Source organism: Balaenoptera physalus (genome assembly GCF_965194825.1).
Source record: "Balaenoptera physalus genome assembly, chromosome: 21".
Taxonomy (NCBI): Eukaryota; Metazoa; Chordata; class Mammalia; order Artiodactyla; family Balaenopteridae; genus Balaenoptera; species Balaenoptera physalus.
Genome location: NC_138902.1, coordinates 27,903,323 through 27,975,411, shown reverse-complemented (window position 1 = coordinate 27,975,411; position 72,089 = coordinate 27,903,323). Strand labels below are relative to the sequence as shown.

General features: G+C 37.1%; 2 pseudogenes across 2 annotated transcripts; both read left to right on the top strand.

The window, feature by feature from the left end:
• The first annotated feature begins 7,592 nt into the window (after positions 1-7,592).
• Positions 7,593-18,923, top strand: LOC309651653 (SNRPN upstream reading frame protein pseudogene; annotated as a pseudogene). Its single transcript has one exon. The product of its transcript is annotated as an SNRPN upstream reading frame protein pseudogene (transcript).
• A 26,602-nt stretch (positions 18,924-45,525) lies between these two features.
• Positions 45,526-70,238, top strand: LOC309651780 (complex III assembly factor LYRM7 pseudogene; annotated as a pseudogene). Its single transcript has one exon. The product of its transcript is annotated as a complex III assembly factor LYRM7 pseudogene (transcript).
• The last annotated feature ends 1,851 nt before the right edge of the window (positions 70,239-72,089 follow it).

The window sequence follows — 72,089 nt, the reverse complement described above, 5'->3', positions numbered from 1 at the left end:
TTTGAGGTGTCCCAAAGTGCTATCTGGATAGAAAGAAGCTCATAAAACAGAAAGGAAAGAGCATTTGTAGGTTGTAGATTCTCTTACAGCTGTCAGAGAAACATGGAGGCCTATTTCAGAGATTCTTTAAAAATATATTTCTGGCATAATCCTTTACTCTTTCAATAGAAAACTTGAAGCTTTGAGACTATGCTAAAAATGAGAAAGAGGGATCTAGATGTTTACACTTATTAACACTTCACAGCACAGTTCCATTTTTGTAATTCTGGAATAGCTCTTATTGTCCTCACCAAAGTAGGAGAGGCACACAAATAAGCATTTGAAGATATAAAGTTAAATGGGCAGTACAGAGCATTCATCACGGAGGAATCAACACAAAGCAAATGTATGGAAATGGAAAATTACTAGCTATGTTCCAAGAAATTGTTCCTGGAAATACGTTCCAGGTGAGCAAATTCCACTGCCAGTTTTGGGTGTGGAGTCCAACAGATCTGAGTCTGGACTGGCCCTCTCTGCCTTGTATCAGGAAATTTACCCCCCTTTGACTTCGTGTCTGTTTTGTAGAGTGGGAATAAGAATTCTTATAGTGTTGTGGCAAAGATGAAATACTGATAAATGAATATGAAGTTCTTGGCACATGTCCTAGCAAATAATGAGTTAAACAAACATAAGCAATTATACTGATTATTATGAGTTGTTACAGTACACAGTTATATAGAGAAATAGGAGGATGTGAGCTAGTAAGTGGTTGGGTCCAATGGTGGAACTATCAGTTACAAGGTATACTATCAAATCTACTGAAATGGTTACTGAAATCTCAAGTATATGTTAGAAAAATGCTCAGAAGTCAAACTGTTCCAAGAAAAATCACTTGTGCCCATTACTAACTCATTATCATGGGCCCTTAAACATGCTCTCTCCTCATGTGGAATGTACTGTCTGTGAGAGGGAAGGAGACACTTCCATTATGGGAAAACATGCTTTGGATTAGCACCTGGGAGAGCCACTGAATGCTAGTAAATTTTGCTTCATGCTCATTAAAGTGAAAAGCCAACAATGCTAGCTTGGATCCATTTCTGATACAGCAGATAACTAGCAAAATCACAAGCATTGTGAAAGCATTTCAACTAACATATACAACAAAGGCAGTGAACTGCTTTGAATGTCTCCTAACTAAAAATGACCTGTGTGTTTCCTATGTTAAAATGTCATTTTTCTTTAATGTGGAAAATTCTCCTAAGGAACAAGAGATGCCCACTGGCTTGACTTGCAGTTATGTCTATTTTTGTTCATTGTGCATGGTTATTGATAATTCTTAGCAAATGTGTTTAATTCAGATGATGTCATACTCAACTTTTTTATGAAGTTGTCCTTTGTATGTCTCTTCCTAGATCCCAGATTACAAACTCTTCAGAGGCAGCACAACAATGTTTTGTGTTTCTCTACGTGCCAAAAGTAGTCATAATAGAGTTCAAATTCACATGCAACAAATGTTGCTTGTATAAATTGCACCTTTATCCAAAAGAGTGAAAAATCCTTCCTAGTCATTATACTATCTCTACAGGGTATTTTGCATAAAAAGAATCTAAGAATTAATGAAATTAGATAAAAGACCTTGGAGTATCAGACACAGTGAAATTACCTCCGGTTACTAGAGTCTTAGAAAGTCTGCACCAAGAGAGTGTTTCAAGAGATTCATGGGTAGAGGTTATACAAAATGAACCACTAGGGCCCCCAAAACTCTGAAATTCTATGATTAAATACTCTACCGATGCTATTTCACAAATATATAATTTAATGGTCCTTAACAGATCCTATTATACTCATTTATGAAAGGTCATTTAATTTTTTTGTTGTTGTTAATTTCTTTTTGAATTTTATTTTATTTATTTTTTTATACAGCAGGTTCTTATTAGTCATCCACTTTACACACATCAGTGTATACATGTCAATCCCAATCGCCCAATGCATCACACCACCATCCCCACGCACCGCTGCTTTTCCCCCTTGGTGTCCATACATTTGTTCTCTACATCTGTGTCTCAATTTCTGCCCTGCAAACCGGTTCATCTGTACCATTTTTCTAGGTTCCACATATATGCGTTAATATGCAATGTTTGTTTTTCTCTTTCTGACTTACTTCACTCTGTATGACAGTCTCTAGATTCATCCACGTCTCTACAAATGACCCAATTTCGTTCCTTTTTATGGCTGAGGAATATTCCATTGTATATATGTACCATATCTTCTTCATCCACTCATCTGGCAATGGGTATTTAGGTTGCTTCCATGACCTGGCTATTGTAAATAGTGCTGCAGTGAACACTGGGGTGCATGTGTCTTTTTGAATTATGGTGTTCTCAGGGTATATGCCCAATAGTGGCATTGCTGGGTCATATGGAAATTCTATTTTTAGTTTTTGAAGGAACCTCCATACTGTTCTCCATAGTGGCTGTATCAATTTACATTCCCACCAACAGTGCAAGAGGGTTCCCTTTTCTCCACACCCTCTCCAGCATTTGTTGTTTGTAGATTTTCTGATGATGCCCATTCTAACTGGTGTGAGGTGATACCTCATTGTAGTTTTGATTTGCATTTCTCTAATAATTAGTGATCTTGAGCAGCTTTCCATGTGCCTCTGGGCCATCTGTATGTCCTCTTTGGAGAAATGCCTATTTAGGGCTTCTGCCCATTTTTTGATTGGGTTGTTAGTTTTTTTAATACTGAGCTGCATGAACTGTTTATATATCGTGGAGATGAATACTTTGTCCATTGATTCGTTTGCAAATACTTTTTCCCATTCTGAGGGTTGTCTTTTGGTCTTGTTTGTAGTTTCCTTTGCTTTGCAGAAGATTTTAAGTTTCATTAGATCAGATTTCTTTATTTTTGTTTTTATTTCCATTACTCTAGAAGTAGGAGGTGGATCAAAAAAGATCTTGCTGTGATTTATGTCAAAGAGTGTTCTGCCTATGTTTTCCTCTAAGAGTTTTATAGTGTATGGCCTTACACTTAGGTCTTTAATCCATTTTGAGCTTATTTTTGTGTATGGTGTTAGGGAGTGTTCTAATTTCATTCTTTTACATGTAGCTGTCCAGTTTTCCCAGCACCACTTACTGAAGAGACTGTCTTTTCTCCATTGTATATCCTTGCCTCCTTTGTCATAGATTAGTTGACCATAGGTGTGTGGGTTTATCTCTGGGCTTTCTATCTTGTTCCACTGATCTATATTTCTTTTTTTGTGCCAGTACCATATTGTCTTGATTACTGTAGCTTTGTAGTATAGTCTGAAGTCAGGGAGTCTGATTCCTCCAGCTCTGTTTTTTTCCCTCAAGACTGCTTTGGCTATTCGGGGTCTTTTGTGTCTCCATACAAATTTTACGGTTTTTTGTTCTAGCTCCGTAAAAAATGCCATTGGTAATTTGATAGGGATTGCATTGAATCTGTAGATTGCTTTGGGTAGTATACTCAGTTTCACAATATTGATTCTTCCAAACCAAGAACATGGTATATCTCTCCATCTGTTGGTATCATCTTTAATTTCTTTCATCAGTGTCTTATAGTTTTCTGCATACAGGTCTTTTGTCTCCCTAGGTAGGTTAATACCTAGGCATTTTATTCTTTTTGTTGCAGTGGTAAATGGGAGTGTTTCCTTAATTTCTCTTTCATATTCTTCATCATTAGCATATAGGAATGCAAGGGATTTCTGTACATTAATTTTGTAACCTGCAACTTTACCAAACGCATTGATTAGCTCTAGTACTTTTCTGGTGGCATCTTTAGGATTCTCGATGTATAGTATCATGTCATCTGCAAACAGTGACAGTTTTACTTCTTCTTTTCCAATTTGTATTCCTTTTATTTCTTTTACTTCTCTGATTGCCATGGCTGGGACTTCCAAAACTATGTTGAATAATAGTGCCAAGAGTGGACATCCTTGTCTTGTTCCTGATCTTGAGGAAATGCTTTCAGTTTTTCACCATTGAGAATGATGTTTGCTGGGGGTTTGTCGTATATGGCCTTTACTATGTTGAGGTAGGTTCCCTCTATGCCCACTTTCTGGAGAGTTTTTATCATACATGGGTGTTGAATTTTCTCAAAAGCTTTTTCTGCATCTATTGAGATAATCACATGGTTTTTATTCTTCAATTTGTTAATATGTTGTATCACATTGATTGATTTGCATATTTTGAAGAATCCTTGCATCCCTGGGATAAATCCCACTTGATCATGGTGTATGATCCTTTTAATGTGTTGTTGGATTCTGTTTGCTAGTATTTTGTTGAGGATTTTTGCATCTATATTCATCAGTGATATTGGTCTGTAATGTTCTTTTTTTGTAGTATCTTTGTCTGGTTTTGGTATCAGGGTGATGGTGGCCTCATAGAATGAGTTTGGGAGTGTTTCTTCCTCTGCAATTTTTGGAAGAGTTGAGAAGGATAAGTGTAAGCTCTTCTCTAAATGTTTGATAGAATTCACCTGTGAAGCCATCTGGTCCTGGACTTTTGTTTGTTGGAAGATTTTTAATGACAATTTCAATTTCATTACTTGTGACTGGTCTGTTCATATTTTCTATTTCTTCCTGGTTCAGTCTTGGAAGGTTATATCTTTCCAAGAATTTGTCCATTTCTTCCAGGTTGTCCATTTTATTGGCATAGAGTTGCTTGTAGTAGTCTCTTAGGATGCTTTGTATTTCTGTGGTGTCTGTTGTAACTTCTCCTTTTTCATTTCTAATTTTATTGATTTGAGTCCTCTCCCTCTTTTTCTTGATGAGTCTGGCTAATGGTTTATCAATTTTGTTTATCTTCTCAATGAACCAGCTTTTAGTTTTATTGGTCTTTGCTATTGTTTTCTTTGTTTCTATTTCATTTATTTCTGCTCTGATCTTTATGATTTCTTTCCTTCTGCTAACTTTGGGTTTTGTTTGCTCTTCTTTCTCTAGTTCATTTAGGTGCAAGGTTAGATTGTTTATTTGAGATTTTTCTTGTTTCTTGAGGTAGGCTTGTATAGCTAGAAACTTCCCTCTTAGAACTGCTTTTGCTGCATCCCATAGGTTTTGGATCGTCGTGTTTTCATTGTCATTTGTCTCTAGGTATTTGCTGATTTCCTCTTTGATTTCTTCAGTGATATCTTGGTTATTTAGTAATGTATTGTTTAGCCTCCATGTGTTTGTGTTTTTTACGTTTTTTTCCCAGTAACTCATTTCTAATGTCATAACATTGTGGTCAGAAAAGATGCTTGATATGAATTCAATTTTCTTGAATTTACTGAGGCTTGATTTGTGAGCCAAGATGTGATCTATCCTGGAGAATGTTCCGTGCTCACTTGAGAAGAAAGTGTAGTCTGCTGTTTTTGGATGGAATGTCCTATAAATATCTATTAAATCTATCTGATCTCTTGTGTCATTTAAAGCTTGTGTTTCCTTGTTAATTTTCCGTTTGGATGATCTGTCCATTGGTGTAAGTGAGGTGTTAAAGTCCCCCACTATTATTGTGTTACTGTCAATTTCCTCTTTTATAGCTGTTAGCAGTTGCCTTATGTATTGAGGTGCTCCTATGTTGGGTGCATATATATTTATAATTGTTATATCTTCTTCTTGATCATTATGTAGTGTCCTTCCTTGTCTCTTGTAACATTATTATTGTAAAGTCTATTTTATCTGATATGAGTATTGCTACTCCAGCTTTCTTTTGATTTCCATTTGCATGGAATATCTTTTTCCATCCCCTCACTTTCAGTTTGAATGTGTCCCTAGGTCTGAAGTGGGCCTCTTGTAGACAGCATATATATGGGTCTTGTTTTTGAATCCATTCAGCAAGCCTGTGTCTTTTGGTTGGAGCATTTAATCCATTCACATTTAAGGTAATTATGATATGTATGTTCCTATGACCATTTTCTTAATTGTTTTGGGTTTGTTTTTCTAGGTCCTTTTCTTCTCTTGTGTTTCCCACTTAGAGAAGTTCCTTTAGCATTTGTTGTAGAGCTGGTTTGGTGGTGCTGAATTCTCTTAGCTTTTGCTTGTCTGTAAAGCTTTTGATTTCTCTGTCGAATCTGAATGAGATCGTTGCCGGGTAGAGTAATCTTGGTTGTAGGTTCTTTCCTTTCATCACTTTAAGTATATCATGCCACTCCCTTCTGGCTTGTAGAGTTTCTGCTGAGAAATCAGCTGTTAATCTTTTGGGAGTTCTCTTGTATGTTATTTGTCATTTTTCCCTTGTTGCTTTCAATAATTTTTCTTTGTCTTTATTTTTTGCCAATTTGATTACTATGTGTCTTGGAGTGTTTCTCTTTGGGTTTATCCTGTATGGGACTCTCTGCACTTCCTGGACTTGGGTGGCTATTTCCTTTCCCATGTTAGGGACATTTTCGACTATAATCTCTTCCAATATTTTCTCGGGTCCTTTCTCTCTTTCTTCTCCTTCTGGGACCCCTATAATGTGAATGTTGTTGCATTTAATATTGTCACAGAGGTCTCTTAGGCTGTCTTCATTTCTTTTCATTCTTTTTTCTTTATTCTGTTCCACAGCAGTGAATTCCACCATTGTGTCTTCCAGGTCACTTATTCATTCTTCTGCCTCAGTTATTCTGCTTTTGATTCCTTCTAGTGTATTTTTCATTTCAGTTATTGTGTTGTTCATCTGTGTTTCTTTGCTCTTTAATTCTTCTAGATCTTTATTAAACATTTCTTGCATCTTCTGGATCTTTGCCTCCTTTTTTTTCCGAGGTCCTGGACCATCTTCACTATCATTATTCTGAATTCTCTTTCTGGAAGGTTTCCTATCTCCACTTCATTTAGTTGTTTTCCTGGGGTTTTACCTTGTTCCTTCATCTGGTACATAGCCCTCTGCCTTTTCATCTTGTCTGTCTTTCTGTGAATGTGGTTTTTGTTCCACAGGCTGCAGGACTGTAGTTCTTCTTGCTTCTGCTGTCTGCCCTCTGGTGGATGAGGCTATCTAAGAGGCTTGTGCAAGTTTCCTGATGGGAGGGACTGGTGGTGGGTAGAGCTGGCTGTTGCTTTGGTGGGCAGATCTCAGTAAACCTTTAATCCACTTGTCTGCTGATGGGTGGGGCTGGGTTCTCTCCCTGTTTGTTGTTTGGCCTGAGGTGACCCAACACTAGAGCCACCCGGCCTCTTTGGTGGCACTACTGGAGGACTCTGGGAGGGCTCACGCCAAGGAGTACTTCCCAGAACTTCTGCTGCCAGTTTCCTTGTCCTCACGGTGAGACAGAGCCTCCCCCTGCCTCTGCAGGAGACCCTCTAACACTAGCAGGTAGGTCTGGTTCAGTCTCCTATGGGGTCACAGCTCATTCCCCTGGGTCCCGATGCACACACTACTTTGTGTGTGCCCTCCAAGAGTGGAGTCTCTGTGTCCCCCAGTCCTGTCGAAGTCCTGCAATCAAATCCCACTAGCCTTCAAAGTCTGATTCTCTAGGAATTCCTCCTCCTGTTGCTGGACCCCCAAGATGGGAAGCCTGACGTGGGGCTCAGAACCTTCACTCCAGTGGGTGGACTTCTGTGGTATAAGTGTTCTCCAGTTTGTGAGTCACCCACCCAGCAGTTATGGGATTTTATTTTATTGTGATTGCGCCCCCTCCTACCATCTCATTGCGGCTTCTCCTTTGTCTTTGGATGTGGGGTATCTTTTCTGGTGAGTTCCAGTGTCTTCCTGTCGATGATTGTTCAGCAGTTAGTTGTGAATCTGGTGTTCTTGCAAGAGGGCGTGAGAGCAGTCCTTCTACTCTGCCATCTTGAACCAATCTCCTGGGTTGTGGCGGCATTCTTGACTCACAGCCTGTCCTTTCAATTCACCAGTTCAGTTGTGATTCTGCTGCCAGAATCACCTTGCTGGTTACCCTTCTTCATTACCCAAACGTGCCCTAGGGCACAGCGAGGAAGCCCATTTAATTTTTTTTATGTGAGTTAATTAGCGAGCAAAATAATCTTGAATGATTGCAGGTGGCAATACTACCCTACTAAAAGCTAAGGTGACACCAATTAAATTAAGGGTGACTGATAATTCTCCTTTATTACTACACCTGTATTCATATTTAGATACTTTTCATTAATGCTCTTGGGGTCAGTTAAAATATAAAGGGGAACTCAGCTCATTAATAAAATTTAGAAGTTGAGTTTCCAGTCTCTATATGCTAATTACTCTCTGCCACCACTAAGGCATTTTAAATCTGCATAGATGAACACACAAGCAATGAAAAGAGACTGTCTGGAAATGAACCTAGAAGAAGGAAAACAAAGTAACACAGAGAATAAACAAGATCAACAGTCCTGCCAATTCTTCTTTTGTCCCAGTGGTACTTTTAACTTATTAATGTTGGCTTATGCTGTTCTCGGCTGACCTGCTGTTATAACAACCTCACTGTTTGGTAACCAAAGGGAAAAACATTCTTATAGCTGATAACCTGATTATGACTTTTGAAAACAAGAGACATAGCAGGTAATGATCTTTCTGCTTGGGACCTCTGCAATTTATAATCACTCAAGCTTTCAGAACATAAAGATGTGACCTTGTGCTTCCTATATTGTGCAATGCTGATTGGTACAAGGAAAATGCCAATAGAATCCTCCTAATTGGCTCCCAACACAAGTGGAGTGATCATCACGCAAATCATCAATCCAGACTCATTTAATTTACTCTAAATAAAGGAGCATTAACAAATCTCTTTTATTTGAATGTCCCTTTGTGTATGTGTGTCTGTTATTTAAAAGTATGACCAGTTCATCTGGGAGAATGGGATTGACATATATACACTAATATGTATAAAATGGATAACTAATAAGAACCTGCTGTATAAAAAAAAATAAAATTAAAGTTAAAAATATATATATATATTCCTCCTGTTCTTAAAACAATCCTCCTTTGTGATATGGTATCACAACATTAAAATAAAATCTTTTAAACCTTAAAAAATAAAAAATAAAAAGTATGACCAGGTGTGACCCTGAAGCCTTTTTGTTGGTAATGTAAACTCTTGTTACATGTCCAGCTTTTTCCTGACATTAGCATTCCAGTTGAATGGTGATCATTAAATCAATTTTAACATAATAATTGAGAGCATTCTTTGATTGCAGTTTTTAAAAAGGTGCACTACACATGAATATTTCCCTCACAATGCTGAAAACTAGTGAAAATACTACACTGATAATTTTCTATTAAACAGGAAAACGAGAGTTTAACTATGACTTAATAACTTTTTCACGCTGTATGGAAGGTGATTTTCCATAGGAAAATTGATGGCATTTTATCTGTCCTGCATATTGTTGAAGGACCCTGTTCTCTCTTTAAGTAAACTTTCTTACGAAAAACTCACTTATTCCCTTGAAATCAGCACACATTAGGCAACCTTCAAATAATACCTCTTCTGGGGAACATTTCCTGATATCCTCCAGAATGAATTTTCTCCTCCTTATGACATCTACCATTTTTTACTTTTTCTTTACAATTCACAGTTCTGAGGGGTATCATTCACTTAGACATGAACAGCAACCCCTGGAGTTCTGTAGACACAATGTGCACAAAATAGGTAGCAGTCCTGAGGAGATTTACCTCATTCACCTTCTCGGTAATATTAGCTGGGAGCCAAAGTGTATCATTTAAGGCGATAAAAATCAAATTTTAGAAATATAAGCATATTTAACAGTAAAATAGAAAATACTAAATAAACGTTGATAATTTTATTGATTAAATTCCAGTGGTAAGAGGAAGGGAGGAAGAAGCAGAAAGTGGAAGCACCTAATTTTAACACCGAGCAAATAGAGAAGCAACAAATACCATGTAAATTAATGGATGACTAAAAACATTATATAAAGCTATCATTTGAAAGGTAACCACTGAGTAATTATCCAAATCTACCTACCAGAAAAACTGTTCACAAACAAATAAATTAGACCACATGGTGAAAAACTTCTGAAAATTTACAAACACATAAAATCTGACATAAGGCAGATGAAAAGACAATCATGATTATATCAATCAGTGTAAATATAATATATATCACATGTGATATATATAAACAAATGTTACACAAACACAAACAAATCATTAAAACATTGCTGAAAGACACAAAATAGAATTTGATCAGACTTCCAGGAAAGCCGTGTAACAAACTTGGCATATACATCTCTCCTCAGTGAAACAACCATTTAACTGGTAAATATTATAAAACACAAACGTTTAAAATCTCTGGAAATTGACCTAAGGGCAAACCACAAATCAGTAAGCATTTATTCAAGAAAAACTCCTAAACGTCGATAAGAACAGTGGGAATCGGTGACATTTCAGCCAGAACCTGCTCTCATTCCTTCCGCAACTTCATAATACAGAATGTCTACTCTATTTCTTGAGGCCAACAAGATGGGAGCTCCTTTAACACCACTCCCAGCCAAAAGGCTAAGATTTCACCCCAGGAGAGGCAGGTTGCCGGCATCTCTCACCTCAGTCACCGGCCCTCCAAGTGAAGAGGATTAGTCAAATCATGAGGGAAAGATGGAATATTTCAGTAAACTGTGTTCAAACCAGATAGACATATAGAAAAGTGAAATTGGTTCCAATTCTCATTTTACATACCAGAACAAACTCTAAATAAAACAAAAATTTAAATATAAATAAAAATAAAACCATTAAAGTAACATAAAATAATATGGAAGAATTCCTTTAAAACCGAAAGTGAATACAGCCTTTCTAACTATTTCTGAAAACCCAGAATCCTTAAAATACTAACAACTTACTACGTAAAGAAAAAAATTTCCATTTGGCCAAAAATAATAAGCAAAATTAAAGGGTATATGACAGCGTAGAGTGGAGCGGCTGCCAGAGATGCCTAACTTTGTGTCCTGAGGAGCGGCCAGCGGCAAGATGGAGCGGACCAGGGACGGTTTACCCCTGAGACGGACCACAGAACAGCACGTACCAGAGGTAGAAGTCCAAGTCAAACGGAGAAGAAGAGCCTCACTGAGCAACCAGGAGTGTCACCTGTACCCAAGGCGATCTCAGCAGTACCTGTGGTGGATTTCCAGCCGGAACTGAGACAGGCATTCTTAGCTGAGACTCCAAGAGGTGGTTAAAGCAGTATTGGAAAACCCAGGTAGCTGATTCCGAGAAAACAAAACAAAACAAAACAGGTTAGAGCTGATGCAGTCATGATCAAGAATAAAGAACTAATTAAAGTGTAGGGTGTTTGGAGGTCATTTAATTATTTGGGATATGTTCAAAGAATTTTTTTTTCTTAAAGGCTTCATACAAATAAACACAGAGCAGAAAGTTTAAAAAAGTAAAAGCAGAATCTTAATGCTTTTACCCTGACACTTTTGTCATGTATTACTTTCCAGACATTGTATAGTCCTTGCTTTTTAGGTAGTTTTATTCATATTTAACTTGTACTGATTTTCAACTTAACATATGAAAAATATTTCATTATAAATAGCTGCCGAATATCCTGCTAATATGTTTTATAATTCCTTTTTGTGAGAGACTTCATTTTTTCTGCTGGTAATTTGAAATAAAGCTTCAGTGAATTGCTTTGCATAAAACTTCAGATAGGATCATTTCCTTGGATATGCAGATGTAAAATTAAATTAAGTCAAGGAATTTGAAATTAAGGTACATTTTCTCAATTCTATTATGAATTATTATATTAGTCTTTATTGTTGTGAAAAAATATAGTGCCAGTTACACTTTCATCTGCACTGGTTATGTTAATTACATATAATTTGTTTCTATTGAATTATAAATGCACATCACATCCATTAGCAAATGAGAAGCTAAGTATCTCCCATGCTTATTTACTAATTATTTTTTTGTTTTATCTTTTTCTTACCTTTTTTTACCAATGTGTTTGAATCAGTTGACAATGTAATAAAGCTATTAATCTATGATTTTTCAATGTTATGTAGATTTATTTACAGTGTCTTCTTGTGTTGGTTGCTTAGATTTTTAGGAAAATGCTATTAATTTTGATTTAATACTTTATTTTTCTTTTCCGACTTAAAAAAAATTTTAAGATCTCAATCCAAAGGGTTTAATATATACTTTTTAGAAACTAAGAGAGGAAAGGGGTTTATAGATGAGTTTTCTTCTAGATTTTCTTTATTTCTGTTTTGAAATATAACCCCTCAATTCAAATTAATTAGGCCTGTTTATGGCCATCATTTCGAATTTTAAAGCAAAGGGAAAACCCTCCCCAGCTGAATCCTTTACCCAACATTCTCCAGTAATTGCTTGGATTTGATTGCTAGACGGTGGAATTGATTTCCAACAATAGAATCTGATCATTGTCCTCAGCTGTTCCCCAGAGTAAGGGCATTTTTAAACGAGTAAGTGCACATATGACTTTTTTTAACCAAGAATTTTTGGGCTCCTCAGTGCAGTTTACATACTCTTGTAAGTTACTGAAAGTATTATTTAAATTATACATTATGGGGGCTTCCCTGGTGGCGCAGTGGTTGAGAATCTGCCTGCCAATGCAGGGGACACGGGTTCGAGCCCTGGTCTGGGAAGATCCCACATGCCGCGGAGCAACTGGGCCCGTGAGCCACAACTGCTGAGCCTGCGCATCTGGAGGCTGTGCTCCGCAACAAGAGAGGCCGCGATAATGAGAGGCCTGCGCACCATGATGAAGAGTGGCCCCACTTGCCGCAACTAGAGAAAGCCCTTGCACAGAAACAAAGACCCAACACAGCCATAAGTAAATAAATAAATAAAATTTAAAAAAAATTATACATTATGATCTATAAGTAGGGCCATCCAGTTTGCTGAGTTTCAAGTGCTGGTTTCATCTAAACAGTACTAGTTACTAGGATTGTTATAGAGCAGGAGTTGGTAAAGTATCTGGCCCATTTATTGCCTGTTTTTGTAAATAAAATTTTATTGGCACACAGCCATGTCTTATTTATTTAAGTATGGCCTATGGCTGTTACGGGCAGTGGCAGATGGGAGTATTTGTGGCAGATGGGAGTATTTGTGACAGGTTGAATGGCAGGCAAAGTCTACAATATTTATTATCTTTCCCTTTAAAAGAAAAAGTTGGGTAATCTCTCTCTTAGAGAACCACTTTCAAAGATGAAAACACTAAGGTGGAGGCAATAGGGGAGTGGTGATACTATACAGTGTGGTGAAAGGAAAGGGGTTGTAGAAGGAGAGTATATGAAGTAAATATTCCAGGGTAGAGAACCAGATGAATTTCTGGGATAAGGGTCAGGTCTAAGACTTGTGCTAAAGTCTGCTATACATGTAAATGGGTAAAGACATTTTAACAATTGATATGTTTTCTTTTTCATTATAAAAATCTAAATCATGTCAGTGATAGCCAAGAAAAATGTGAAAGTAAACCACAGACTTTAAATACCCATGTTTCAACCGCAGCAGCATGAGGTTGAATTTTCTTTCATTTTGCCCATTTGCTTTTCTTTTGAAAATGTAGTTAATTGTAATCATGCTTTTAAACTATTCCACTTATATGTATATCATTAATGTTCCTTCATTTTATTACATAGTCCTCACAACTATTATTGTAATGAATAAATGATGGTCCATTCATAAAAAAAAGGGTATATGAAAAATTGAGGGGGAAACATCTGTAACCATATCACAGATAAATTGTTAGTCTTTCTAATATATAGGAAGTTTTAGAAATCAATAAGGGAAGGATTAGCAACAGTAAACAAAAGGATCCAAAGGTATAAATAGATAATTCTCAGAAAAATTCAAATGACTCTTTGACAGATGTCAACCTCAGTTATAAAATGAGAAATGCAAATTACATTACCCTGAAATATCATTTTTAACCTTTCAGATTGGCAAAAACTCAAAGTTTTATGGAGCTGTGGAGTGTAAAATTTTACTATCCCTATGCAAGGCAAATAAGATCTATCAAAGTTACAAATACATATAATTTTTGACAGAGCAATTACACTTTGGGGTTTATACAACAGATATAAGTACTTGAATATGTGCATAATAATGTATGTGTAACTGTATTCATTGAAGCATTATCAACAAAGGATTGGAAAATTACCTTACCATTTTTCAATAGGGGACTGGTCAAGTAAATTATAGTATATCTATTCAAAGGGATTAAAAAATTGCATAAACTCTACATACTGACTGAAATGGAATATTGTTTAGAGAAAAAGCAAGGTTTAGAACAGTGTTTAATATACCATCATTTTTGTAAAAAGTGAGAAACTAAGGGTATATATTTGGTTTTGTTTGCATATACAAATAGAAACTCTGGAAGGATGTGCAAGGAACTAATAATAATAGTATTCTAATGATGTGAGCCATGGGAACTGGATGGAGACAAGTATGAGATCAGGAGGAATACTTTTCAGTGTATACTTTTTTAACATATTTAACCATGTGCACTAATTTCCCACTCAAAACAAATCGATTTTTTTTAAATGAAAACTTAAGATGATATAGGTGAGACAATTCATTCTCCCTGGCCCAGTCACCACTCCTTTTTGTGAAACCCTCCAGAAAAATATGCCTACAGAGAACAAATGCAAAAAAGTAAAATAAAATGCAACATTTATTACTAGGTGAGTGAGATTTTGGCCCCAAACTCCACAGATGAACCACCTGGAGAACTCTTTCAGCCTTGTGTGGAGACGTAAATGGACTCCATCCTCTTGAAAGCAAATTTGAATCTCAGAGTTACATACACACAGGGTCAGAGAAAGAGAAAGCAGAGAGAGAATAGCAACAACATTTTCTCCAAAGCCCAGGGGCAACCTAGGCCTTCTCCAGTCAGAGCTGTAGCTGAGGGCTAGGCTACCACACAACCAGATTGGTGCCTGAAACCCTCTTTCCTCTGCCTCGTAGAAACGCTGGAAGGGAGGTAAATGTCCCTCAGTATCTTATGGTTAGAATGAGAAGAGAAACCACACATACTCTGATCTTCACTCCTTCAAGGCCCCACTTCTAGAAAATGTGAATCAATCCATATCATGGAACTGGAGCACTATTCCTTGCTTGGGGGAAATGGATTTTATTGACCTTGATCAACACTCAGAGACAAGAGGTTAAGGGAAAGCCCTGTGCTCCCCACAGAGGCTAACTAGATGTTTCCAAGAATAAATTCAGGAGTTTATCAGTTATAAAAGACACGGGTTTAATCCTTCCTGTCAATAAATATTTACACATACATAACCTACATGAATTGAATCTACAATGGGCATACATTTTTTATAAATTGAAAAAAATCTCACATTTACCCAAGTGGAAATGTAATTATAGGTAATACAATACACACAGTTACAGCTTAAATTTTCAATGGAGCATTTTTGCATGCTAACATAGACACAGAAGCTGTTCTATGGAGGCCCCAGTGACAGATCTATTCAATCATTTGCATACTATTAAACGACACTTTTCTAGTGAAACTAGAAGGTATTAAGCCTCTATCAATATATTTTCTAATCTATTTTATCAATGTTGCCATGAGAGGTTCAGAGGTTAAATATTTCCATGTGTGGCTCTTCAATTTTTTTCACAATTCACATGAATTAGAAGTTTAAATGTAGGATAATAATTTAATAATATAAAACTTAATTACCTAGTATTTAGAATATGAGGATTCTGGATAGCCAAAAATTCTAGATAATTGAGTCAGTCATCATTATGAATATTAGATCATATCTGTATAACATATATAGATATTATATACCTATATAATACAATAGATATAATATATAGAATCTATCATATAGAATATTGTATATAATCTAATATATAATTTATTTTATATAATCTAATATGTAATCTATTATATGGATCCATAATAGACATTATATATACATATGCATAATAGATATAAAAAGGCCTATTAAAATATGTGGATTTATTTGCATAGCTTAGCTTTTTCACCTATTTCTTGTTTTTCTCTCCCTGCCATTATTATCAGTGACCCCGTATAGCACTTTTCCTCCCTGTTTCTAATTTTCTCATTTTCCATGTACTATGAGCTGAGAAATCATATGTTGAAGGTTCTTTAAATAAAATGTAATGTAAGATTAGGCTTTGAAATAAGGGCTAAGGGAATCACTTGAAGCCATGGGCATGGGATTTTAATGCAGGTACTTAGAGACATCTACTTTGGCTGTGTAGAGAGCTCTGTTACTTATTGCTTTGGGCTACCTCTATTAGAAGAGTGTGACACTACATGAGTTTGAGCAAAATTAGGCTACCCCATTTTTTTTATTCCTTGCTTTTTTATAAAAAGAATTGTATTACAATGCATATAAAATCATAAGATAAAATAATTTTTTAAAGTAAAGAAAAAATGAGGTGATATGTAAGGCAAAGGGAAAGAAAAGAGAACCAGGTGAAAGACTCATCACAATGACAACCAGTCCCCTAGATGAGTAACAGATTTGGTTTCATGCTTTGTAGTCAGTCCAAAGAAGGTAACAAAATCTATTTTGTCCACTTAGTGTAAATAAAACAATTGTTTCAACAAAGCACAGATTTTGTGAATATGGAGTCCAGAAAGCAATTTTTCCTTGGTTTCTCATCAAGAAGTCATTGTGAAACATAAAAATAACACCCTCAACCACTTTATAAGAGCTGCAAGGATAAATATCACTGGAATGTTTTTATAAAATTCTACAACATAAGTCAACAGCACAACTCAATGGAAAAAATTCTATGCGGAAAAGAAAATGTTGCAGCTCATTGAAAACACATAAAATGACTTATTCCAAAACAAAACAACAGTTGACTGTGGTTGCTCCAGGTGGCCCAATGGTAGTGTTTTTGACAGTGTCAGGTACACACTTGGTCAGATGACAGTGTGGATCTACTTAACTCCTCCAATCACTGAAGGAGGCCCTCCAAGTCCCACCAGTCTGCCCCAGTTCCTCAGCACATCAGATAAATCTTGATTTAAGCCAAGGAAACACAGTCGTGAACTTCACTGTTATTCCAAATATCCACATAAAATATGGTTGCTCACTATGGGCTTTAGAACAAGGAAAGTAGAGACAAATTAATCAAAGGAAACAAAACATTCATTGGAGACATTACTGTCAGTGGTTAGTAGTCAATGCATGAAGCAACCTGGATGAAGTACTAGCTTATGGCTAAAGGCACATCCAACATAAAGAGGGGAAAAGTGAAAGAAATTTCAACATATGAATACAGTACTACTCTTTTTTTGCCTGTGAAAGCAAGCCAAAATGTTAACACTGACTTCTTAACTTTACTTTCTATATAAACAAGCAGCATTAGCATTTCCCCAGAGCAAAGGGTAGAAAATTGTTCATAATGAGGTAAGATTTGGAATTAAAAACATAAACAGCAGTGTACTTGAACAAAGTCAAATTATCTAGTGCAAACAATGGATCAACTGAGTGAAAAGATAACCGAATCTCCAATGCCCAGGGGCCTAGAAGGATAGCTATTACACTGAAAGTTTTTATGCATCAATTTTCTCACATGTTAGAGAAGGGAACAGTTTAACCTTGACACCAAGAGCTCTGCACACACCAATGCCTAAAAGTAACTTAGAGCTCAATTGAAGTAGATCAGGAACCTCTTGGGAAGATGGATGACCATCAACTATTAAATTAATTTTTAACTATATACTCGAAGAGTGGACATTAAAGATTCATTGAGCTTTGCAGTTCTAAAGAAAGAGTGCCAGAAGTACAGTTCTTAGAATGTAAACCCGAAAATACAGAGACTATATCTGTATAAATCACTTTGTTCAGCACCGAAACCATGTCAATGAATACTAAAAGTACTTAACAAATACTTTTTTTTAAGAGGATGCTAAGGAATCAGGACTCTCGATTGGACGAGACAGATACCCCTCTCAAACCAGCTGTCTCAGAAAAGGAACTGGCAGCTGCCCTAACCAAACTTCAGGAAGATCATGGGCAAAGCTGGGCCTCAAGCTGGGACCAGGACACAAAAAGGCGCCAAGACTCCCTATCTCTAGGTCTTTCAGTGCCACTTTCTTAGTGTGTTGGCTTTTTCCCCTCCAACCTGAGGCCCACTTCTTCTCCACAGCAGGAAACATAAATCCAGTGGCTCTCTGCTAGCATCTTTCTAAGCTGAGATAAAAAGTTTCTCTTTGTTTACTTCCTTCTGTGATTGGTCCAGCTGAATCACCTGCCTACTCTCAGGCCAATCCAGTAGCCAAAGTGTGGCTTCTGTCACTGGCTCAGCTTGGGTCATGTGCCTACTCTTAAAGTTAGGGGCAGAGATTTGTGATTGAAATTAGGGAAGAGAAGTAGTTCCTGCAAAAGAAAGAAGAAAGTACTGAACTATAGAGAGAGAGAAGGAATAAGTCAAATAAACTACTCATCGGAAACGTAGCTTATTTTGCTCTACCGAGCATTTCGGATACTTCAGGCCATGCAGAAGTTGCTTACAGAATAGAGAATTGCTTAAGAACACTAGACACATGATCTCATTAAGGTCATTAAGGTCTCAGTAATCTTTCTTTATACCCTGTGCTAGACCAGCATGAACAAAGGCTGATTCCAGTGTCCCATAATTGACAGCAAGAGTGACACCGATGTGTACTGCTAGTAATAGAAGCCAGTATTCTATCCATAAGGAACAATCAAAATTATAAAACTCATTCAAAGAAGTACAGTTGTATTAAGAGGGCATGGCAGTACATCACCATGTAGCTCAACAGAAATACCTGAGAGCCTCATGTGTTAAGAGGCAAGAATGGCGTTTATGTAAGATATTATCTGCATGGAATTGGGTGTTTCTAAGGTATGTTAAAACAAACCTCTTCCAGCAATAAGTTGAACTGGATATTCTGAAAAGCCCTAAAACATATAGAGAATAGTAGATAAAATACAGCAAACATCCATTTAATACATCCATTTAAATTACATCCATTTAAGTTGTGTTTCCAAGAGAGTGAGAGAAATATCTGGGGGGGGCAGTGGGGAAGGGGGAGAAATAATACCACAAAGCAGAAAACCTGAATGGTCAAAGAGAACAAAAACTATGACTGCTCTGGAAACGTTTGCCAATCCCAAGAATCTAGAAACTTGGATTTCAAAGCTGTGCAAGGGACAGAAGACAAGGCTTTGGGCCTCTGCAAGGTAAAGAGTTGGAAGTGAGATCCTTGCATAAATTCAGAACTCATGAATCAGGAAATAAAAGCTTCTAGGAAAAGTAAAGAAGTGAAAAAGGGACTTATCCATCTCGGTCTGAGTCCTGGGAAAGGAAAAAAATTCCCCCTGGAGAATGAAAAACCACAGTCCTACCCTGAAACAGGTTTGGATTTTGAGTTTATATACTTCAGCAGGGTCTAAGAAAACCTAAGCCAAGAAACAAATGTAAAGAAATTCCAGGTAGGGAATGTTTTGGAACCCGAGGCTGAAACAAATATAAAACTTCCCTTGAGTGACATACTCACAACTGGGGCCCACAAACTTCCCACCAGTTAAGAATGGCTGAACAAGCACCCACAAATCAAAACTGCAAAACACATAAATTATGTGTTGATTCTGCTGACTCTGGCCCATGTTAGCTTATTTCCTTATGTAGAAGTAGAAGGGGGTCAAGAATTTTTAAAACTCCATCAATTCAATAGGAGTCAGGAAAGAAGCATAAATAATTGAGGCAAAAAAAAAACCCCACCTAAATAAGAGAGTATAATAAATCTAAATGTCAGTAATCACCATAAATCTAAATGGCTTAAACAAGTCACTTAAACACAAATAATGAAACTAGACACAAAAACTCAATCCACCCATGCAGTTTAAAAGAGCCCACCTAAAACATGAGGATATATACAAAGAACTCTTAAAACTCAACAATAAGAAAACAAACAACCCAATTAAAAAATGCACCAAAGACCTTAACAGACTCCTCACCAAAGAAGATATTCATATGGCAAGTAAACATACAAAAAGATGTTCCACAACATGAGTCACCAGGGACATGCACTTTAAAACAAGTGAGATACCACTATCCACTATTAGAATGGCCAAAACCCAGAACACTGACAAAACCAAATGCTGACAAGGATGTGGAGCAACAGGAACTCTCACTCACTGCTGGTGGGAATGCAAAATGGCACAGCCACTTTGGAAGACAGTATGGTGGTTTCTTACAAAACTAAATATACTCTTACCATGTGATCCAGCAATTGTGATCCTTGGTATTTAGCCAAGGCTTTGAAAACTTATGTCCACACAAAAATCTGCACATGGATGTTTACAACAGTTTTATTTACAATTGCCAAAGTTTGGAAGCAACCAAAATGCTCTTCACTAGGTAAATGGATAAACAGGTGTCCCTACGAAGGAATATTATTCAGTGCAAAAAGGAAATGAGCTATCAAGTCAAGAAAAGGAATGGGGGAAACGTAAATGCGTATTACTAAGTGAAAGAAGCCAATCTAAAAAAGACTACATACTGTATAATTCCCACTTTATGACATTCTGAAAAAGGCAAAACTATGAAGACAATTTAAAAAACAGTGGTTTGTGGGGAGAGAGGGAGGTGGAGGGAATGAATAGGCAGAGCACAGAGGATTTTTAGGGCAGTGAAAATACTCTGTGTGATATTATAATACTGGATATTCATCATTATACTTTTGTCCAAACCCATAAAAGGTACAACACTAAGAGTGAACCCTAAGGTAAACTATGGACTTTGGGTGATTACGATGTGTCCATGTAGGTTCATCCTTGGTAAAAAAAAATAAATGTACCATTCTGGTGAGTGATATTAATAATGGGAGAGGCTATGCATGCTTGGGAGTAGGGAGTAAACTCAGCACAGAGCACAAGCATTGCTGTGTGTTTCCTACTGGTAAAAGATCCAGTCCATTAAAGTAATCAGTCCTTTAATCCTTCCTTCTGATGATTCACAACCTCAAAAGTTTATCAAATCTTATCAAAATATCATGTACACAAGAAGCATTCAATGTACCTTTTAATAAAAATAGAGCAGGTTTGAGGAGAAGAACTACAGTAGTAAGAGCTGCAGTTCAAACTATTCTATTTCATACTTCAAGGTTTCCATCTTCCACTACTACCATTTCTACCTCCCTGCTCTTTGCTCCTCATTTCTCTGATCTCGTTACTGCTTTCCTCTCTTCCATTCAGACTCAAAGGGATAAGAAGCGATGGAAAATCACAGAGGACTGGTAAGATCTAGAAAATGGGGCCCAAGAAGACCTTTTGACCCATCTTGCCTAACACCAGACCTAAGTGCTGATTTTCCATTTTGGGCCTTTCTCAGTTTCTCCTTTTCTTTTACTTTTGCTCCTGTCTAAGCATCACCTGCTCTGACTTGAAACACTGCTTCTAACATCCCCTAACACAAAGAAATAACCAAAGCCCTGAAAGGCCTGGACATCAGGGATAGGTATTTGAATCATTTGACTTTAAACCGATTCTTGAAAAATCCATTAGCTTCAACATGGCATCTATATGCACAGAGAAAACTTCACCCACACACCACTACAAAAGCAGTAGCAGCCTTTGCCATGAATCTTGGGAATCCCCTCATTTTTCCTGAGATGCAAAGGTTGGCCAGGCCTGCCTTGTCAGGAATGACATTATGTTATAAGGATCATAGGTGGATGGGGCTGGGTGTGTTATGGTATATAAGGGATGAAAGTGGGGATATTTCTTATTTACAAATGTATGTCCTTTATTCTCCAAAGTCTGAGTTCAAACACCTCTCAGTTCATATCTTTGAACAAAATCTCACTGCATCACTGATGGAGTTACCCACTGCATTAATAATGTCATAATTCCATTGACTTTAACCTGATTAAATATGCACTTGTCTTTAAAGAAAAAACTGGAGAAAACGTGCTTCAGCAAAGAATTTACAATGCCTGCAGTGTATGGAAATGGTTTTGTTTCAGACATAATGTAGGATCATGTCTAGAAAGCTGTGCTGCATCTGCACATCTCATATAGATTTATTTCCTGAACTTGATTTGCTATTGTTTTTTCCTTTGTGCCAGGCATTGCAGAATTAATATTTTTATCATCATTAGGGAATAATAGTTTATTCACTGAATCAAAAGTACAATCTTATTCCATCACATTTCAAAGTCAGTACATGCTCAGGGGCCCTTCTGAAGGTCATTAAGCATCATAGAGCGAGTCATGATATACATTTCCCTGCACACTGAGGATGCAGAAATCACATCACTCTGATTGACCTTGGCTGTATTGTGAGGAGACCGTTTTGGTAACCACAGGTTACTAGCATTGAGTTGCTAGGTGACCAGTTGCACAGAACTTCACTTAAGTTACTGAATAAAAACTGACTTGGGATCTTTAGTTGGGGTTGACAGCAGTGCTACAGGAATAAGGACTGGTTCCCAGAGCAAGTCTATAAAGAGCAAAGTGGTGAATGTATTTTCAACCACACAATTTCTCCAACAGGTCAACTGTAATTCTCATACAGCTGAACCAGAGTCCTGAAGTGAATATTGAGTAAAAGCAGCCATATCTTTATTCCAAAGCACCTGAATTCACTGAATTTTATTAATACGCTATTTTGTTCTATCAAATAAATTCCACTCCTTGATTCCTTAAAACAACTTCTGCAGCAGTTTATAGGTAAAATTATAAATTTGCATAATTACTTCATTTGAAGTTATTAAACTGCTAAACCAGCAAAAGTGATTAAACTAACTTTCACTGAACTCTAATCATTCAGGGAAACAATACCTTTCCCCTCAAAAAAGTACCAATTTCCTAGAAATGCACTTCATGGCTTTATTTCCTTTGCTAACTGATCCTGGTCATTTAATTCAATCTCTTTTATAAAGTTAAAATTATAAAGATTTAATTGACTTTTGCTTCACTTCCAATTATGTCTAATTTGTTTCTATTCAGTCTCATTAAATCCAATTATGGTTGGACTAATCGTAATTATTCCCAATAGTTCATTTACTCTAAAATAAGGACTCTCTCCTTTGTTAGTTTCAAGTAATTTTTCAACAGAGTTAGGTAGGGTCTCTTAATTATATTAATATAAATGGCTTCCTATATGCATCGATAAGTTTGCATTTAGCACTTAGGCAATCCCTGTAACTCAGCAAAGCTAGCAAGACCTTAGATACAGCACAGTAGCTATATAGGTAGCTTCCCAGTAGCCGTCATTAGTATCAGTTGTAATTGGTAATCAGTTGGTTTCACATTTCATTACCCTAGTTATAGAAACTTGTAAAAAACTACAGAATTTGAATAAAAGGAAGAGAAGGGCAATATGAATAACATTCACAGACATTTGGAAGAGGTGGTACTTTCTCAGAAATGATGCATTCCTAGAGCAAGATCATTTTGTATTTTGTTTTTTAAATATCTATTTCCATTTTGACAAATTATCATAAAAGCCCAGAAAGGAACACGTATAACAAAATTTTTTTAAAAGGTAATCTGGGCTTTCATTAAAGACTATATTAAAGATTCATTACTAATTGTTCTTAGAAGGAAAAAGCAATAAGTTACTTTTGTATGATGAAAAGCAGAGAGTACGAGAAAATGGAACAATAAATGTTTCAAGTGGGAAAAATGGGATTTTTTTTTTTGGTTTCTTACTGATTTTCTATCCTGATATCAGAAAATATGGGAAAAGACAAAGCACATTTTTCAAGACATATAGGACTTGAAACAAATGATTGTTAAAAATTATTTTGCAGAGCTAACAAAAATCTCTGTGACTCATTTCTTCCATCTAAAGAACCTAAGATACTGTATGATTCTATTTATATGAATTCTTGACATAAAATTATAGAGATGAAGAACAGAATAGTGGTTACCAAGGGTAAGAGCTGCAGGGGAAGAGCGTAGGTGTGGCTGCCAAGGGATACATAAGGAAGCCTTGTGGTGATAGTACAGTTCTTTATCTTGGTTGTAGTGGTAGTGATGACACAAATCTACACACGTGATAAAACTGTATAACTATATCAGGTTTTGATACTGTACTATAGTGATGTAAGATGTCACCATTGAGAGAAAATGAGTCAAGAGTACATGAGATGTCCCTGTACATTTTTTTGCAAGTTTCTGTGAATTTATAATTATTTCAAAATAACTTTTAAAACATAACACCTAAAATCCATCACTTCCAGAAAGAAAAAAAATGAGGACTAATGGATCTGTTCAATAATGTCAAATATGCAATAGTCCATAAGAGAGCCATTTTCTGTCCATTCACAATGTAGCCATCATTTAGCCTCCTTCTGTTGTGCTCTGAAGGACTTGAGCACTTCCTATAACATTTGTTACTAATTTCATACTGAACCAAAAAATGTAAAATGATAGAATAATTGTCTGTAATAACTGTGAAATAAAAATTATATCTCTGCCCCTGGTTCCTGACACAGAGCTCCTAAAAATCCCTGTAGTTTCCTCATTGATAAGAGCACTAGGAGCATCTTTTGTTCCAATCTTTGACCCCATCCATGACACAGGGCTACTAAGTCCCCTGGAAGTTCCTGGTAGTAGTGTCTTTTGTCTTAATGAGCTCCTGGGTGGGGCTGGTCACCAGAAAGGCCAAGCCAGGATTAGAGGCTTGGAATTTTCAGCCCCATCTCCCATTCTCCAGAGAGGGGAGAAGAGCTGGAAATAGAGTTAATAATTGACCATGCCTACATGATGAAGCCTACATAAAATCCTAATAGTATGCAGTTTGGAGGGCTTCCAGGTTGGTGTATACTTCTCCGAATCAGGAGGGTGATGCAGCCTAACTCCACGGGGACAGAAGCTCCTGTGTTCAGGACCCTCCAAGACCTTGCCCTAAGTATCTCTTCAATCTAGCTGTTTATCTGTATCCATTGTCATATCCTTTACTATATAATAAACAGATAAACATAAGTATTTCCCTGAGTTCTGTGAGCCACTCTAGCAAATAATCAAATCCGAGGAGATTGTCATGGGGATCTCCGATTTACAGCTGATTGGTCAGAAGCACACATAACAACGTAGACTTGCAACTGGCATCTGAAGGAGTGGGGGCAGTCTTGTGGGACTGAGCCATTAACCTGTGGGACCTGACACTATCTCCAGGTAACTAGTGTCAGAATTGAGTTAAACTGTAGGACAACCTACTGGTGTCACAGAATTGCGGGAAAACACATACCACACACACACACACACACACACACACATATACACCCACACATCTGGTGTCAGAAGTGTGAGTGTGATAGTAACAGAAAAACAAAAGGAAGAGTAGAGTAGGTTTTCTTTCCAATAACAACTAGTATTTTTATTTATAAGGGAAATAATGATAAAAAATTAAACATTTGGGGTAAAGGATAGGATATTGATAATGTTGCGATGGCAAAATACATTAGAAAGACAACAAAATAAAGGAACTGGAAATAAAATAGCTCAGTACTATGAGGAAATCCTGGAACTGAGAAGCAGAAGAGCTGAGGTTACACTGTGTTTCTGCCTTAAACCTGATGAATAAATTTGGATAACTCACTCCCTTTCCCTGAGTCTCAATTTTCTTTTCTACAAAATATTGATAGAATGACATAGACCATCTCCAAGGTCCCAAAATACTGGCATTCTCTGACTCTATATAATTGGATCTCTAATTTCAATTTTAATAATACTCATGTGCTGCACTGCAGGCAGTATGTCTAAACACTCATGTTGGTCCTAATAAATAATTAAATCTAGCATTTGGCAGCTGGAGGCTATTGCACTCTGTTAAGTATTCTTGAAACTCATTCTATCAGTGTATCAAGAAAAAATGCTAACAACTTAATAGACATAAAGCCTATTAGCAACGGCAACTGCTGTGTTATCTCAGAAGACCTTGTGAGGATAATGCTAAGAAGTGGTTCATGCTGAAAATTAGCCTAATTTTCCCCCAAGATGCATCAAAATGATTAACCATTTCATTCATAGCAGTTCGCTGCTCTGAAATATCCAAATATCTTCCTAAAATTTACAGTTTCCAGACTGACATTATACCAGTTCTTTATGCAAGTATTAATTGCATCCTCATTTGCTTAAGCATCATGAATAATAGCAACCTTGCAATTCATTGCAACATCTTTACACATTTGTTTATACTTGTGATCATAATAATGTCAACCTTAAAATTCTTATCAAAAAACCCAGGAAAGAAAACATGTAACACAGGGCTAAATATCTAGGATGCCCATAAATAGTCAAAAGATAAAAGGCAATACAAGTAATCTCTGACAGTGCTATGAAAAGACATCAAGTTGAGCATTATCAAGTTAATGAAAAAAAATTCTTAACCAGCTGCTGAACATTAAAGTTATAATGTCTGCAACTGAGATATAAGCCTATTCGAGAATAAAGGTAATATACACATGAACATCTCTGGTAAACTCTAGCTGACCCCAGCATGAGAGAAAACAGGGAGGAAGTGTAGTGAGATATTAGATCTCCCAATATAAGGCTTGACTCTCCAGGAGGTGAAGGAACAGTATTACTGCCCCACATGACTCTTTTCCATCTGTTTTGATCATCCAGGCAGGCCTATACTGAAACAAAATGAAAGCACTAACATACAGTTTCCTTGGCTGCATTTTTCTTAGTTTCACACAGAGAAATGCCTAGTCATAGTGTCACACACCGCACTCCTAACCCCAGGATTTTGCATTCTCAGGCTATTGGTCACAAAATGCACAAGGCAGTGCAAATACATCACTATAACTAGAAATACTGCACAAAAGACACATTCCACAGATGGCTGGTCAGAGCAAAACAATGATTCTGGGGCACCAGAAATCCCACTTGACACAATGTCCTAGCTTCTTTGTGGGCTACCAGTTGATTCCTATCCCCCTGAAGGCACAACAGAATAGAACACAGACCAATCCATAGAGTAGCCACTCAGGGGAGGGCCTGACATTAAAAATTCTGCACATACAGGAACAAAATGAACCAGTGGGATTCTCTTTTTGGGCAATTTAAATTGGGAATGTATAGAAATCGGGCACTTGGCAATAGAAGACAAAGTGGAAAAATTATGAGATAGAGAGAGGTTTTGAAGGACCAAAAGTGAGCCAAGTTTAAACCAGGAGTTCAGAGTAACTGCTGGTCCCTCCCCAGCCCCAGTCTAGGGACTGAGCTAGAGTACAGGAATATCATGGAGATAATTTATAGCTCAGATCCAAGAGATGATATTTTTAGCCACCAAGTTGAAAGGGAGCTATATTCCTAGTGCCAGGCTCTCCCACACTTTATCAGGGCCAGACAGAATTGGTGTGGATACTTTTACCCACCACAAAATGATATAATAAGGGACAAAGAGAGTTTTAAGAGAGAACATTCAGAAAGCCAGAGACTAGCCCTCTTACCCTTCCTCCAATTTGCCTGATTACATGAGAGGTGGGTAGTGTAAGGCCAGCATGCTCAAAAAGTCTGTGAAATTTGGATCACACCAGGATCCCAAAGAGTAAAGATTGGTGTGTCAGAGATTCTCAGGCCATTTGTGGGCCCAGAATAGCCAAAGAAGACAACAAGGTCACAGATGGCCAAATAATCTCCCTCATCAAAGGGCTTCAAGTAAGCTAAATGGACTTTTATGGAGGACCTACAGATAGAACTGCCTGCTATTGGTGGGAGGAATGAAGCTATACCTTGTATAAGGCTAAGAAAGTGATACATAGCTTTCCACTAAAGACCACTGATTTCCCACAAAAAGACGAAGTCTTGGCTGCCTATACCTATATTTCCAGAGACCAGACCAAGTAGACAACAACCCAGAGCCACCAGTGACATGACAATGAAACAGCTGCTCAACTACCCTTTTTAGACAGGACGCCCTCACCCATAATAAGAGACTGCCCTCCTTCCTTTCTGCCTGCTCTTTCTGGACATGAAAAAAAAAATGTAGTCATGGAGTTTAGGGATAGCCTGCAAGAAATAAAAAGGAAGCTGAAAGGAAGAAAGAGCTTAGAACTGTGAACAGTGATTGAGATATTGATATCTGGCTTAAACTTTTAAAAATATTACCACAGTAACCCAAGGTTACTAAAAATGGGACGGGATATGGTCTAGGGAGACTAGGAGTTCAAAATTAAGAAAAGACTAGAGTGAGATTCCATTTCATTAGTCTTCAGAGAAATATAAGAAAACATTGGGATAACACTATACCTCCACCAAAATAACAAAAACTTAAAAATTGAAAATACCAAGTGTTTACCAGGATGTGGAATAACTGGAACACTCATGTACATCTGGTGAAAATCAAATTGGTACAAACAATTTTGCAATATTATTTGTTGATACTAAAACTGAACCTTTTCATATCTTGTGGTCCAGCAATTTCAACCCTAAGGACATACTCAACAAAAATTAATACATACTAATATACACATATACCGAAAGTCATGTACATGAATGTTAATAGCAGCATTATTTTTATTTTTTTATACATCTTTATTGGAGTATAATTGTTTCACAATGCTGTGTTAGTTTCTGTTGTACAACAAAGTGAATCAGCCATATGCATACACATGTCCCCATAACCCCTCCTTCTTGAGCCTCCCTCCCACCCTCCCTATCCCACCCCTCCAGGTCGTCGCAAAGCACCAAGCTGATGTCCCTGCACTATGCTAATAGCAGCATTATTTTTAAACAGTTAAAAAATGGAAGGAACTGAAATGTCCATCAACAAGAAAAGATAACTATGTGTAGGGATATATGCACAGCAGTAATAAATATGAAAAAACTATTTCTACATGCAGCAACATGTATTAAATCTCACAAACATAATGTAGAACAAAAGAATCCAGCCACAAGTAAAATTCACTGTATAATTTCAGTTATATAAAATTTTAAATCCAGCAGAACTAATCTATGGTGTATGAAATCAGGAGAGTAGTTTCTTTGATGTGGATACTAAGAGTGTTAACCAGAAGAGGGCTTAAAAGGGCTTTTATAGTGCAGGTAATGGCTGGATTGCAGTTATAGGGCCATGTTCAATTTATGATGATTCATCCATCTGTATATGTTTGACTTGTTCAACTTTTATGTATGCATACTATACTTTAGTAAAAAGTTTATTTGAAAAATATATACGCATCCCCTCCAAAAAAGGCATGTTCTATCACATTAATTCAAACTGATAATGAGAAAATCCTAAAAGCTACCAGAGGTAAATATACATTACACACAAAGGAACCTAGATTTAAAATAATAATAATAATTACTGTAGACATCTCATCAGAAACAGCAAAAGCCACAGCAATGAGACAAGAAAAATAAATAAGAGGCATCCGAATTGGAAGGAAAGAAGCAAAACTGTCATTATTTGCAGAAGACATAATACTATATATAGAAAATGCTGAAGACTCCACTAAAAAACCATTAGAGCTAACAATTGGATTCTGTAAAGTTGCAGGATACAAGATCAATAAACAGAAATTTGTTGCTTTTCTATACACTAATAATGAACCATCAGAAACAGAAAGCAAGAAGACAATCCCATTTACAATCACATCAGAAGGAATAAAACACCTAGGAGTAAACTTAACCAAGGAAGTGAAAGGCCAGTACACTGAAAACGATAAGACATTGATGAAAGAAATTAAGACAACACGAATAAATGGAAAGATATTCCATGTTTATAGATTGGAAGAATTAAAATTGTTAAAGTGACCATGCTATCCAAGGAATTCTACAGATTTAATGCAATCCCTACCAAAGTACCCATGGTATTTTTTACAAAATTAGAACAAGTAGTCCTAAAATTTGTATGAAACCACAAAAGACCCTGAATAGTCAAAACAGTCTTGAGAAAAAAGAACAAAGCTAGAGATATCATGCTCCCTGACTTCAGACTATAATACAAAGCAATAGTAATCAAAACAGTATGGTACTGGCATAAAAACAGACACATAGATCGAAGGAACAGAATAGAGAGCCCAGAAATAAATCTACTAATATATGGACAATTAATTTATGAAAAAGGAGCAAAGAGCATACAATGGAGAAAGGTTAGTCTCTTCAATAAAAGGTGTTGGGAAAACTGGACAGTCACATTAGAAAAAAAATGAAACTAGACCACTATTTCACACAATACATAAAAATAAACTCAAATGGATCAAAGACTTGAATTTAAGACCTGAAGTCATAAAAATCCTAGAGGAAAACATAGACAGTATGTTCATTGACATCAGTCTTAGCAATATCTTCCTAGAAATAACTTCTCAGACAAGGGAAACAAAGCAAAAAATAAACAAATGGGACTATATCAAACTAAAAAGCTTCTGCACAGTGAAGGAGTTTTATGGTTTCCAGTCTTACATTTAGGTCTTTAATCCATTTTGAGTTTATTTTTGTATATTGTGTGAGAAAATGTCCAAATTTCATTCTTTTACATGCCTCCACTATAGGAGACCTGACCCTCATTCCAATAATTTACAGACTGAAAAGAAGCACAAAAGGAACAGTTGCAAGGGGTTATGATTGGGAATGATGGAGTGAAAGAAGAGATGCGAAATGGCACATTTAAAACTGAAAATTAATACCAATGTATATTTCAATCCCAATTACAACCTACAAACATATTGAAAACTCTCCATTAATTGAGGAAGTATTTAGGAGAGCATTACAGATTACCTAAAAGGACTAGTACTCAACAACAACAAAAAAGGAAATGTGGGGGTTATAATATTATTAATAAATTATCTCAGAATTCCTGCCTTTGGGATATTTAAACAGAGGCTAGAAAATAAGTCATGAGGTGATGCAAGGAGAGATCTTTTACAACTTTTTACCATATGGAACAGACACCTACTTCCTCCATATGCTCCCATGAGGGCCAGACACGAGCTTTATGTTTTTCTGCCTCCATTAGCCTGGGTTCCTTCTCAAAAGCAGAGTCTGAGCTAAGGGCTTTCGTGCAGGTAGTTTATTTTGTAATTAATACCTGGGAATAGGAGTGGGAATATCGGAAGAGTGAAATAGGGAATGAGGGAAAATCACTTCAAAGGTACATTATCTAACTGATGACCACTGCAGATAACTGAAGCTCAATACCACTGGGACATGGAGGAATCTGTCGAATGAGTTGTTTGTGTAGAATACATTGAAAATTTTCCACCCAAAGATGTATTTACCCACCAGTTCTATCCACCATTGCTCAAGGGCAGGTGCTCTCAGGTTGCACCTGTAAAAGGTGGACAGAGAAGATGAGAGGCGGGGCATAAGATGTTGGATGTACTGTCCCCACTTGTGACTATATACTGTCTTCTACTTCCAAATGTACAGACTGTTGGATTGAGAAAGAAGGTGAGATACATGCATTGCTCCTGAGAAAGGCAAATGTAAGCCACTATCAGGGCAGAGCAATCCTTCTTAGTTGTCTTTGATCACCCTGAGACTCCTATTAGTCACGTGCACTGCATATAGTTGACACACCATTAATGTATGTTCAACTGAGCTAAAACATCTTCAAGGACACCAGTGATGCGACCTAAAGGCAGGAAGGAATACATCACTGGAGGGGTCTCTACGTTCTGCCATCCAGCCAACATCAATGCGCTTGTATTACTTATATGTAGTATCTTATAATATATATCTCATAATCCCCAAAATATCTCAATACTTTGAATATGTCTTGGGTTAAATAAAAAGAAACTACATTACAATGTTATTTGATGGGAAAACTTTAATATATTGAATAGTATCCCCAGAGTTGGACTCTACAAAGGCTGGGGGATCCTCCTATCACCTTGGGAGGAGAGGGTACCACCACCATCCCGTCCCATTTCCTTCTAGGAGAAATATCACATCTTTCTGGACACAAAGGGGAGACTAAAGAGCTTTGGTGCAATGCCTATGATGTGCTGTGTCACCTTGGGGTAGTTATGAATCTTCTCTGTGCCTTAGTTCTTTATCTTTAAATGAAAGCATTTGGAGAATTCCTGGCTGTCCAGTGGTTGGGACTCTGTGCTCTCAAGGCCGAGGGCCCGGGTTCAATCCCTGCTTGGGGAACTAGGATCCCACAAGCTGCACAGTGTAGCCAAAAAAGAAAAAAATAGTAATAATAATAAATTAAAGCATTGGACTACATGATCTGAAAGAATCTTTCCATCTGAAAATTTTTATTTTATTTTAACTTTTCTTTAGGTATCAGTCTTCTAAGGAAAGATTTATTGTTGCTCTTCAATATCTCCTCAATTAATAAAATCTTTTCAAAATGCTGGTAGGCTGCCAATGAATTTGACAAATATGCACACATCATTGTCACTGATTTAATTTTACTCCCCACTGTGAGGTTCTATAAACTTTATAGTCTGTACTAAGTCCAGCCCTTGTTTCATATGTATAGCTTTTTTTCCACTGATTAGTCTGAAAGCTACTTGAATATAGAGCTTTGAAAGTCCCATCTGCCCTGGAAGGGCTTAATATTATTAAATTGAATAGGATTGAAAGTAACTTTCTGAAAACATATAGCAAATTGATGTTAAAAAAAAAAAATAGGAATAATAAGTCTACTAAGTTTTTTCCTTTCACCATTCAATTCCACATTCTATTCAACAGATTTATTGAACACTATTAGACACTGGGTGTCAAAAAGTGTTTAGTATACTGCCAGAGTTTTCACTGTAAAAGGTGTAAGAGAAACATGACAAGTGTGGCATTAGAATTATAAGCCTCGGGACTTCCCTGGCAGTCCAGTGGGTAAGACTCCACGCTCCCAATGCAGGGGGCCCGGATTCGATCCCTGGTCAGAGAACTAGATCCTGCATGCATGCCGCAACTAAGAAGTCCACATGCCACAACTAAAAAAAAAAAAAAAAAAAAGATCCTGCATGCTGCAACGAAGATCCCGCATGCTGCAGCTAAGACCCTGCGCAGCCCAAATAAATAAATAAATATTTTTAAAAAAGGAATTATAAGCCTCAATATTTTGAATGTTTTGGGTTAAAAGAAGACTATATGTTGCAATGATATTTGATGGGAAAACTAAAAAGGAAATAATTATTTTGACCATAATTACTTTGAGAATTCAAGCAGAATGCAGGTCATAGTTCTTCTCAGAAAGATAAAAGAGAGAAGGTTGAAGACTCTATTCTGGCGATCTATGAACTGTTGGAGATCAGTCAGAGACTTGCGTTAAGTTTGGAACTATACATGCTTTCTTTTTTCTTCTAATTACAATTCTTTTCTATGTTACTCTCATTCGAGAAGGAGAAATGAGTGTGACTTTTTTTATTGTTGTTGTTATTCTTATTGTTTTGTTTCTTTTTCTGTTTTGTTTTCATCTCCCAGGCAAGCAGTCAAATAATGTTTAACTGTAAGTCTCAGCCCCATCTGATATTGTTCCATGATAACCACAAAGTTTGGAAAAAATATTTGTCATAGGAAATAGTATTTGTTCATTGGGTTTTAGAGTACTTTTTTAATGAGAAATTGAATTTTCTCACTTAAGCTGTAAATCAGTTTGTCAGCTTTGTTGTGACTAATCCACACTCTGTAAACAAACTCACCAACTTTGTGCTAATTAATTTCCCCCAATCTTTTTCTCATAAGAAATGTTTTTCTGTCCAATTTTATCTGTGCCGAGTTGCTCAAGGTTACCTGGAGCTGATTCTGATTCAAACAAAATATAAAGCTTTTTCTTCTATAAAAGGGTGTCCCCTAATTTTGTGGTTGGGAGCCATATGTGAAATTATTTTTATAAAGCAAGTAAAGGTACCTAATTTGGGTGATTTTATTAATTACAATATTTTTACCTTGAAGTCTTCAAGGTACTTTCAAATTTCTTATCTCAATTGACTTTCATAATCATATTGTGAGCTAAGTACATCCCAATTTTATAGAGACGAAAGAGGTTAGTAACTTGCTAATGTTTGTTCAACTTGCAAGTTAGGGGCTACCAACCAGGTTTTCCTTGATCAGAACCTCATTCTGAAACTGCCTCCAGAATCCAAAGAGACTCAGTGTTGAACACTGACAATACAGTCAGTGCTGTCCACCCTAGCACTTTAAATCCCCTTAGCTCTTTTATTTCCTTCCAGTTTTACTGAGATATAATTGACATGCAGCACTGTATAAGTTTAAGGTGTACAGCATAATGGTTTGACTTATGTATATCATAAAATGATTGCCACATAGGTTTAGTGACCATCCATCATCTCATATACATACAAAATAAAATAAAATAAAATAAAAAGAAAAATGTATATTTTTTTCCTTGTGATCAGAACTCTTGGAGAAATCCCTCTAATTCTTTGTGTCAGTCTCTAACCTTGTGTCTCCCTTTTCACCTACTTTACCTCATCCCTTCCCAGGAGGCCAAATGGAAGGAAATTATATTTAAAAATCATCATTCCCCCATTTTCTGACCCACATTCACTTGGTGAATATTTATTCACCTATTATATCAGACCAATTTGCTGATACAGCTGTTAGCAAGACAGACAAAATTTTTAGCAGAACTCTGCAAAAGTAGTGTTTGATTCTTTATTTTTCTACCATTTCAATGACTTCGTTTTATTTTTGTCTTCTATTGAAACCTCTCAAATCCTTTCTGAGGTAGAGTTGAAATAAAGATGTAATTTGAGATCATTATCATATAGTGATTTATTTCTCTTGCAAATTTATACTAATCATAGTAAATATTTGTCTCATTTTTGGGTTTGGTTTTGTTTGGGGTTGAGGGGGAGTTTTTCTTTTGCTACTTTCTCCCTTCCTAACCATGCCCTGACTTAAGTTCCCTCATTCATTGGGTTGGCTCTTTGGAAGATAAATCCAGAAACCTGCCTCTCACTGAAATCAAAAGGAGTTTCCCTTCCAGCTTCGGTGCAGCCCATAGGCAGCGTATGACCAGACTGAGGAGGGCGGCTCATCGCTCTCACAGCTTGGACCCTCGATCCAGCGATGCCAGGACGGCAGCGTCACGGGATATTTACTCCAGTAACAAGATGCTGATCCTACTCTTCCTGCTCAGAGATAAATGCAAGAGTTCCTGCTTCCTGAGAACTTTTGATGCCTTCTACTTCCAAGGCTAGTTTGCCAGCCTCCAATTGATTCTTTGAGCCTCATTCCCATCACTACCATCAATATCTTTCCAATAAAGTCCTCTTTCCTTTAGTGTTATTTTCAAATATCTGAAACCAAAGAGCACTAAGTGACATGTTAGCTAAATGTAACAAGGCTTTACTGATACGTTCAGAAAGCTTCAAGCTTCACAAAGGGGGTCAGATCGCCCTTAGCACAGGACACTCACAATCTAGTCTGTTATAAGTGCTCAATAAATTTTTATAAAAGGGAAAGGAAAAGTGGAGGGAGGGAAGGAAAGAGGGGAGGGGGGGATAAACACAAGCACTTGGGAATTAATTCCATGTAACCATTTCTGATCAAAAATGTCAAGTTAGGAAAAAAAAAAAGATCACTGGAAAACCACTTCATTTCTTCTTAGGTACATGTTATCCCTTGAAAGAACAGAGAAATTATAGTTTATATATTTTATGTGACAATTAAAGAAAATTAGAGTCTGAAGGAAATTCAGATAAATACATGGAAATACAAAATTAGACACCTAAAATTCAGAAAAGTTGGTAAATATTAATGAAGTGAAAGATTAGGCAAAGAAATCAGGGAGTGGAGTACGAGTTATAGAGTAGACCTGGGGGACTTCCCTCGTGGCACAGTGGTTAAGAATCCACCTGCCAATACAGGGGACACGGGTTCAAGCCCTGGTCCAGGAAGATCCACCATGCCGCAGAGCAACTAAGCTCGTGCGCCACAACTGCTAAGCCCGTACTCTAGAGCCCATGAGCCACACTACTGAGCCCACATGCCACAACTACTGAAGCCCACGCCTAGAGCCCATGCTCTGCAACGAGAAGCCACCACAACGAGAAGCCCGTGCACTGCAATGAAGAGTAGCCCCAGCTCGCTGCAACTAGAGAAAGCCTGCACACAGCAACGAAGACCCATTGCAGCCAAAAATAAATAAATAAATAAATGTTTTTTTAAAAAAAGAAAGTAGACCTGAATAAAAGAACTAAGTTATTTTTAATGTAGTTGAAGGACACTGGTTGGGATGGCAATCTACAGGATTCTGGCTTTTCTACTTATACCACTCTGATGGCAGTATAGTGCTTAAAAGAGATAAGGAAGATTAGAAAAATCACAGGTGATCTTTCTGCTTAAATAAAATTGTATCTGAAACCAGAAAAAAAAAGAATTTTTGTAATGGTCTCCTACTGTGGAAATCTCTATTTTAATAGACATTTTACATGTTCTTTGATTATTTGACTGGTTAGATTTCCACTACTTAAAATGCTTTTCCCCTCAAGTCTTGTTATTTGCTGAGGTTTCCATTGCAGATGCCTTCTATCCCCTTGTTACCAATTCCCAATTAATAGAAAGATTCCATCTCTCTACAATGTAACCTCCAGGTTTTATTGATGCTGCTTTTAACTCACATCAGTTATGTAACCCAGGACCCCTGATTTGCTCATGTTTTCATTTTGTGGCGTAAAACTTAACATGTCCAGCAGAAACATGAATAAGCAATTATCTGTTAAATCAGTATTTCCCAGATGCAAGTTACTTAATGTTTCTATTAACCCTAAGAATGGCAAAATTATGCAGCCTGAACAACCAGTGAGTACTCAGTGGGAAATTCAGCTACTGTATATACACAATCATCATTGTAAAACAAAAGAGAAAAAAATTAAAATGTCTCTCTAGGCAAATAAACCTTTTGAACAAGCCTTCTTTTAACATTTCCCTATGTAATAAAATACAAATCAAAACAATTTTAGGTCACTTACAGAGGAAAAAATGATTTTAAAATCTGATGCTTCAAAAAAAGGATGAGAGATAAATCTAGCCAGCTTAATCAAAATGAAATGCTTTAGGGATTATGTATGGTTAGTGTCCAAATAAAAACCTTAGCTTACTCTACATAGGAAGATAACATAAATATTGGATGGGAAAACTCTCATCGTCTCTGTCTCGTCTTTTCTCAAGAGCACATTGAAACCCTTCATCTTTCTCATCATTTCAAACACAAACCAAAATACACACAAAAATTTTGCTAATCATAAGGATAACAGGAAATTTTAAATCTTGATTCTAAAAGCCATTCTCAGGTTATAGTTATTAAAATGTGCTGCCAGCACTTAGCACAGAACGGGGTACTAGGAGGCAATGGATAGGTACTCATTAGACAGCTTATCGCAGCCAAACTAGTGCAACAAAAATGCTGCCAGAAGCAAGTCCTCTCGCAGCATGTTCCTCCTTTGTACTATCCTATTCCCTGCTGGATTTCTCCATCCCTTTCTCTTATCTCTGCCCCTAGGAGCCCTGTTCACATGAGCCTGTCCTGGGCCAGCCAACATTCCCAGCCTAGTGAGAGCCTTATCCTGTCCACGGTCAGAGCAAAGACAGCAGGTAAAGCAGGAGGCAGCAGATCAGGGGCAGGGCCCAGGTGACAGCAGTAACCAAAGATGGCTTGGCAGGGGCTAGAATTTAAACACTCTGAAAATGAGACTTCTGACCATATAGGCAGAAAATTTAGCACTACCTATACCCTGTGCAAAGAGGGCTAAGCAGAGCCACCATCCTGAGGGCCTGATCCATTACCTGCTCGCTGGATGCTAGCTTCCCCCACCCTACCCCCCACACACCTTGTCCTCTCAGGTCTTTCCTCACCAACTTCACCTCTGAGGTCTTTCTTCATCATTTCCTACCTCTTTCCTTTATCTTCATCCTATCCCATCGTTCCTTCTTAGTTCTCAAGAACGATTATGTCTCTTCAAACTAAAAAAGGAAAAAAATCTTTTCCTAACTTTGTGTCTCCCTCTTTACTAATGGTTCTCAAACAGGGATGATTTTGCCACCCCCAGCCAAGAGGACACAACTAGGGGATAGGATGCTGCCAGCACCTCATGAGTAGAGGTCAGGGATTCTGCTAAACATTCTACAATGTACAGGACAGCCCCACAGCAAAGAGCCATAAGGCCCAAAATGTCAGTAGTGCTGGGGTTGAGAAACCCTGCTTCAGACATCACTCTCTAAACTTCACAGCTAAGCTTTCTGACATGTTGTGTATACTTAACAGTTTCTACCCTCACCCTTCCAACTCACTGCTAGACCCACAAGGATTTGCCGTCTGCCTTCTGTTTCACTCACACTGCTCTTGCAAAGGTCACACACAATTCTCATACAGAAAAATTCAATAGATACTTTAGTCTCTCCTTTCTTCTTCACTTTGCTTTTCAAAAGACACAACCTTTTCATAATTTTGTTCTCTGCTGGTTTCTGTGACCTCATCCCATCATTGGCATCATGCTTGCAGGATAAAATCTGAATACCTCTGCCTGGCTCTCGAGGCCCTTATCTTCATGTCCACCATTGAACCCCAAGGGTCTTCCACTCACATCTTGCTTCCAGCCAGGCAAACAAACCAGTTGCTGATTCCCAAAGAGGCCAGGCACTCTCTAACCACTTCCTTCCTTCACAGGCCACTTACTCTGCCTAGATGTCCTTCCTACCAGCCCACCTAATGAACCTTCACCCAACTTTCAAAATTCAGGGAAAATATCTGCTCCTCTGTGACGACTTTCTACATCACAGACAGAATTCTGTGCTACTCTGGATGCCTCCCCCTGCCCGACATTATAACTCATAACACTTTTAGTTTATACCTGTTCTTATGTCTCTTACCACTCCCCACTCCTACCATGAAAATAGGAGCTCATGGAGCTGGGTTCTCTGTGTGTTTGTACAGCCAGAGCCTAGCACAATGTCTGGTAAATAGCTAGAGCTAACTAATAAGTTTGTAAAATGAATAAATAAACTAAATCACTTCAAAGCAAAAAACACAATTGTCATCTAAACAAGTCCTCAAGTTTATCCCATTATCTTTACATTCTCTCTGCTATTTCCTCTCTTCCCCATCCCTTGCAAATGAAGAAAACCCATGATCTGTAAACCTTCCTAGCAAGGCTTAGGGTTTTAATGAGTTAATGTAATGAATTAACCTGCTTCAGAGATGAAGGAGCCGGAGCACAAAGAAGTTAAAAAATTTACCCAGGTGGGAGCTGTGACCTAAAGCCTGTATTCTTTACACTAATACTAATCCAAGCGACGGAAGGTCCAGGGAAGGGAAACATAAAACCATGAAGGCAAGCGAGAGCGCAATCTTGGGAAGACTCCAGAACAGAGCTTAGCCTCCAGGACAGGCTCCTGTGAGATTCCTGGAAGATGGTGAGACGGCAGGCCAGGTCATTAAAGCAGGACTGAAAGAGGCAGGGACAATGTCCCCTTATGATATTTACCTGTAACTGAACTGACTGAAATGTTACCATGTTCCAGGCAGCGACCTGTCAGGTAGGCGTAGAAGATATTATGCGTGGCTCTGATGTACTTTGTTCTGGTTTGTTTTGTTTTTTCACTGGGGTTGTAACTCAGAGTCCGGTATCACTGGACATGACCCTGGCTCCGGTCCACAGCAGCTGCATTAGTCAAAGTTTCCTAGAGTGCAGTGGCACAGCTGATAGAGCATCCTCCCCGAACACGATTCCCTGTCGTTTCATTCTTGCGGATACATTTGCTTTTGACAACTTCTTCAATCAGACAGGATCACTCTTGAGGCTTAATTCCCAACTCCAAGGTAAAGACCACATGAATCCCCAACTTGGTTTAAATAAAAATAAAATTCATGCTAAAATATCTGTTGGTTTAAAAAACACAAATGTTTTCAACTGAACAGCTCAGTGGAAACCAGAAGGGAAAATCTGGTCCAAATTTATTTGTCCAAAGGGCTCTATCATTTCTTAAAGGTAAATAGTAATCAAAGGGTAGCGTTTATATAAAATGTCAACAAAAAAATGGCATTCGGCTTGAAAATGCAGCTCCTGTAAAATACTGTATTTTTATGTAAAATACTGCATAATATATAATATATGCTTATATATTATATAATATACACAATCTGTATATCAGTATTTTATAAGGAGAGTTATATTGACATAATTTTGTTATAATTTTGAATATCACAATATGTTTGGACAATTTGTTTTAACAATATGTTTAAAATGTTGAACTGAATAGAAATTGATGCATTAATGCCTTTTTTATCTTTCCACAACAAACATTTAAAATTCAGTATTTATACACGGCCCCCAAGTAAATAAACTTTATTTCTCACTTGCCAGCAAAGTTTCTTGGAAATATAAACTTAAAAGAAATAACATCTGTTTAAAGATGTTTCAGAGATTGGTTCAAGATGGTGGAGTAGAAGGACGTGCTCTCACTCCCTCTTGCGAGAGCACCGGAATCACAACTAGCTGCTGAACAATCATTGACAGGAAGACACGGGAACTCACCAGAAAAGACACCCACATCCAAAGACAAAGGAGAAGCCACAATGAGATGGTAGGAGGGGCACAATCACAATAAAATCAAATCCCATAACTGCTGGGGGGGTGACTCACAAACTGGAGAACACTTATACCACACAAGTCCACCCACTGGAGTGAAGGTTCTGAGCCCCACGTCAGGCTTCCCAACCTGGGGGTCTGGCAATGGGAGGAGGAGTTCCTAGAGAATCAGACTTTGAAGGCTAGCGGGATTTGATTGCAGGACTTCGACAGGACTGGGGGAAAAGAGACTCCACTCTTGGAGGGCACACACAAAGTAGTGTGCTCATATCAGAACCCAGGGGAAGGAGCAGTGACCCCATAGGAGGCTGAACCAGACCTACCTGCTAGTGTTGGAGGGTCTCCTGCAGAGGCGGGGGGTGGCTGTGGCTCACCGTGGGGACAAGGACACTGGCAGCAGAAGTTCTGGGAAGTACTCCTTGGCGTGAGCCCTCCCAGAGTCCTCTAATAGTCCCACCAAAGAGCCTGGGTAGGCTCCAGTGTTGGGTCACCTCAGGCCAAACAACCAACAGAAGGGGAACGTAGCCTCACCCATCAGCAGACAAGCAGATTAAAGTTTTACTGAGCTCTGCCCACCAGAGCAACAGTCAACCCTACCCACCACCAGTCCCTCCCATCAGGAAACTTGCACAAGCCTCTTAGATAGCCTCATCCACCAGAGGGCAGACAGGAGAAGCAAGAAGAACTACAATCCTGCAGCCTGTGGAACAAAAACCACATTCACAGAAAGACAGACAAGATGAAAAGGCAGAGGGCTATATACCAGATTAAGGAACAAGATAAAAACCCAGAAAAACAACTAAATGAAGTGAAGATAGGCAATCTTCCAGAAAGAGAATTCAGAATAATGATAGTGAAGATGATCCAGGACCTCAGAAAAAGAATGGAGGCAAAGAACGAGAAGGTGCAAGAAATGTTTAACAAAGATCTAGAAGAATTAAAGAACAAACAAACAGAGATGAACAATACAATAACTGAAATGAAAACTACACTAGAAGGAATCAATAGCAGAATAACTGAGGCAGAAGAACAGATAAGTGACCTGGAAGACAGAATGGTGGAATTCACTGCTGCAGAACAGAATAAAGAAAAAAGAAGGAAAAGAAATGAAGACAGCCTAAGAGACCTCTGCAACAACATGAAATGCAACAACATTCGCATTATAGGGGTCCCAGAAGGAGAAGAAAGAGAGAAAGGACCCGAGAAAATATTTGAAGAGATTATAGTCGAAAACGTCCCTAACATGGGAAAGGAAATAGCCACCCAAGTCCAGGAAGCGCAGAGAGTCCCAGGCAGGATAAACCCAAGAAGAAACACACCAAGACACATAGTAATCAAATCGGCAAAAAATAAAGACAAAGAAAAATTATTGAAAGCAACAAGGGAAAAACGACAAATAACATACAAGGGAACTCCCAAAAGGTTAACAGCTGATTTCTCAGCAGAAACTCTACAAGTCAGAAGGGAGTGGCATGATATACTTAAAGTGATGAAAGGAAAGAACCTACAACCAAGATTACTCTACCCGGTAAGGATCTCATTCAGATTCGACAGAGAAATCAAAAGCTTTACAGACAAGCAAAAGCTAAGAGAATTCAGCACCACCAAACCAGCTCTACAACAAATGCTAAAGGAACTTCTCTAAGTGGGAAACACAAGAGAAGAAAAGGACCTAGAAAAACAAACCCAAAACAATTAAGAAAATAGTCATAGGAACATACATATCGATAATTTAATCCATTCACGGATTACGTGAATGGATTAAATGCTCCAACCAAAAGACACAGGCTTGTTGAATGGATTCAAAAACAAGACCCATATATATGCTGTCTACAAGGGACCCACTTCAGACCTAGGGACACATTCAAGCTGAAAGTGAGGGGATGGAAAAAGATATTCTATGCAAATGGAAATCAAAAGAAAGCTGGAGTAGCAATACTCATATCAGATAAAATAGACTTTACAATAATAATGTTACAAGAGACAAGGAAGGACACTACATAATGATCAAGAAGAAGATATAACAATTATAAATATATATGCACCCAACATAGGAGCACCTCAATACATAAGGCAACTGCTAACAGCTATAAAAGAGGAAATCGACAGTAACACAGTAATAGTGGGAGACTTTAACACCTCACTTACACCAATAGACAGATTGTCCAAACAGAAAATTAACAAGGAAACACAAGCTTTAAATGACACAAGAGACCAGATAGATTTAATTGATATTTATAGGACATTCCATCCAAAAACAGCAGATTACACTTTCTTCTCAAGTGAGCACGGAACATTCTCCAGGATAGATCACATCTTGGGTCAAAAATCAAGCCTCAGTAAATTCAAGAAAACTGAAATCATATCAAGCATCTTTTCTGACCACAACATTATGACATTAGAAATGAGTTACTGGGAAAAAAACGTAAAAAACACAAACACATGGAGGCTAAACAATACATTACTAAATAACCAAGAGATCACTGAAGAAATCAAAGAGGAAATCAGAAAATACCTAGAGACAAATGACAATGAAAACACGACGATCCAAAACCTATGGGATGCAGCAAAAGCAGTTCTAAGAGGGAAGTTTCTAGCTATACAAACCTGCCTCAACAAACAAGAAAAATCTCAAATAAACAATCTAACCTTGCACCTAAATGAACTAGAGAAAGAAGAGCAAACAAAACCCAAAGTTAGCAGAAGGAAAGAAATCATAAAGATCAGAGCCGAAATAAATGAAATAGAAACAAAGAAAACAATAGCAAGGATCAATAAAACTAAAAGCTGGTTCATTGAGAAGATAAACAAAATTGATAAACCATTAGCCAGACTCATCAAGAAAAAGAGGGAGAGGACTCAAATCAATAAAATTAGAAATGAAAAAGGGGAAGTTACAACAGACACCACAGAAATACAAAGCATCCTAAGAGACTACTACAAGCAACTCTATTCCAATAAAATGGACAACCTGGAAGAAATGGACAAATTCTTAGAAAGGTATAACCTTCCAAGACTGAACCAGGAAGAAATAGAAAATATGAACAGACCAATCACAAGTAATGAAATTGAAACTGTGATTAAAAATCTTCCAACAAACAAAAGTCCAGGACCAGATGGCTTCACAGGTGAATTCTATCAAACATTTAGAGACGAGCTTACACCTATCCTTCTCAACTCTTCCAAAAATTGCAGAGGAAGAAACACTCCCAAACTCATTCTATGAGGCCACCATCACCCTGATACCAAAACCAGACAAAGATACTACAAAAAAAGAAAATTACAGACCAATATCACTGATAAATATAGATGCAAAAATCCTCAACAAAATACTAGCAAACAGGATTCAACACATTAAAAGGATCATACACCATGATCAAGTGGGATTTATCCCAGGGATGCAAGGATTCTTCAAAATACACAAATCAATCAATGTGATATAACATATTAACAAACTGAAGAATAAAAACCATGTGATCATCTCAATAGATGCAGAAAAAGCTTTTGACAAAATTCAACACCCATGTATGATAAAAACTCTCCAGAAAGTGGGCATAGAGGGAACCTACCTCAACATAATAAAGGCCATATACAACAAACCCACAGCAAACATCATTCTCAATGGTGAAAAACTGAAAGCATTTCCTCTAAGACCAGGAACAAGACAAGGATGTCCACTCTTGCCATTATTATTCAACATAGTTTTGGAAGTCCTAGCCATGGCAATCAGAGAAGAAAAAGAAATGAGAGGAATACAAATTGGAAAAGAAGAAGTAAAACTGTCACTGTTTGCAGATGACATGATACTATACATCGAGAATCCTAAACATGCCATCAGAAAACTACTAGAGCTAATCAATGAATTTGGTAAAGTTGCAGGATACAAAATTAATGCACAGAAACCTCTTGCATTTCTATACACTAATGATGAAAAATCTGAAAGAGAAATTAACGAAACACTCCCATTTACCCTTGCAACAAAAAGAATAAAATACCTAGGAATAAACCTACCTAGGGAGACAAAAGACCTGTATGCAGAAAACTATAAGACACTGATGAAAGAAATTAAAGATGATACAAACAGATGGAGAGATTACCATGTTCTTGGATTGGAAGAATCAATATTGTGAAAATGACTATACTACCCAAAGCAATCTACAGATTCAATGCAATCCCTATCAAATTACCAATGGCATTTTTTACAAAACTAGAACAAAAAATTTTAAAATTTGTATGGAGACACGAATAGCCAAAGCAGTCTTGAGGGAAAACAATGGAGCTGGAGGAATCGGACTCCCTGACTTCAGACTATACTACAAAGCTACAGTAAGCAAGACAGTATGGTACTGGCACAAAAACAGAAATATAGATCAATGGAACAGGATAGAAAGCCCAGAGATAAACCCACGCACCTATGGTCAACTAATCTATGACAAAGGATGCAAGGATATACAATGGAGAAAAGAGTCTATTCAGTAGGTGGTGCTGGAAAACTGGACAGCTACATGTAAAAGAATGAAATCAGAACACTCCTTAACACTATACACAAAAATAAACTCAAAATGGATTAGAGACCTAAATTAAGACTGGACACTATAAAATTCTTAGAGGAAACATAGGAAGAACACTCTTTGACATAAATCACAACAAGATCTTTTTTGATCCGCCTCCTAGAGTAATGGAAATAAAAACAAAAATAAACAATTTAGACCTAATGAAACTTAAAAGCTTTTGCACAGCAAAGGAAACTACAAACAAGACGAAAAGACAGCCCTCAGAATGGAAATAAATATTTGCAGACGAATCAACGGACAAAGGATTAATCTCCAAGATATATAAAGAGTTCATGCAGCTCAATATTAAAAAAACAAACAACCCAATCCAAAAATGGGCAGAAGACCTAAATAGACATATCTCCAAAGAAGACATACAGATGGCCTAGAAGCACATGAAAAGCTGCTCAACATCACTAATTATTAGAGAAATGCAAATCAAAACTACAATGAGGTATCACCTCACACCAGTTAGAATGGGCATCATCAGAAAATCTACAAACAACAAATGCTGGAGAGGGTGTGGAGAAAAGGGAACCCTCTTGCACTGTTGGTGGGAATGTAAATTGATACAGCCACTATGGAGAACATACTTCAGGGTCCCCCCATGTAAACAGTTGGCAAATCTGCTACAAAAGTTCACGAGGAGCCAGGTTTCTATAAACACTAGGATCACCAATCCCTCCAACCCCTGTTTACCCACCTTTACTTCAAATATCCATGCAGTGAGCTTTCTCTTCATTTTCTGATAAACAAAAATAGGTTTATTTCTACCTATTCAAGGTCAGGTTTTACTTTTTACACTTTCTTCTCAGAGTTTGAATGTGCTCACAATCTGCCCATTCCTGGCTGCCTGTTCATATTTTTATTTTGCTTTAGAATCTTGCTGTAGAGTCAACTCCTGCATGAAGGAATCAGCTTCTCCTTATTTCAACCCATACAACTATGAACACTTAACTCCTTTAAAAAATTATGTCTTGATGTAGCTATAAATATTGACATCAAACCACTATGTGTGTGGTTAAAAGATCAACTAGTACAGAGGACCTAGGAGGAAAAGCAACAGTCCCCTTGACTTTTAAAATTTTAAAGCTTCCTTTACCATTTTTCTTAACCTAAAAAGCAATTAATAAACAATAGTTAATAATGTTGCTCTATACTGGGGATACCTAAGGGGCTATTTGCATTCTTCTTAACTGAGTTGTATAAGCAGAGTAAAAAGTTTCTCTGAAAAATAATTAGGCTTTAGAAACTGAGATGGTTACTATATTAGGTCAGAGATATTCACAGCAAAATTTATCATTTTCATATGTCTCTTTTCATCTGCTAAATATAATTGCCTTTTTATTTGCCTTTTGTAACCATAAAATAAAATTCAGTGTGCAAATAAAAATTCCATGCAGCTCAACACATAAAAGTTGTTTTTACAGTGATTCAAAATCAAAGCCATCCTATCCCATCCTGGCCTCAGTGAAAATGGTTTCAGTTGGAGCAGAAAGGTGGTGATGACTAACAGCCAATCTGAAACAAATGCAAGACTATGAAACTACAGAAGATTAGAAGTCACCAGTGTTCAAAGCTTAATTTCCCAGATGTCAAAAGTACAAGATTACATGCTTTTATAACATCAAGATAGTTAAGATAGTTCACAAAATTTTGCCCAGTGAATTTTAAATCCAGTTGACCCCAGTGGTCTATAAAAAATGTAAAGACGCCTTTACCTCAGTGGCACTACCCTTGCTGCTCCTAAAAATGCAATTGTAACATACTTCTACCTCTGAACAGAACTGAACAAGAACTATGTACTAATACCTGGGATTCTGGGAGTGAAAAAGAAAATATGAGCTGACTGCCTGTCCGCCACTGTGCTAAACACTTTCATAGATGTTTATCCTCACTTTAACACTTTTTGTTGCAGATGAGAATGTGGAGTTCCAAAGAGACTGGATAAACTTGCCCCAGCCAATGGCAAATCTGGGAGCTGTACCATCATCCACTGGTCTAGAAGACTGTTTCTAAAAGACTTCACTAGCACAGGTCAGATTTAAACATAAAAACACAGAATGAGCCCAAATGAAAGCATCAATTATGTGGTCACGTCCCTTAATCATGTGTTTGATAAGTCAGGTGAAAAGGAGCAATATTATATTAATAACTATCACATCACATTAGTTGTCTTGAAAGAAGCTCTTTTTCTCTGCCCCCCCCCCAGTTTTATTGAGATGTAATTCACATACAGCACTGTATAAGTTTAAGGTGTACAACATAAAGATTTGACTTACATACATCATGAAATGATTATCATAATGTTTAGTGAATATCCATCATCTCATATAGATGTAAAATAAAAGAAAAAATATTTTTCCTTGTGATGAGAACTCTTAAGATTTACTCTCTTAACAACTTTCTTATATAACAACTTTCATGTTAATTATAATTATTATGTTTTACATTACATCCCTAGTAGTTATTTACCTTATAACTGGAAGTTTGTACCTTTTGACCACCTTCATGCAATTCCCTCTTCCCCTACTCCCTGCCTCTGGCACCCACAAATCTGATCTCTTTTTCTATGTTTGTTTGTTTGTTTTGAAGTAATTGACCTACAACACTATGTTAGTTCCCGGTGCACAACATAGTGATTCAGTGTTTCTATACATTACAAAATGATCGCCACAATAAGTCTAGTTACCATATGTCACCATACAAATATTACATTATTAATGATTATATTCCCCAGGCTGTACTTTTCATCCCCATGACTCATTTATTTTATAAATGGAAATTTATAACTCTTAATCTCCCTCACTTATTTCTTTTTCTTTATATGTTCCTAATGTCATATGGTTTCAAGCACTGACTCAAAATATACAACATGCCACTATTAAAAACATGTGCTGAAACTGTAATGATAATCCTCTCACATCAACCCCTACCCATATGGACTGGCCCATCCTACAAAATGCATTGTCACTAGCTATAAATAAAACAGTCATTAGAGCTGACAAAAAGTTGTAACAGCAAAGTGTCAATCATCTTCTTTCATGATTTGAGGTTTTTCAAAGCGGCTGAGCATATGCGTGTAAACACATTTCACTGGATCACATTTTGTATTTCAGATTCATATGTTTCTTAGGAGAAACCCAAGTTGAACTTAGTTCATAATATCAAGCACCAGATCATACAGCCCTTCTGACAGAATCAAATCAGATGGATCTGTCAGTGAGGTTAAGGGTTTTGACAAGAGCTTATGTGTGTGTATATTTCTCAAGGAATGAGACAAAAAGAGAGAGAGAACAATTTGGGGTTTAAGAGCAGCTATCATAATACAGTCAGCTCTTCCTGAATCCCAAGGACCTCAGTGCTTAGAATTGTGCTGTCAGATATAGTAGCCATTAACCACATGTGGATATTGACCACCTGAAATGCACTAGTTCAAATTAAGATGTGCCGGAAGTGCAAAATACAATCTGGATTTCAAAAACTTAGTACGAAAAAACAATGCAAAATACCTCATTAAAATTTTTAATTGATGACATGTTTAAATGATAATACTGTGGATATATTGAGCTAAATTAAATATATTATTAAAATTAATTCCACCTGTTTCTGTTTTGACTTTTTTAACGTGGCCGTTAAAAAGTTTAAAATTAAAAAAAGTCTTAATTACTCATATATCCAAAAGAATTAAAAGCAGGATCTCAAAGAGATATTTGTACACCCATATTCATACCAACATTATTTACAATAGTCAGAAGGTGGAAATGACCCAAATGTTCATCAACAGATAAATGGATAAACAAAATATATGTCCATACAATGGAATCTTATTCAGCAATAAAAAAAGAATGAAGTACTGACACATGTTACAACATGGTTAAACCGTGAGAAAATTATGCTAAGTGAAAGGGGCCAGTCACATAGTATGTGATCCCATTCACATAAAAGTTCATAATAGAGAAATCTATAAAGACAGAAAATAGATTAGTGCTTGCTAAACTCTGGAGGCAAGAAGATGGGACGATAGCTAAAGTGTACAAGGTTTCTTTTTGCGGTGATTAGAATGTTCTAAAATTGACTATGGTGATGGTTGCATGTATCTGCGAATATCCTAAAAACCACTGAATTGTATACTTCAGATGGGTGAATTCTATGGCATGTGAATTATATCTCAATAAAGCTGCTTTTTTTTTTAAAGAAAAAAAAAAAAAAAAGGGGGGCATCAGAAAAGGTAATCTAGGTGGAGAAGAGGGAGAAGAAAATTTCAGGCAGAGGAAGTGGCAGCTGCAAACAGACAAAGCTGTAAAAGGGCAGATTTGTTCTTTCCCCTGATGGACACCCCACAGTTCAGGGTTTTCAACACCCCCATGGCACAGGAGCAGAATCCTTACCAGGTGAAGCTCTCCAGGTTGACCCTGCCCACAGCACTGCTGACTGCTCCCCTAAATGTGCATGCATGCATGCCCACTGAAGCTTGTACCCCTCCTGTACCCTTCCTCCAAATGATTAGGAAAAAAGACTGCACAGAAGAAGAGAAAAAAATAAAAATAAAAACCCTGCATTTTTGCAGTTGCAGTGGTTAACAGAATGCATTAACCATTAACTTGTTAGCAAAGCTACATAATTAGAATAGTTGCTAAGAACCACAGAAGCTGCTAAACAAAGATAATGTAACGTCTTGAACTAACAAATCAAATGGGAGTATTTATAAAAACAGGAGTGGTGGGGTTTTTTTTCTTACTGAATTGCGTGAAAATAGCGTATATTTGAAACACAGAAAAATGTTTTCCCCCCAACAGCATTTTCAAAGCCAGAGATATGACTAACAACATTCCATTAAAGAACTGAAACACTTTGCATTATTGCTTTTTACAGTCCTCTCAAAGTCTACACTCGCTCACCCAACTGAATAAAAGGCTGCTAAACTGCTACAGTGTAGGGGAACTTCTGACCGGTGATTCACTGAACTAGCAGAATGATGGAAAGGCTGACCTGCTCAGCCTACAGATGAAAGAAGAGAGTCCAAGATGAAACTGTATTGTTATGTGACCTGTTCACTCCTTGTACTTGAAACAAGATGGAGACATCAGGATTCACCCCCAAATTAAAGAAATGCTGAAATGCTATTCTCCCAAACCGAAGCAGAAGGCTACACGGTACAAACGGCACCTGTCATGTGACTGAAAACATGAAGAGAACTATGGCACTTGTCTTTTTTTTTTTTTTTCATTCAAATACCTGTAGACTCATTACCAAAGCTTGTTGAATAATCCCTCTGGTAGTAAAGAACTCAGGAAAAAACAGAACTTAATTATACAACCTTTTCCACATTTTCAAAATGTATCTTAGTCTTGGCCAGGAATGTTCTAGGTTCCTAAATGGTGATTTACGTGATCCCATGACATGGCCTAATAACACTAGCATGCAACTAGCATATATTCTAAACCCAAACTTGGGACGCACCGTGTAGTATTAAGGACCCAAACAAGGCAAAATTTACATCACTTTCTGGAGGCGGGCAGGTGGTTCAGAGTGGGTGAGCGGCTCTGCTCCGTGAAGTCACCCAGGGGCTCTGATGCCTTCTGCCTCCTTCCGACAACCCTCAGGGAATTCTAATTAGCCACATAGTTAAAACTGTCTACCCACAACGTCTGCATTTTATCCTATGGGAAGAGGCAAGGAGAGAAAGTGGATACAAAAATCTCCTTCTAAAGGCATTTCCTTGCTGTGGGGCTTAGACACATAGCCTTGCCTTTTTGTAAGGGAGGTTGGTCTATGTGGTCTCTTGCTGGGCAGCCATATGCCCAGGAGGGTAGGACTTTTGATGCTAAGGAAGCTGGGAGATGGACACTGGAGGAGTTACTGCGGCTACACTTGGTTTAACAAAGCACTTTTGTGTTTCTTCTCAATGCAGGAGTCTGTATACTTTGAAAGAGTTGGATTTTTCAAAGTATTTGACATTTTTTTAATTCACCTGCATACTTTTCTATACATTCCATAATTTTCCATGCAACTCCATCCTCCCAAACTCTTGTACTGTGTCCTTGGAAATGGACTATCTGTACCAGCTCCCTAAATCTTCTCTTAGAACCTTAAGTTCCACTTTGAAAATGCACTTCACCTCCTTGCCATTGGTGAAGACTACTTTCCCAGGTTCCCTCTCAATAGGAAGCAGTATTTTTTCCCCTCCCACCCCACCAAATACGTAATGGCTTAAGGTGGGATAGGTACCCTCCTAGCTCCCACTGATATGACCAAACTGTTTCTCCTTCTTTCTTCTTCAAAAGCCCCAGTTCCCTGAAGCATGTGCCATTCGACTCTACCACCTGCTATTCCCTGGAATCATTTTCAGACTTCCCATGTTCTTTCCTTCATGCACCAAGGAATTTAGTGCCAAGTTCTGCCTTTCCCTCATCCCTCCTCTTGTTATCATTTTCAGTGGCATTAGCTTCCATGTGGATAATCCATCCAGCAGTGAACTCTCAAATCCTTTGTCTCCTCTCTTGTGACTCTCTTTCCTCTGCCACACCAGAAGGCCCACACTCATGATCATGCCTCAGCCCTTGCCATATAACAATGAATGTACCACCCTAAAGGTATTAAATTTAACATCTCACTCTCCACTACTCCTTTGTGTCTTCCCAGCACACTCTAGGATACCTACTTCAACAACTTTCCAATGTCGTAAACCACAAATCCACTGACTTTATAATGTTTTTATTACTCTTCATCCCCTCCTTCCTTACTTTGCTCTTTCCTACCTTAGAGTCCAGGGCCCATCATTAAAATAATCATATTATTAAATTACATAAATTATAACCAGAGATTTTTGTTCCATTTTATTCACACAACAAAGCAATATCCCTGGTTAAACACAATTATTCTCCTACTTAGCCCTGAAGCTGAGTAGCTGCAATGATTGTTCATACTTAAACTTCATGGCTGCTAATCTAAAACTCATACTTTTCATCTTGTTTATGTTTTCCTTTGCTGTGCAAAAGCTTTTAAGTTTCATTAGGTCCCATTTGTTTATTTTTGTTTTTATTTCCATTTCTCTAGGAGGTGAGTCAAGAAGGATCTTGCTGTGAGTTATGTCATAGAGTGTTCTGCTTATGTTTTCCTCTAAGAGTTTTATAGTGTCTGGCCTTACATTTAGGTCTTTAATCCATTTTGAGTTTATTTTTGTGTATGGTGTTAGGGAGTGTTCTAATTTCATTCTTTTACATGTAGCTGTCCAGTTTTCCCAGCACCACTTATTGAAGTGGCTGTCTTTTCACCACTGTATATTCTTGCCTCCTTTATCAAAGATAAGGTGACCATATGTGCATGGGTTTATCTCTGGTCTTTCTATCCTGTTCCATTGATCTATATTTCTGTTTTGGTGCCAGTACCATACTCTCTTGATTACTGTAGCTTTGTAGTATAGGCTGAAGTCAGGGAGCCTGATTCCTCCAGCTCCGTTTTTCTTTCTCAAGACTGCTTTGGCTATTCGGGGTCTTTTGTGTTTCCATACAAATTGTGAAATTTTTTGTTCTAGTTCTGTGAAAAATACCATTGGTAGTTTGATAGGGATTGCACTGAATCTGTAGATTGCTTTGGGTAGTAGAGTCAGTTTCACAATATTAATTCTTCTAATCCAAGAACATGATATATCTCTCCATCTGTTTGTATCATCTTTAATTTCTTTCATCAGTGTCTTATTTTCTGCATACAGGTCTTTTGTCTCCTTAGGTAGATTTATTCCTAGGTATTTTATTCTTTTGTTGCAATGGTAAATGGGAGTGTTTCCTTAATTTCTCTTTCAGATTTTTCATCATTAGTGTATAGGAATGCAAGAGATTTCTGTGCATTAATTTTGTATCCTGCTACTTTACCAAATTCATTGATTAGCTCTAGTAGTTTTCTGGTAGCATCTTTAGGATTCTCTATGTATAGTGTCATGTCATCTGCAAACAGTAACAGTTTTACTTCTTTTCTGATTTGGATTCCTTAATGGGAGAAAATATTTGCAAATGAAGCAAGTGACAAAGGATTAATCTCCAAACTTTACAAGCAGCTCATGCAGCTCAATATCAAAAAAACAAACAACCCAATCCAAAAATGGGCAGAAGACCTAAATAGACATTTCTCCAAACAAGATATACAGATTGCCAACAAACACACGAGAGGATGCTTAACATCACTAATCATTAGAGAAATGCAAATCAAAACTACAATAAGGTATCACCTCACACCAGTTAGAATGGCCATCATCAAAAAATCTACAAACAATAAATGCCAGAGAGGGTGTAGAGAAAAGGGAACCCTCTTACACTGTTGGTGGGAATGTAAATTGATACAGCCGCTATGGAGAACAGTATGGAGGTTCCTTAAAAAGCTAAAAATATAAGTACCATACGACCCAGCAATCCCACTACTAGGCATATACCCTGAGAAAACCATCATTCAAAAAGAGTCACGTACCACAATGTTCATTGAAGCACTATTTACAATAGCCAGGACATGGAAGCAACCTAAGTGTCCATCGACTGATGAATGGATAAAGAAGATGTGGCACATATATACAATGTAATATTACTCAGCCATAAAAAGAAACGAAATTGAGTTATTTGTAGTGAGGTGGATGGACCTAGAGTCTGTCAAACGGAGTGAAGTAAGTCAGAAAGAGAAAAACAAATACCATATGCTCACACATATATATGGAATCTAAGGGGGAAAAAAATGGTTCTGAAGAACCTAGGGGCAGGACAGGAATAAAGATGCAGACCTACTAGAGAATGGACTTGAGGATACGGGGAGGGGGAAGGGTAAGCTGGGACGAAGTGAGAGAGTGGCATGGACATATATACACTACCAAATGTAAAATAGATAGCTAGTGGGAAGCAGCCGCATAGCACAGGGAGATCAGCTCGGTGCTTTGTGACCACCTAGAGGGGTGGGATAGGGAGGGTGGGAGAGAGATGCAAGAGGGAGGGGATATGGGGATATATGTATATGTATAGCTGATACACTTTTTTATAAAGCAGAAACTAACACACCATTGTAAAGCAATTATACTCCAATAAAGATGTTAAAAAAATAAAAATAAAACTCATACTTATTGCTATCCAGCTGTTCTGCTACATTTCCCTTGTAAACAACATCCCAATATCCAAGACATCTGGGTATTTCACGTCTTCTCTTTTCTCCTCTTCCTTCTCAGCTGCGGAACTGAAGCAACCCAACAGAAACTCCCTCATCTTCCCGCCACCAACTACAATCTACCAGAGCTTTGCCTCTTCTTATGACAGCATCAAGGTGTCCCTATTCCTATCACAAGGCAACACCTCCACCTGCACTCTGGGCCCCATCATCTCTCACCAGCTCAAAGACTGTATTTCAGCCCATATCCCCTGTCTCCCCTGCATCATCATAACTTCCTGTACACTAGATAATTCTCATCAACACAGAAACCGACTCCAAAATATCCCTCAGTTAAAAACCCTCCATTAGGAGAAGTAGCCGCAGTGGTGAGGAGAGCCATGGGTCATGCGGCCAAGGTTTTACAGCTCTTTAAAACACTGCACAGCACCAGAAAACAAGTTTTTAACAATGATGCTAGGGCATTAGAAGCAGCCAGAATAAAGATAAACGAAGAATTCAAATGTAAAGAAGTGAAACTTCTCCTAAAAAAATAGAAGAGCTAATAAAAATAGGTTCTAATGTTGAATTGATGCTAAGAACACCTGTTATACAAGGTATTCACACAGACCACAATACGCTGAAATTGGTCCCTAGGAAAGACTTTCTTATAGAAAATTTGCCATATTGTGATGCACCAACTCAGAAACAATGAATTTTTTTAGAATAAAATTAAGTCTTTATCATTTTTAATTTTAAAATATATAACTCTGGCTAAACTCCTGGAAATGCAAATATTTTTCTCTGAAATGGCATATTGAAAATGAGTGCATTAAATTATAGTTTCATAATTAAAAAAAAAAACAAAACCCTCCCTTGACTCGAGGTCTCTTTCTGGCTCTTTCCCTCATTTCCACTCCATCACATCACATTCTCTCTTCCTCCCATTCCAGTCAAGCATCCATCCCATCGCTTCCTCGAAGGTCCATGCTGCCAAATACAGCGATTCCTTTCCTTGCTGCATCTTACTCTACTTCTCAGCAGGATTTGACAGAGCTGATCATTACTGTTGAAACATTGGCTTCTATGACATCATATGCTTTTGGTTCTCCCTCTACTTCTCTGGCTACTCTTCAGTCTTCTTTGATGACCTCTCTCCCTCTACGAGATTTCTAAACCCAGGTTTTTGCCCTGGGCCTTCTTCCCTTCTCTATTGATCATCTCTTCTGGCTAAGCTAATTCAGGCCCATGCTATTAAATCCTACCTCTAAGCCAATAACTCTCAAATTTATATTTTCTAGTACTGAGGTCCAGACTAGTATGTCTAACTGTCTTCTCAATAACACTACTTAAATGTCTAACAGGCCTTTGAAACTTAACACATCCAAAGCAAGACTCTTGACTTTCAACCCAAGTAAATGGTACTATCCAACCAGTTGTTCAGGCCCAAAGTCTAGAAGTCCCATCCTTTTCTCCTCATTCCCCACAGCTAGCCCACTAGTTGAATCCATCCTTTTCCCTCTATTGCAATTATACCATCCTAGTCCTACTCATTATCTATTTCCTAAACTATTATAATAGCGTCTTAACTGCTTTTCCTAATTTAATTCTTGCCCTCTTATAATCCCTTATCCACAAAGGGACCACAGTGATATTTTTAAGTCATAAATCAGATCATGTCATTCCTTGCTTAAGCCCTCCAGTAATTTGCCATTTATTTATCTTAGATAAAACTCCAACTCATTATTATAGCCCACAAGGCCCTATATGATTTGTTCTTGCTCACCTTTCCATTTTTATCTCCTCTGGCATCCTATGAGTATTTCACACATACTCCATTCTTTACCGCCTCTGAAACTTTTGTTCTTGCCTTTTCTTCTAAAATGTTCTTCTCCTGATCTTTGTATCTGTCTCCTCTATTTCCTAACAATCCTGTTCATTTTTTATTTGTGGCAAATATTCACATAAATGAGTTTAAAACACATATACATTTGACTCTATATTGTATTTAGATCAACCATGGGTTTATATAAGTGTTATATTTAGTTCCAGCAATTTAGATCATCCATGAATGCAAGTATGATTTTTTTAACATGAAACATAGTTTAATATAGAAAAGTAAAAAATCTAATGAAAAAGTCATATTGGTTGGAAAATATATTTTTTAACTTTATTGGGGATCATTGATTCTCCTTCCACTTAAATATTATACTGTGTGAATCAAGCACTTTCTCAAAACACAGAATGCCCTTGTTAAAAATTAAAAACTGAAGTGATAGGAGCAAGCTCAGAATTGAGAAAATACTTTGACTTAAATAGAGCAATGTGCTTGCTGTACTCTACTTTGTTATGGTTTGTATATAAATATTCTTATAAATAGTTCAGAAATAAAGCATTTGACAAATTTTAAAACTACAATCAATTTCTCTAATTTACTAATAGGTAAATTTCTAATTACCAATAAGTAAATTTCTAATTTTCTAATAAGTAAAGTTAATTTTCTTTATCACTATAAAAATTTCTCATGGAACTCTATTCTAGTGGTAGGAGACAGGCAATAAACAAATGCGCATATGGATAATAATGTCTGATAGTGATAAAGCCATGAAAAAATTTAACACTGTAAAGTGATGTCGAGTGGTTGGGAAGTGGGTCTAATTTAGACAGCAGAGGCAGGAAAGATCTCTGAAGAGATGACGCGAGTTCTTAAGTACCGATAATTGTGTTGTGAAATGATGTATTCAGATCTTCAAGTGATTTGAATACTGTATCTTTATTCATTGCATTTCTAGTAGTGAGTTTTGAAGAAAAACAAGAATTTGAATGAAAATGTTAGAAAAACAAAAGCAAAAGATAAGCCTACCTCAAACCATTCTTGAAATATGATTGTGCAGACTTTCCAATTCAAAGAAGTAAAAAGTTACTTTAATAAGTTTCTGAAGTGCCCGAATGAATCAGGGTAGCCATCCCATTCAGAAGCCTCCCCATGTAGGTTTCTACTGCTTTTTATTTTATAAGATTCAAATATGACTGTCCGGGACCTCCAAGGAGCAGTGGTTCTTCCTCAAGAGCAGGGACCATTCATCTTTGTCTTCCTACAGCCCTGCACACCTCTGGGCATATCATAGGTATTCAATATTCGTTTCATCAACTAATCAATCAATCTTCTTATCCTCCAATGTAAAGCTAACCAAGTTCCTGACATACAGAGGCACTAAATGAATGTTTGTTGAATTAACATGTTACAAATACATCATTCACCTAAATCCCTGAGATTAGACAGCAGCAAATCAAAAAGAACATTGTCTTTGAAGACAGACAGTTCTGGAGTCTAGGGAGCCCAGCTCCATTCCTCACTATTTATTTAAACTTAAACAAGTTAAGTAATCTTCCTGGACTTCAGATCCTTCATCTGTTAGAAAAGGATAATAGTTTACAATGTGCTGTGAAGATTTAAAAGGCAATGTGTGGAGCCCCTGCTAGAGTTTCTGACCCAAGGTAAGCTCTGGAACAGTAAGAATAGATACCACAGTGCTGTTATTGTTAAGTATCTTGTACATATTTATGCCTTGGGTGCCCACAGATATAATTAGTAATGATTATTTTCATCATTGTGGGCACCTGGAGTACTTATGAGATTTTCCTCCAAGCAGGGCAAAACCAAGAACAAATATTAATACTCCAAACACTTACTCTCAGTCTCAAAGACTGAGCAGAACAAGACATGAGAGTCATCTCTCCGGCTAAGTGCCTCTGCTAGAAGCAAGCTGATGGGATATGCATAAAATTAGGGCTTCTCGCAGATAACCATAAGTTGTAGATAGGTTTCTTCTCAGAAAACAGTTATTCTGTTGGCATTTTTTGAATGACAACAGTATGAAATTACAATACAAAAACAGGTGTTGTTGTTATAACATCTTTTACAACATTTTCCTTTTTCATTTCTATATATAAAGGATTTTTATTAATGCATGACTCAGGCCATAAACCTTAGCATCATCCTTGACTCTTTTCTTTCTCTCATACACTACATCTTATCCCTCAGGAAAATCTGCTCATCCCACTTTCAAAATATAATCAGAATCTGACTTTTCTCACCACTTCCAGAGCTACAACTTGGTTCAAGCAGACATCATTTCTCACCGGGATATTGCACTAGCCTCCAACCGATCTCACTGCGTCTACCACTGACCCCTACAGTCTATTCTGGGCACCACAGTCAGAAATACCATTTTAAAAGTTAAGTATTATCACACCACTCCTCTGCTCAACATCTGCATGGCTCGCCATTCAGCATAAAAGACAGCATCCTCTAAACGGCCTATGAGGCCATCCATGATCTGGCCCCTCACCTGTCCAACCTCCTCTCCTACAACTTCACCCCCACTCACTGCCGCAGACACACTGACCACTTTGCTTCCCCAGAAACGCAAGAGACAAGTGTCTACATTGTGATCTCTGCTCTACCAGCTCCCTCTATCTAGAAAGTTCTTCTCTCAGATATGTTTTAATTTGCATTACCCTAATACTTAGTGATGTTGAGCATCATTTCAAATGTGCTTATTGCCATTTGTTCATCTTCTCTGGAAAAATGTCAAGTTCTTTGTCCATTTTTGAATCACGTTTTTTGTTATTGTTGCTGTTATTGAATTGTAGGAGTTCTCCATGTAGTCCAGATATTAATTCCTTATCAGATTTTTCTACTTCTACAAAAAGTCATTGGGATTTGATAGGGATAGCATTAAATTTGTAAATCACTTTAGGTAGTATTGGCATCTAAACAATGCCAAGTCTTCCAATCCATGAATACAAGGTGTCTTTCCAATTTATTTGTGTCTTAATTTCTTTCAACAATGTTTTGTAGTTTTCAGTGTACAAGTCTTTTACCTCCTTGATTAAGTTAATTCCTAAATATTTCATTCTTTTTGATGCTATTTTAAATAAAATTATTTTCTTCACTTCCTTTTCAAATTGTTCATTGTTATTGTACAGAAATGCAGCTAATTTTTATAAGTTGATTTTGTATCCTATTAATGTGCTGAATCTGTCTATTAGTTCTAGCAGGTTTTTTTTTGTGAAATTGTTAGGGTTTTCTTCATATAAGATCATGTCATCTGCAAATGGAGATAATTTTATTTCTCCTTTCCAATTTGGGTGCCTTTTCTTTCTTTTTCTTTCCTTGTTGCTCTGGCTAGAGATTCTAATACTATGTTGACTAGTAGTGCCAAGAGTGGGCATCCTTGTCTTATTCTTAGAGGAAAATCTTTCTTATATTATATTGACCTAATTTTCTTCTATCCCAAGTTTGTTGAGTATTTTTATCATGAAGGAATGTTTAATTTTGTCAAAATTTTTTTCTGTATCAATTGAGATGATCATGTGATTTTTTTCCCCTTCATTCTATTGGTAAAGTAAGTCCCCTACATATGAACCTTCAAGTTGTAAACTTTCAAAGACTCAAACATGCGTTCACATGTCCAATCATGTAAGTTATTTCACATGTCTGGCATACATTGTCACGTGTGTGCATCCTCTACAAGTGGTTGTGCTTTTGTGTACTTTACTGTATAGTACTGAATAGAGTACAGTAGCATAATATCTTTATCTCAAGCTAGATCTTCAAGAGGACAACTTCACTGAACTCCTTGCTGTGCAACACGAGCTTACTAATGAAGACCTGATGGAATTGGAGGCCCAGAGAAAGGACGAAGACAGACAGGAGGAAGAAGTAACTGAAGAACTGAAGAGGTTCACAATGCAGGAAATGGCAAGGGGATTTTCTTTATTTCAGGAGGCACTGTTAGTTTTGAGGCACAGGACTGAAACGTAGAACGGTACACGAAGGCTGCAGCAACCGTTCAGAATGCAATCCAGTGTGACAGTGTCATCTATGACAAGAAAAAAAGGGCTACTACCCAGACATCACTGGATCATTTTTTCAAGAGGATAGACAGAATTGAATCCAGCAAGGAACCAGAACCTGTGCCATCAACATCAGGTGTGAGTGAAATTGCAGCTTGCCTTCCGTCTCCTATTGCTGACGATCCTTCAGTTCTACCATCTCCCACATCCTCTCCCTCCTCCAGTCAGTAACTCTTCTTGCCTGTTCACTCAATGCCAGCCCCTGCATGCCAGCTGTTGTACTATATTACTGCACTTTTCAAGGTACTGTACTGTAAGATTAAAAATGTTTTATTTTTTGTGTTTGTTTTTTATGTATTGTTTGTGCGAAAAGTATTATAAACCTATTACAGTACAGTACTATATAGCCAATTGTGTTAGTTGGGTACCTAGGCTACCTTTGTTGGACTTACGAACCAATTGGACTTATGAATGTACTCTCGAAATGGAACACATTCACATGGAGGGGACTTGATATATTACATATTACATTGATCAATTCTGTGTGTTGAACCATCCTTGCATTCCAGAAATAAATCCCACTTGGTCATTATATATAATCCTTTTAATGTGTTACTGAATTAGGTTTGCTAGTATTTTATTATGGACTTGTGCATCAATACCCATCAGGGATATTGGTCTGTAGTTTTCTTTTATTGTAGTGCTTTGGCTGGCTTGGTATCAGGGTAATGCTGGTCTCATAGAATGAGTTTTGAAGTGTTCTCTCCTCTTCAATTTTTTGGAGAAGTTTGTAAAGGATTAGTGTTAGTTCTTCTTTAAATGTCTTTTAGAATTCACCAAAGAAGCCACCAGGTCCAGGGCTTTTCTTTGTTGGGAGGTTTTTTACTATTGAGTCAATGTCCTTATTAGTTATAGGTTTATTCAGGTTTTCTCTTTGTGATTCATTCTTTGTAGGTTTTGAGTATCTAGGAATTGGTCCATTTCATCTAGGTTATCAATATGTTGGCATAAAATTCTTCATAGTACTCTCCTAATCCTTTTTATTTCTGTAGAATAGATAGTAATGTCCCCACTTTCATTTCAGATTTTAGTAATTCGAGTCTTCTCTCTTTTTTTCTGACTCAATCTAGCTAAAGATTTGTCAATTTTGGTAATATTTTGAAAAATCAATTTTGGTTGCATTGATTTTCTCTACTGTTTTTCTATTCTTTATTTTATCTCTCAGCTATAAACATTTCCTTCCTCTGCTAGTTTTGGGTTTAGTTTTTTTCTTATGAATATAATTAATTTTAAAATTTTCTTAATGTCATCGCTGAGGTTGCCCTCCCCAAACACCACAGTGCTTTTTTATGGTACTTTTCGCTACTTAGTATTATTCTTTTTTTTTTTTTTAATTTATTCATTTTTGGCTGTGTTGGGTCTTCGTTTCTGTGCGAGGGCTTTCTCTAGTTGCGGCAAGCGGGGGCCACTCTTCATCGCAGTGCGTGGGCCTCTCACTATCGCGGCCTCTCTTGTTGTGGAGCACAGGCTCCAGACGTGCAGGCTCAGTAGTTGTGGCTCACGGGCCTAGTTGCTCTGCGGCATGTGGGATCTTCCCAGACTAGGGCTTGAACCCGTGTCCCCTGCATTGGCAGGCAGATTCTCAACCACTGCGCCACCAGGGAAGCCCTCTATTTTTTTATTATCCCCATACAATATATTATTTAATGTAGCTTGGTTAGGACTTTTATATTAATTGAATCAAACTGTATGCATTTTTCTGTCCATTGCTTCTTTCGATCTATATTTGGTTTTGAGATTCATTCTTACTTATATTTGCAACAATACCTCATTAATTTACACTTCTATATTGTATTAACCCATTGTGTGAAAAATACCACAATTTATCCATCATCCTGTAAATGAACACATGGGTTTTCTCCCAGGGTTTTGCTACTATGACCAATGTAGCTATGAACATTCTTGTTTGTGTCTCCTGTGAACATGTATAAGAGTTTGGTTTTTTTTTTTAAGTACTTAAGGAGTGAAATTCCTGGGTCATGGGGAATGCATGTGCTCAGTTTTGCTGGGTAATGTTTACTGTTCTCCAAAGTGATTTACATTCATAAGCATTCTGAACACATAATAAGCATTCAATAAGTATTTGAAGAAAGAAGGGGCTTTTTACATCTTCTATTTAATTTTGGAATAATATTAGACTTACAAAAAAGTTGTAAAGATAATGTAGCGTTTCCCTATACCCTCCAACCAGCTGCCACTAATGTTAGCATCTTACATAACCACGGTATATTTAGCAAAACTCAGAAATTAACACTGGTACAATGTTATTAGCTAGACTACAGACTTTATTTGGGTTTCACTCGTTTTTTCACTAATGTCCTTCTTCTGTTTATGGATCCAAGCCAGAATACCACACTGCGTTTAGTTTTCATATCTCCTTAGGCTCTTCCAATCTGTAACAGCTTCAATGTCTTTTCTTCTTACGTATAACCTAGACACTTTGGGAGAGTACTAGACAGATATTTTGTAGACCATTCATCAGTTTGAGCTTGCAGATGTTTTCTTATATGGATTTGGGGAGAATATACCACAGAGGCGAATTAGCCTTCTCACTGCATCATATCAGAGGGTACTTGATGCTAACATGACTTATTACTAGTGAAGCTAACCTTTATCACTTGGTAAAGTTTCTATCTACTAGGGCTTTTTCACCGTAAAGTTACTATTTTTCCCTTTCCCATAACCTAGTCGTTATAAGTAAGTCACTAAACCCAGCCCACCCTCACAGGAAGGGAAATTAAACTCCACCTCCTAGAGGACCATCAAAGAACTTGTAGACATGTGTTAAATTCACCACAGTAATTAATAAATATTTGGGGAGAGATATTTGAGCAAATATCCTGCTTCTTAATATTTCAGCCATTAATTTTAGCATTCATCCATGAATCTTATCTCCAGCAATTATTACTGTGGCATTCTAGTGGTCTTTTTTCCATTTCCCTCATCCCTTCTATATTTATTATTTGGAATTCTTATGTAAGGAAGATTTGTCACTTCTCCACCACTTAATTATTTATTCAGTCATTTATTTCTATCAATATGAACTTATGAATATTTTATTCTTCAGGTTGTAATTCAGTAGTATTTATTATTTATTTTATTGCTTCAATTGTTCCAGCTTTGGCTATTGGGAACTCTTAAAAGTCAGCTCCTGTGTTCTTTTGACATGCCCTACTCCTCTTTTTTTCCCCTTACTTTTACCACAAAATGTTCCAGGCTTTTCATGAATTTTCCCTGCCCTGGCTCTAGGATCAGCCATTTCTCTAGGGATCCCTAATTCAGAAAGGACAATTTTTAAAGTCAATTTCCATGTGTTATAATGTGTGATTCCTAGACTATTCCTATGCTATAATTAATGCTATAACTAACTATAGATTTTCTATAATTAAGGCATGTATATTATAGTATTCAGGGTAATAGACCGTGTTAAAATGAAACATGAATCCAGCAACAATGCTTCACTCTTTTTTCTGTTCTAGCACTTACCTATATCATCTCTACGGGTCCTACAGAATATAAAATTTCATGATTCTACAATGAAAAGACAAAAGGCAAAAGATGCTCCTATGAGGAACTTTTCCTTGGGTCATAGAACTGTTTAATTTTGCTAAAAATATATTTAACCCCTAGTTGACCTCTATTTCATCTTTTCTAGCCCTCCCCTAGTTTAGCCCTATTCCTTCCATTTTATTAACAATTTTTGAATAAAATTTTGTTTGTTTTGCTGTACCAAATTACTATACCAATAAGGTAATAAAACCATAGAACAATAAATTCTGCTAATTTATAAAATCTATATCTTCTTGACATTAATCTAGTATGATCTACTGCTGCCTAAATCATTAGTCACCAAACAGTTTAAACACTAGAGCAGTAGTTCTTGACAGAAACGGTTTCCCTTGCCACGAGGGGACATTTGGCAATATCTAGAGACATGCTTCATTGTGATAACCGGGAACGATGCTACTGGCATCTAGTGGGTAGAGTCCCTGAATGCCGCTAAACATCCTGCAGTGCACAAGAGGCCTCCACAGCAAAGAAATGCCTGGCCCAAAATACAATACACGGTTGAGAAATCCTGCACTAAAGGAACTTTCAATTTTCAAATTGGTTAAATGGTTAAATAACAGATATTTTCCTCCCAAACTCTTAAAGGACATATTAGCAAATACCAAGGTCTATCTGCACTAAAATGTTGAGTACAATCAAGGATTTTCTGGAAGAAACAGATGATAGACTATGAAGGATCCACTGTAGCTACAAAACACCAAGAAAGCAAAAATGGAGTTAAAAGTTCAGGATGCATCTTAGCTCATTCCATTTTGAATAAGTTATTTATCTGACTCAGCCAAGGCTCAAATGCATCAGAAAAATAAATTGTTATGTATGTGGATTATCAGCGAGTTTGTACTTTAAACCAAAGCAATAATGGTTTTCCAGCTAACAAGATAGGATTCCAGTGTGATATAGGTAAGAGAATTTGGGGCCAGGAGATAGAAACTAGGAGTCTGGCCATGGCTTCATCTCTTGCTGACTATGCAACTCAGAGCAAATCATGTAGCTTTCCTGGGCTCTAGTCTCCTTACCTGGAAACTTTCCTAACAAAGTTGGTATATGTGATTGCAAACATCTTCCTTATCTATATCACAGGGTCATTGTGAGAATCAAAATTTTTAAATGTACTTTTTCTTTACTTATTTGGATACTGATATCTTCTCATAATATCTTTCTTACACTGCATATATAAGGTTTTGAAAAGAACAGTGCCTTTGGAAGACCAATGAAAAGTGGATTCCTAGAGAGAGGAGGTTGAGCATTCCCACACAGAGACATTACTGACCTCTTACAATTGACTAATTTCTTTTCCTCATCAAGGATCCCATTGGAGTGTGAAAACACATTGAAAAATGGTATCACAGACAAGCCACAAACTGGGAGAAAATATTTGCAAAACACATTTCTGAAAGAGGACTTATTTATAAAATATACAAAGAACTCTTACAACTCAACAATAAGAAAACAAACAACCAAATTTTTAAGTGTGAAAAGATCTAAACAGATACCTCTCCAAAGAAATTATGCAAATGCCAAATAAGAATGTGAAAAAAAATGGTCAACATCACGTCATTAGAGAATTACAAATTAAAACAGCAATTGCAAATTAAAACAACTACATACCTATTAGAATGGGTAAACATTTTCTTTAAAACTTACAATACCAATTGCTAGCAAGAATGTGCAAGCACTCTCATTCATTGCTGGTGGGAACGCAAAATGGTAATGCCACTTTGGAAGACAGCTTGTCAGTTTCTTACAAAGCTAAACATAGTCTTACCATATGATCCAGCACTCACACTTCTAGGTATTTACCCAACTGTTTGAAAACTTAAATCCTCACAAAAATCTGCATGCAAATGTTTATTCAGTTTTACTCATAATTTCCCAAAACTGGAAGCAAAGAAGATGTCCTTCAATATGTGAATGAATAAAAAACTGTGGTATACCCATACAAGGAAATAATACTCCATATAAAAAGAAATGAGCTATCAGTATACTCAAAGATATGGATGAACATTAAATGCATATTGCTAAGTAGAAGAAACCAGTCTGGAAAATCTACACACTGTATGATTCCAATTACATGACACTGGAAAAAGCAAAACCATAGCAACAGTAAAAAGATCAGTGGTTACCTGCAGTTTGGGAGGGTTGCATAGGTAAATCACAGAAGATTTTTTAGGTCAGTGAAACTATTCTGTATGTTACTGTAATGGTGGATACATGATATTTTGCATTTGTCAAAATCCATAGAATTTCACAGAACAAAGAGCAAACCTTTATGTATGCAAATATTTCAAAATCATTTAGGAGGTCGGCGGGGGTTCCCTAATGGTATTCAATCCTTGACAAAAGAATCTAAGTGCATTATAAATATATAGAACAACTTTACTGAAAAGGATTTGGGGGGGGGGGAAACTGTGTAGACCTAAGTATTTTTGGAAATGAGTGGAGTCTATAAAGGCAAAAGAAACTGCACATAAGCACTGACTGTACTCTAGTCAATAAAGTTGTTTCCCCCAGGGGTACAGGTTAACAATTCTAACTTTACTATGCTAGTATATTGAAACTGAACAATTAAGTAAGTGAATCATGGATGGTGGGAACCAGTTTTCTCATTATTGGAGTGCGAATTTACAGATAAGCAAGGAGAAGAGACTGGAATGATCCATATAGTGATGAATTGGAGCCAGACACATCAGCATGAACTCACGTTTAGCTTAATATAGATACATATGATTGCATGTGGAAATATTTATAGATATGTGTGTGTGTATATATATATATATATATATATATATATACATATACATACATACACACAGGTTTGTATACACACATATATTCCCTTGCTCTGTCAGCTGAGAAGGTCTAGAAGCAATGACACCCCAGTAGCAATAGTACACCTGACAGTTAGATCTTGGTCTCTAACACTGTTCTCTAATAAAAAGAACCAAGGCTCCTTGGAGAAATGGTTGATGATAAAGCTGGGGCAGGATATATACAAGATGATCCAAGAGCAAATTATAGTTCCAGAGATTAAGGGAATTCCCCCCCCCAAAAAATGACGAGGATATGCGAAAGGGACACAAGAATTTCCAATGACCAAAGCTAGGACAATTTGAGCAACAAAATAATAAATAGAACAATATTGGGTTATAACCCAAAGTATAAATAAATATCCCTGAGTCCATACTGATATAAATAAATGATTGCATAAATAATTAAATGAGAGAGAAGCTACAAATCCCCTGTGCGGAAGAATTCCAAATAATTTATGTAGACACTCTACCCTCAAGGAGGTAGAGTGTAACTCCTTAAGTGTGGGCTGTATAAGATTCCTTCCAGAGAGTACACAATGGAAAGGAAGACTAAGTACACCTGACAAATACTACCTTAGCCAAATGATCAAGGTCAGCATCAATGGTGCTGTCATGTTGATATTATACTCTTGATATAATATGAAGACAATAGCACTTTACCTCTAAGTTCTCTTCCCCCAAACCCTTAACCCCAGTCTAATCATGAGAAAAACAAGAGAAAAATTCCAGGAGAGGGGCATCCTACAGTATCAGTCCTCCTCAAAACTTTCAAGGTCATCTATAGCAAAGAAAGCCTAAGAAACTGTCACAGCCAAGAGGAGCCTAAGGAGACTTGACAACTAAATGTAATGTGGTGTTCTAAATGAGATCCTGGAACAGAAAAATGACATTTGGTGGAAACTCCTGTAAATATAAAATATAAAGCTGTTCTAAAAAATAATCAATGTAAAACATCATTAGAGAGCAATAATGGATTAAAATGTAATTGTACAAGCATTTGGTTTTACTAACCGAAGATGAGACCAGAACACTAATTTTTTTTTATTGATGTGGACCATTTTTAAAGTCCTTATTGAATTTGTTACAATATTGCTTCTATTTTATGTTTCAGTTTTTGGCTGCGAGTCATGTAGGATCTTAGCTCCTTGAGCAGGGATCGAACCTGCACCCCCTGCATTGGAAGGCGAGGTCTTAACCACTGGACTGGCAGGGAAGTCTCAAGACCAGAACACTAGTTTTTTTTTCCCAATATGTATAACTTTTATTTCCTTTTCTTTACCTTTTGCATTAGCTACAATTTTCAACATAATGTTTTATTTTATTTTATTTATTTTTTATACAGCAGGTTCTTATTAGTTATCTATTTTATACATATTAGTGTATACAATTCAATCCCAATCTCCCAGTTCATCCCACCACCACCACCACCCCCACCCCTGCTTTCCCCCCTTGGTGTTCATACGTTTGTTCTCTACATCTGTGTCTCTATTTCTGCCCTGCAAACCTCTTCATCTGTACCATTTTTCTAGATTCCACATATATGCATTAATATACTATATTAGCTTTTCTCTTTCTGACTTACTTCACTTCACTCTGTATGACAGTCTCTAGGTCCATCCATGTCTCTTCAAATGACACAATTTCATTCTTTTTATGGCTGAGTAATATTCCATTCTATATATGTACCACATCTTCTTTATGCATTTGTCTGTCGATGGGCATTTAGGTTGCTTCCATGACCTGGTTATTGTAAACAGTGCTGCAATGAACATTGAGGTGTATGTGTCTTTTTTTTTTTTGTTATCCTTGTTATTTATTTATTTATTTATTTATAGATCTTTATTGGAGTATAATTGCTCCACAATACTGTGTTGGTTTCTGTTTCACAACAAAGCCAATCAACCATATGCATACACATGCCCCCATATCCCCTCCCTCTTGATTTTCTCTGGGTATATGCCCAGTACTGGGATTGCTGGGTCATATGGTAATTCTATTTTTAGTTTTCTAAGGAACCTCCATGTTGTTCTCCATAGTGGCTGTATCAATTTACATTCCCACCAACAGTGCAAGAGGGTTCTCTTTTCTCCACACCCTCTCCAACATTTCTTGTTTGCACATTTTCTGATGATGCCCATTCTAACCAGTGTGAGATGATACCTCACTGTAGTTTTGATCTGCATTTCTCTAATAATTAGTGATATTGAGCAGTTTTTCATGTGCCTCTGGGCCATCTGTACGTCTTCTTTGGAGAAATGTCTATTTAGGACTTCTGCCCATTTTTGGATTGGGTTGTTTGTTGTTTTAATATTGAGCTGCATGAGCTGTTTATATATCTTGGAGATTAATCCTTTGTCCGCTGATTCATTTGCAAATATTTATTTCCATTCTGAGGGTTGTCTTTTCGTCTTGTTTGTAGTTTCCTTTGCTGTGCAAAAGCTTTTAAGCTTCATTAGGTCCCATTTGTTTATTTTTGTTTTTATTTCCATTACTCTAGGAGGTGGATCAAAAAAGATCTTGTTAGGCAAAGAATATACAAATCAATTTTCACTGCAAAATAAAGGAGCTGTTACAGTGGAGGATTACTGGACTGAGTGTCAATATTATGACAGAGTATGAGTGTGTTCCATGTTTGATAATTGCAATCATTGTTGCTTTTGTTGTGGTCATCCATGTACAATGCTTGGTGTCAGTCTATTTATCTCTTGTAAAAATAAAATACAGTGTGTGTGTGTGAAACAAACAAACAAACAAAAACACTAGGTTACATTTTATATACTTAAAAAAAAAAGATCTTGTTGTGATTTATGTCAAATGAGTGTTCTTCCTATGTTTTCTTCTAAGAGTTTTATATTGTCTGGCCTTACATTTAGGTCTCTAATCCATTTTGAGTTTATTTTTGTGTATGGTGTTAGGGAGTGCTCTAATTTCATTCTTTTACATGTAGCTGTCCAGTTTTCCCAGCACCACTTACTGAAGAGGCTGTCTTTTCTCCATTGTATATTCTTGCCTCCTTTATCAAAAATAAGGTGACCATATGTGTGTGGGTTTATCTCTGGGCTTTCTATCCTGTTCCACTGATCTGTATTTCTCTTTTTGTGGCATTACCATATTGTCTTGATTACTGTAGCTTTATAGTATAGTCTGAAGTCAGGGAGTCTGATTCCTCCAGCTCCGTTTTTTTCCCTCAAGACTGCTTTGGCTATTCGGGGTCTTTTGTGTCTCCATACAAATTTTAAGACTTTTTGTTCTAGTTCTGTAAAAAATGCCATGGTAATTTGATAGGGATTGAACTGAATCTGTAGATTGCTTTGGGTAATATAGTCATTTTCACAATATTGATTCTTCCAATCCAAGAGCATGGTATACCTCTCCATCTGTTTGTGTCATCTGTGATTTCTTTCATCAGTGTCTTATAGTTTTCTAAGTACAGGTCTTTTACCTCATTAGGTAGGTTTATTCCTAGGTATTTTATTCTTTTTGTTGCAATGGTGAATGAGATTGTTTCGAGATTGTTTCTTTAATTTCTCTTTCTGATCTTTCGTTGTAAGTGTATACAAATGCAAGAGATTTCTGTGTATTAATTTTTTATCTTGCAACTTTACCAAATTCATTGGTTAGCATGAGTAGTTTTTGGTGGCATCTTTAGGATTATCTATATATAGTATCATGTCATTTGCAAACAGTGACAGTTTTACTTCTTCTTTTCCAATTTGTATTCCTTTTATTTCTTTTACTTCTCTGATTGCCATGGCTAGGACTTCCAAAACTATGTTGAATAATAGTGGTGATAGTGGACAACCTTGTCTTGTTCCTGATCTTAGAGGAAATTCTTTCAGTTTTTCACCATTGAGAATGATGTTTGCTGTGGGTTTGTCATATATGGCCTTTATTACGTTGAGGTAGGCTCCCTCTATGCACACTTTCTGGAGAGTTTTTATCATAAATAGGTGTTGAATTTTGTCAAAAGCTTTTTCTGCATCTATTGAGATGATCATATGGTTTTCATCCTTCAATTTGTTAATACGGTGTATCACATTGATTGATTTGCGTATACTGAAGAATCCTTGCATCGCTGGGATAAATCCCACTTGATCGTGATGTGTGACCCTTTTAATGTGTTGTTGGATTCTGTTTGCTAGTATTTTGCTGAGGATTTTTGCATCTATATTCATCAGTGATACTGGTCTATAATTTTCTTTTTTTGAACTATCTTTGTCTGGTTTTGGTATCAGGGTGATGGTGGCCTCGTAGAATGAGTTTGGGAGTGTTCCTTCCTCCACAATTTTTTGGAAGAGTTTGAGAAGGATGGGTGTTAGCACTTCTCTAAATGTTTGATAGAATTCACCTGTGAAGTCACCTGGTCCTGGACTTTTGCTTGTTGGAAGATTTTTAATCACAGTTTCAATTTCATGGTTATTTAGTAGCGTATGGTTTAGTCGCCAGGTGTTTGTGGTTTTCACGTTCTTTCCCTGTAATTGATTTCTAATCTCATAGCGTTGTGGTCAGAAAAGATGCTTGATATGATTTCAATTTTCTTAAATTTACCAAGGCTTAATTTGTGACCCAAGATGTGATCTATCCTGGAGAATGTTCCATATGCACTTGAGAAAAAAGTGTAATCTGCTGTTTTGGGATGGAATGTCCTACAAATATCAATTAAATCTATCTGGTCTCTTGTGTCATTTAAAGCTTGTGTTTCCTCATTTATTTTCTGTCTGGATGATCTGTCCATTGGTGTAAGTGAGGTGTTAAAATTCCCCACTCTTATTGTGTTGCTGTTGATGTTCTCTTTTATAGCTGTTAGCACTTGCCTTATGCATTGAGCTGCTCCTATATTGGGTTCATATATACTTATAATTGTTATATCTTCTTCTTGGATTGATCCCTTGATCATTATGTAGTGTCCTTCCTTGTTTCTTGTAACATTCTTTATTTTAAAGTCTATTTTATCTGATATGAGTATTGCTACTCCAGCTTTCCTTTGATTTCCATTTGCATGGAATATCTTTTTCCATCCCCTCACTTTCAGTTTGAATGTGTCCCTAGGTCTGAAGTGGGTCTCTTGTAGACAGCATATAAATGGGTCTTGTTTTTGAATCCATTCAGCAAGCCCGTGTCTTTTGTTTGGAGCATTTAATCCATTCATGTTTAAGGTAATTATCAATATGTATGTTCCTATGACCATTTTCTTAATTGTTATGGGTTTGTTTTTGTAGGTCCTTTTCTTCTCTTGTGTTTCCCACTTAGAGAAGTTCCTTTAGCATTTGTTGTAGAGCTGGTTTGGTGGTGCTGAATTCTCTTAGTTTTTGCTTGTCTGTAAAGCTTTTGATTTCTCCATTGAATCTGAATGAGATCGTTGCCGGGTAGAGTAACCTTGGTTGTAGGTTCTTCCCTTTCATCACTTTAAATATATCGTGCCACTCCCTTCTGGCTTGTAGAGTTTCTGCTGAGAAATCAGCTCTTAACCTTATGGGAGTTCCCTTGTATGTTATCTGTCATTTTTCCCTGTTGCTTTTAATATTTTTCCTTTGTCTTCAATTTTTGTCAATTTGATTGCTATGTGTCTCGGCATGTTTCTCCTTGGGTTTATCCTGCCTGGGACTCTGTGCTTCCTGGACTTGGGTGGCTATTTCCTTTCCCATGTTAGGGAAGTTTTCAACTTTAATCTCTTCAAATATTTTCTCGGGTCCTTTCTCTCTCTCTCTTCTCCTTCTGGGACCCCTATAATGCAAATGTTAGTGTGTTT